The sequence below is a fragment of the Rutidosis leptorrhynchoides genome, chromosome 5, assembly GCF_046630445.1.
Source record: "Rutidosis leptorrhynchoides isolate AG116_Rl617_1_P2 chromosome 5, CSIRO_AGI_Rlap_v1, whole genome shotgun sequence".
In the NCBI taxonomy this organism is placed as follows: Eukaryota; Viridiplantae; Streptophyta; class Magnoliopsida; order Asterales; family Asteraceae; genus Rutidosis; species Rutidosis leptorrhynchoides.
Window position 1 is genome coordinate 332991598 of NC_092337.1, and position 72089 is coordinate 333063686.

Here is a 72089-nt window from a genome sequence, read left to right on the forward strand (position 1 = left end):
ATCGTCACCGCCACTACCATCACCGTCGTCGGATCTATCACTACCACTACAACTACTCTGATTAGAAGATGAATCTCAAAATGATGATGAAGATGATGCTGCTTCTGATGAAGATGGTCTGTTTTAATTGGGCTTTAATGAGAAATTTGAAGAAAGACCTAAATTCGTTTCAATGATACCACAACTGCTCCGATTCGGTAAACATCCGGATCAGGTAACAATTTCTGGGCCCAGATCCGGTATTCAATTAATTGAAATGGGTGTCGGTTATAATTTATTATATATATATATATATATATATATATATATATATATATATATATATATATATATATATATATATATATATAATGTGGATATTGATTGAAATGGGTTTTGGGTATTTGCTTGACTATTACTCTGCTATGCCCACCGTGACCGGATTTTTCATCGCCGGAGACTTGTCGGCGCCGGTGATCCCACCATTGAATCTTATTTAGCTATTACAACTGATCACGAAGGTTCTAAGTTATGTTGTAAATCATTGTGCTAACTTCAATTTGTTGAATGAAACATCAAATAAGAATTTGTGATTTTGAGCTAAATAAAGATGGAGATGAATATATATACTGTAGCACGAAATTGGATCTGAATAAATGTAGTTTTGAGATTCTGAGATGTATTGACAAATCAGTATATGAAACGTGAAAGAATTGTTGTGATGATGATTTTATAATCTGAAAATATTATAATCGAGAAAGGATTTGTGGTTTATAATTTTACAACAATGATTTGGAATATAAATCTGAGGATGAAACAAGGGTTTGAATTTGTGTTTCTGCAGAGTGGGTTTGACTTTTGAGGTAAAGGTGTAAATAGATTTGAGGAAAAGTCAAAAGAAATATGTAAAATGACGAAACTACCCTCACATGCTTAGCACATGACTACATTTAACGGAAAAATTGACAGAAAGTAGACGGGGGGACGAGGGATGTACTCTTTTGATAGTTTAGGGACGAGGAATGCACAAAAAAAAGAAAAAGGACAGGGAGTCAAAATCGATATAAAGTTCAGGGACGAGGAATGAAATTTTGTCTATAATTAATAAAAATACGAACAAATATTAAATTTAAAAATACATTAAAGATCGTAAAATACACTTTTATTAAAAAAAAAAAAAAATCCTAAAACGATTACAATTAAAAACCTAAAATTAAAAGTTATTAAAAAAGTCCTAAAATTACTTATTAATCCTAAACTTACTTATTAAATCCTAAAAATTACTTATTAAAAATAACAACAATTTAACGTCCATAGCGAGTGTGAGATCCGGATTCATGCGAAGACGTATCATCGTCTCGACCGTTCGAAGCCGGAAGGCTCCACACGTTCCTACAGTACAACGTGATACGTTTGTTCTTCAGTTTGACCTTTCCGACCATTCGTTCCCACACGGCTTCGGATTGAAATACCTTGAACAAATCCGTGACCTCGTCACAGTACCAAACGTCAGCGGCTTCGCAATCTACCATTTCGCGTATAAAGCTCACAACGCGTTCAACATCGAAGCCGGTAACATCTAGAGCTTCGAACGATTGTGTGTACCCGTCGAGCCAATATTGGCGGTTATCGGATAGGTCGCCGTGGTAGTGCACGTCGAGGTTGATCAAGCAACGATTGGCCATATTTTTTTTTGTCAAGGAGAAAGGAATTTTTTTTTTTTTTTTTTTTGTTAAATGATGCAGATTGTATGTAAATAATGAAAATGATGGGTTATATATAGGGATGAAAAAGAAAATGCAACGGATAGAATTTTGAATATGGGGCCCACTAAACAGCACACGCCGAAGTCTTGCCAGCGACGCCGGCTCTAACGACGCACCCCCGACGCCGGCGCGGTGTGGGGCGACGGTCGGTGGGGCAACCGACGCCGGGGTGACCTCCTCCACACCGTATGCTCTTACAGCCATATGGAAGAAACGCAAGACATATTCCAATATTGCATAAATTCTCATCCAAGTGACACTTGAAGATATTTCTTCATTTGCACATGTATGTTTTTTGATGCAACTCATCTTGTTTGAAAATTCCTTCCACGAAGTAAATCAAACTTACACCCATGACCCATCTATTCCTCTTTTCTCGTAACAATTGCAATACGGTTCACGCCTTTGACTCCGATTAAATCCCAATTTTTCACATAGAATAAATTCCATGCATTATAGTCACCGAAGTTACCTATGTCCATCAAGGTTCATCCAACGAAAATACTTTATTAGTTTGTGGGAAATAAGGTATAGAGAATGTCCGGATAAACTTTTGAATCATGTGAACACTTTTCTAATAATGTCTTTCGACCTTATATAAATATATTGTCTTACGAAATTTTTATTAAGATAAGATAAATGCATAACCACAATATTAACAATTAAAATTTAGAGTCAATAACATAGTTAATTTGTATATTGTAAGTGTTCATGTTTTCATCATCTTTAAATTTAAATATGAGACAAATTCTCTCTATGTATAGAGTATGAAAGGTTACACTTTTTGACTAAAAAGTGCCATGAATGGTTACAACTTCTGAGTAAAAGGTGTCCATGAATCAGGGCGAAAGTGTGTGGTGGCAGAGGGGGCGGCTGCCCCCAGTGATTTTTTTTTTAGTGTAAAAATTTTGGGTTTTTCGACTTTGCCCCCGGTGAATTTTTTTTTTCCCCCAAACCTACATATTTTGCCCTAAAACCTTCAAATTTTGCCCCAAATTCTCCAACTTTCGTCCCAAAATCTTCAAATTTTGCCAAAAATCTTCAACTATTGCCCCAAAATCTTCAAATTTTGTCCAAAAAAATTGCTATGGTTTAATTTTTTTTTTTTTTTTGCCCCCGGTGAGAAAAATCCTAACTTCGCATCTGCCATGAATACTTATAACTTTTAATCAAAATGTACCATGAATGTTTACACTATTTCATTAAGGTTTACACCATTTCATGATTAATTGTCTTTTGGCCAAAAACACGTCAACCAACAAACACAACCTTTCAAGTAGATGACTCTACTTAGCTGAAATGAGCGTTTATTCCACATTCTCCTAAAAAGTTAACTCGAAATCCATATGTCTCAAGTAAATCACTTTATCACACGAATGACCGATGACACTAAAATCACCAATATAAAAAAAAAAAGATGAGATTCATAAAACAAAATAAAAAAATCGTTTACAATATAATAGAAATAGAAATAGAAATAGAATTCATATCAAAGTATTAATTATTCTTCAATATAGCTGGGGGGGCGTGCATATTCACGGCTAAACACACACGAGAACAAATACGGATACTCCGTCGATCCCCATAAACCACTTGTTCAGTATGTGACGCCACTGGAATAACATACATTATTTCTAGTGGATACCTAGAATCAAAATTATATAATCCTTCATACTTCGAATTCAATTCAATACACACGCATTACTACTTAAATATGGCGAGTGATAAAGAAGATTACACGACGTTCGGTACAGCAATTGAACGAGAAGAAGATGATACAAGTCGCAGCACAAAATCGATTGCAGAAGCTTCTGGTCAGTTGCGAACCTTAGGTCCTTGGAAACAAAAGGTCCGATTCGAATTTGTTATTATTTCAGTACATTCACGTTTGTATGGATTCTGTTAAATGAATAGGAATGTTTTATTCGCATTAATTTATGTAGACTCAGCTAGGGTTTAAGAAGTATATTTTGCCGAGTTATTTGCAAACTAGACTGGCCTATATTCATATGTAAAATTCATATGCTTACTTATGAAACTAAATACTGAAATAAATACTAATTGAAAATTTGAATCTATAGTGCTTCTTATCATCATAACTGCATGATCGTGCACTAAATTTTTGATAGATATCATTCAATATTGGTAGCTTAAAGTAATATTACACATGTTAGGCTTCTGGAATTGAGGTAGTCAATTATGATTATGATAGAAGTACATTTAAGAAGTAGAAAACGGAGTAAACTTAGCTGTAAGTTTACTCATTTGTTGAATGTTGTTGATGCATATATGGATTTTTTCTTAAATGGCGTAGGAATTGGAAGACGATTCTTTGGGGACTTCTATGAAGTTTGACAAATTTGGAAATGTTGCAGCAGATTTAGCTAGACAGCAGTCTGATAAGGAGCAAAATGAAAGGTACAATGAGGCATCCATCACTAACATATGCTTGGTTTTTATTAGTAGGTCATTAAATGATTGTTGAGTTTGACTATTTGTCAACATCAACTAGTCAGAAGTTCTAATATGAATTAATGATCAACTTCTTGCTGAACAAATATTGTCGATATGTTTGATACTTAATTTGAAATAAAATTAGCTTACATTATTTCTCATTGTGTGTTCAACACGTGTCTTTAAGTTTTGATCAAAATGAAAATTAGTAAGTAAAAAAGCATTAAAAATTTTGGTTGTTTGTATGTGTTTGTGTAATATGAGCAATGAAATAACAATTTCCTTTTGTTGGTGTGCTTGTAAATATGCTTGTATTGAATGGATGTAAAGATGTAGATATGATACACACATACCTTTAGTTAGAGACGTATGTTGTGTCTGCTTTGGGGATATGGGAATTGGTTGGGAAAAAAAAATTAATGAACTATGTTTGCTTGGTGGGAATGGGCTTCAAATTTCAGTATCAAACCCAAAAAGGTGGGGATTTCTAGACCCATTAATAGTGGTGAGCTTTCCATTCCCATTCGTGTTCCCAGTCATTCATTCACTCTATCATACCCATACCATAGTAAACACGTATGCATATATAACGTCTCTAATTATATACGTGTATCCTTCCTTTTTGATATTCAATATCTTAATATATTGCAGACTGTCAGCTATACCTGGACCTGCTCCTGAGGAACAAGATGTTCCAGACACTGATCCTATTGGTTTACCTCGGAATAAGGAGTCGGGTATGTAATTAATCAGAAGTTAGCTAACTAAAGTACACTCTTTCATTATATATATGCATGGAATGCTGTAAATTTGTCTCTTTAATTTTATTACTTGTTGGCTTAATTTCATCAGCAAGAAACGTTGCACCTGGTTTTGGAATTGGTGCCCTTGAAGAACTTGATGCAGAAGATGAGGATGAATATGCGTCAGGTAGGTTCGTTTTTTGAGTTACTTTTTTTATTTCAAGTGTGATAAATGTATGCTGTTTTGGTTGGTGAATGCAAATGTATTTTTTTGCATGTGTTTCGTTGTCAAATACAAAATACAATAATCAATATTTCTTTGGTTCATAATAGGGGAGAACATGATTAAACTTCAAAAGTGTTTAACTTTTGGTCTTATTTTTAAGTCTTCTTTTTTCCAGTTTTGATGTTGTGATAACTTAAAAATAATTAATTAGATCATTGTATGACACAGGTTCCAAGTACAAATATAGCTCTAGACTAAGTGCTCATTTCTTGTGTATCACTTGTTTTTTTTCTAGGAGATGTTCCAAGTACAAAAGTGTGTTTATTTTGGTCTTATTTACGTCTTCTTTATTTTTTATTTTTTTGCTTCTTCTTCAATCTTCTTTTCTTTTTGGTAATAGGATATGATCATGAACCTTTGGTTGAAGAAATTGAGGAACTGGACAAAAAGAAGTCCAGTGTAAAGCAAAATGATAATCTGCCTGGTTTTAAAGCTGCAACCAATTCCGACAACCAGCTAGAAAGGTGACATTTGTTTGTCATCTTAGCAACCTAAAATGTTGTATTGATTGGCCTTTTAAATTTCCAAAAACTATTTTTCTTACCTAGTTATTGTCCAATAGCCAATACATTGTAACATTTAATGATAAATTAGAGCAATAGGAAATCATAAAGAACAAGTGTGGATTTGTTCATTGTTACCAAGGTTGCAAAAATTGCTACTAGGGGAGTACTCGGTCGGGACTTTTCAGGGAGTACTTTACTTGGCAGCTTGGGGATAAATCCTGAGTTTTGGCTAAGCTTGACTTTGATTTTGACTGATTTTCCTAGTACTCCCCGAGCTGCAATAACCGAGTACTCGTCGAGTAATTACGAGTTTTGCAACACTGGTTATTACTTTATTAGGATCAATTACATTCTTATATCTGTTAACTAACTGCTATATTTACGTGATACATACTGCTCTCAGATTAAATCCTCCGGCTGCTACCCTTGAAGTCAACCAAAAAATAACTGAAAATCCAACAGATGTTCCCCCAGATGAAAATGGAAGGCGTCTTGATGAAGATAATGAAGTGACTGATTTCTATCATGAGGATGTTGCTGGAAATTGTGCTGAACCTGAACGTTATGATTTTCATCATGGAGATTGCGTTGCTGCTGCTTGTAATGCGAAAGGGCAAGTTGGTATGGTTGTGGATGTTAATATATCCGTGGGTTTATTACCTCAAGATGGATGTTTAATAGAAAACGTATCGTCAAAAGATTTGAAGCGTGTGAGGGATTTCAATGTGGGTGATTATGTAATACTGGGCTCATGGGTTGGTATAGTAGGCCATGTACTTCAGACTTTGACAGTCTTGTTTGATGATGGTCATGTTTCTGATATTGACACATATGGGCTTAAACCAATTGGAATGATTGATCCGACAGATACATCTTATCCTTATTATCCCGGCCAAAGGGTCATCGAAACCTCAACCTCTTTTAAAGGAACCATAAGAAAAGTTTCAGTGACATTAACGCAGGTTCGGTGGCTAGGAACTAGAGGTCAGGATCTGGTAAAGCCATCTGACCTTCAGGAACCTAAAAACTTGAAGCTTTTACCATGTTTCCCGCATACCAACTGGGTTGTTGGCGATTGGTGTCTCTATCCATTTGATAAAACATCATCTACTAAGAGTTCGTTGGAGAATGATTCAGACGTGTTGCCTGAGGATTTGACAAAGAACTGCGACCCTTCAACTACTAGCTCATTGCCTGGTTCAAAAGGTCCACAACATTTTGATAAAGCCCTCTTAATTGTTAATAAGGAAACAAGAGTTGATGTAGTCTGGCAGGATGGACAAACAGAACGTGGATGACATTCAACATCTTTGATACACCGTAAAATCCTTGGTGATCACGAGTTTTTGCCCGGCCAATACGTGGAATTCAAACCAACCGATGATGATGATGATGATAACACTAAAATCTATCGTGCGGGAGTTGTGAAAAGTGTTAATGCGAAAGAACAAATTGCTTGCGTGAGGTTATTAAAAGACCCTCAATGGTTAAAGAAGTCTGATAAAGATGAAGACGAAGAGGAATATGTGAGTGTCTATGAGCTTCAACTGCATAAATCTTTGGATTATGATTACGGGGATCCTGTTTTTAGGTTGTATAATGCTACTCTTGGTGAGAATGACCTCTCTTTTGTTGGTATTATTACGGGGCTTGGAATTTGTGATGTGGAAGTTACGTGGGCTAATGGCGTGGTATCAACGGTATGTTATCTCATATGTCTTTCACTTTAGTCCTTCTGAATTTATTTATTCTGACACCACAATGGGCGGGTTCGGGCAAGTTTAATATTGGGATTTGGTGAGTGTTAAGAGTACTTTATGGAAGACATGCATATTACAGCAAGACAATAAGATAGATGTCATATTGCAATTTAGAGTATATGATTAAGGGTAAAACATGACATTATGAGTCTATTTGTTACAGTATGTTAAGTGAATTAGGATGTGATAACTGATAGCAAAGATATGATGATCGAGTAAATTATAGATAACAAAGTTCATTTGCTCTTTTGTGCCGGATCAGGTTGATCCGCTACAAATATATGTTGTTGGTTTTGACGAAGATGAAGATGACGATGACGACGAAGATGAAGATGACGATGACGATGACGACGATGATTCAGCTAGTTGGGAAACTGATGAGGTTAATCAAATGACGACATCAGAGGTCTGTTTCCATTCAAATGTCCTAAATAACTGATTTTTTACATCTTATTTACCAAGTTATTGAACACCCCCAATTGCAATACATTCTCTTTCTCTTCAGGATATTGGGACTGTACCCCCAACAAGATTGGCCGGTGGAATTTTATCTAGGTGTCAAAGAAATCCGACTCTTGCTAAAGAAGATGAAAATTTCATCATTGATTCTGATCAAGTAGGTGCCTTGCCAAGATCTGAAGTTGACAATTTCAGATTTAAAAGATTTGATTTTGTTGAAGCTCCTCTTGATCATCATTATCTTGGTGCTAATCCCCAGGTACGTTGCAATATTTTAACACACTTATTTTGCTTGGAAATTGGGTTCAATGTTTTCTAATCCGTCTTTCAGTGGAGGTAGAATAATGGGCGGGTTGATACATTAGTAACATCCACAATCCAAATTTTTTTTATTTTTATTTTTTCCATTGCTAAACAAAGTTAATGACATCCACCATCAGGTTTAATAAATATTTCGTTGATTTATAATTTTGTTTTTACTTAATGGAACAAACAATTGTCTCAACATATTCTTTTTGCTCATTTGCTCGATGCCCCCAGCTTTATGTTCATATCGAAATTTCATGAAATCTACTAAATTGTTCCTATTTGGTTATCCATTGTAGTACTTCTACTACTACTACTACAACAACAACAATCATTCCCATGAGTAGAATGAATGAATTTACTTAATGTTTATCATTATCCTCTTGAAACATTCGTAGACAAAAATTTTAAAACTTTAGGTCATTAAAATCACATTCAGTTTTGGTCTAAATCCAAACAGAATTTAACGAAAAAAGATAGACAAGAAATAGCCTACGGCTTCTTTTCTTTTATTCCACCAAAGTATAATAATATCAATCAAAAAACTGAGTTACAATAAGGTCTAAGGTCCTTTATACAGGACTAGGAAACAACTAGATAACGAAACAAAATAACTAATTATATTTGTAGTCAAAATCAAGGAGACTAATTTACCTAATTATAATTTTGTAGTCAAAGTCAATGAGACTAATTTGCTAATTATAATTAAAATCAAAGTCTTTTGACTTTCTCTCCAAGTCACGACCCAAAACATTTATACATACAACTGCAGAACACACACTAACACAGTTCTACGGTTGAAAATAATTTACAATATCCTCCACGGTTGAGTCTTCATCCCTACAAACCCTATCTAGTTTTATCAAAGTTGATCCGACGGAGAGCTTCGTGTGCCCGTCACAGGAAGGGCCTATTTCTTTCATCATCCTCTCGGCAACATTCCCAGACGGCATGTGACGGTGCACACGTTTCAACACCTCAAAAGTGGTCAATTTTTTTTACGGCTTCAACAAATGCCTCAAACGGTTGATGTACGACGGGAGACTTTAACAACCGTGCAAAAAGAACGGGTATACCAAACTAGAGACGAGTGAGATTGCCCAAAGTAGTCGAAACCAACTCCGACAACTTTTTGTTGTCGGAAGCAAGATGGTTGACGACCTCTCGCTCCCGGACCAAAGCTTCCTTGGAGGTTTCCAATGCCCCCTTTGCCAGAGCCAGCTCCCTCTCCAGCCGAGCATTTTCAGATGACAACTCGGCGATACGCCGGTTGTCATTGCCAAGCAATACACAATGCTCATGAATACGCCGAGCGTTAGCCTCCTTACGGTCTAGTTCGTCCACTGCCAAATGCTGAGCAAACACAGCAAATTGGGCACGCACACGACGAGCTTGTACCGGCGAAAGAGCAGCAATGCCGCCTTCAGAGAAGGAAAAGACATCACATCCAGGTACTCTTTGAATACCGGATAGTCAGAAACGGCGCAATGGAGAAGTTCATGCAATGGTTTCACGTTCAATTGTGGAAACAAATATATATCCTCTCCTGTTGTTGGTGCTGCGAATTGAGGGCGAGGACCCCCCGACCGCTCTACAGCAGGTTTTTTACCGGGACGATGCTCCCTAACCGACTCACTATCAATAACCGGGACCGCCTCATCTTCTCGGATAATCGCTTCTGCCGGCAACTGTGTCGCAGGAGTAATCGCACGGGCCTCATCGGCAGCAACACTTGCACGTCCTACAAGAAAACCAATAATCAATACGCAAAATAAAAACGTACATGAATCAAAGCAAATATATCAAATGGTATACCTTCGTCAGCGGCTGAAGACTCAATTCCGCGCCTCATCCGACGAACTAAACCATCATTTGATGACTCCGAATCCTCGGGAGAAGGAAGCAACCGACGGCTAAGAGATGTCGGAACTACTCACTCTACAACTTTATTCGTGAACACCATCCCGTCCAAACTCGCTGACGAGAGGACCTGCGACACAGACAATTCTGTAAAACAAAAAGTGTCATTTTCAAATCGTAATAAGTACAACAAAGCCACGCAAAAAATATATACACATTATCTCTCACGCCTCGACGAGCAACGGGTATCTGGTCAGCTCGATTCCAATTATTACTAACATTTGCCATCACAAGCACGTGTTCATTGTATGTCCTCTGAGGAATCTTCAACCCCCTCCCCTCAGCTGATCAACAATCTCACTGGCCAACGACAGTTCTGAAAATATATGCTTGATCGTCCTTCATTGGAAAATCGGAACGGTTGGCAAAAATAAACGTTTGCACCCAATCATCTGCAATCACAGATGGCTGGCCAAGGAACTCGACTTCATCTGTCAACGTATACTACCCAGTGCGATACGACATTAATTGAACGATACTTCTAAATATCTTCAGATATAAACTGTTTAAATACATCTAAAATAGAACGATGGATCGAATCGCGTTTGGATGCAAACGACCAACGCTGAGACCGTAGAAGTTAAGAACCTTCAAAAAGAACTTAGTAAAAGGATACCGAAGATTCGAAACCTCAAAAGGTCTCAAATAAATCGCGCATTGATTATTAGAAGGACCACAAGCGCGTTGGTGAGGCCTAGGTATAACAAGATGCAGCTCCCGTAGCTGAGGACAAAGGTAATAAACCAATCAAGATACACACCATCTACAGTACTAGAAGCATATAACACACCATCAAACTCGGAGAACGATTGAACAAACCAGTTCCTCCCGATACAGTCAGGTTTGCCCTCGGCTAAACCTTTGACTAAACCTACAAAGGTCGCCCGGTACCATAAAAACCACGAGCGTATCATAACGGATTTTTTGTTTATTTCACGCAAACAAGCAAAAACAAAAAGTTAAAGGGAATTCACATATAACTCCCCAGTTATAGTTGCAAGAGATTCCTTCAAGACAGAATACGCAAGTATGAAGACGGAAAAATAAAAACGCATATGTCAACAATATACTGTATAAACATTTATATCAAGACGGAAGACAAATACAGTTTATTTCATTGCTAAGCATGAAAGTTACACGTACAAAAGTTGAAATCCTAACAACCTATGGCTTTCAGTACAAAGATATCAAGTCCTATACAAATAAAAGGAAGCTCTCGCATATGGTCTGTCCAAGATCTCCCTGAAAAAGAAGAAACGTGGGCACAGATGTTGAAAGAAATCAAAAGCTCCCTAACGAGCAATCACCAACATGGCCCGGCTGGTATAGGGAAGATCACAGGACAGGCGAATGTCCGACGGTCCCATAAGTCGACATTCTAGTCTTGAAATCGACCGGAAGCACAAGAAACAACTTTCGTTCGCAAGGGATGCGCATAGCACATCGTTACCCAAGCGCGAACGAATCGTATTCCTCGAGCCCGGAAGATTGAACAACCCATAGACCAGTCGGATGACGTAAGACGCATCGAACGACCATCGGCGTCCGGTTGCTGCCAATCTATCCGCAGTTAAAAGCGGAATACGTTCGGAAAAATCCAAGGATTCGAAACAAATCTCTAGACCCAAATCGAAGCCTGAAACAAAACAAAACAACAATAAGAAGATAGAACAAGAAGAGAAAACAGAAGAAGAGAAGCACAAATGCTCACCAATGTCGTGCGTAAAATGGCTCAATAAGTAACGGCAACGCCGTCCTTCGGGCATCAACAACAACAACAACAACATCAAAGATTAACCAAGCAAATAGGTTATTCATAACATTGAAAGGTAACTTTCGAAGACAGAGGATTTATAAAAGTAGTATTGAAGAACAAAAGTGTATAGTAGTTGGAAGCAAAAGTGAAAAACTGAGGAGGAAAGCAAGGCTATTTATAGCCAACAATAAATAAGGAGTAATGACGAAAAAGGGAAAAATCGCTCCTGGGAAAATGTTCCAAGACATCGATAAAAGGAAAAAAAAAGCATAAAAAGGAAGCGCGTTTGCAGAAACTGTCTTTTCACGCTGATGAGCATTAAATGCACATCCAATCAGGAAGCATGGCCTTGTCTCGGAAGTTTGTCAACGGTAACCGTTTCGGCTACCCTCATCAAACTGGGGGGACTTAATGATACGCATAATGATCCGTCTCAAAATAGGCAGGCATCTCGGCGAAAACCATACCGGGCACTACGCGTCCCGGGTTGCCAACTTCTCTTCTCGTCATCCGTCTGGCATCTTCTCGGATATCCTACCATCTTGGACAGATGGCAAGACCAAGAACCTGGATGACATATACGTAACCGGCACCATGCAACCGGTCAAGATAATCATAACTAGGCACCATAAAGCCAATCATCATAACCATGACCGTCATTAAACACTTAGAACAAATGCTTGGCAAGACCTACTCGGCTAGACTGAGAGCACCGTGATGCCTTAACCGGAATCAACCCGCCGACACTACCGTATCGGCTTTCTAAACCAACATGAAGACACTCTCGGGACAAGCACGATGCCCCGGGAAAGAATGCATTACCCCGGAGCAGGTACCTTGTCCCGAAATGACCACTTGATCACGGAACAAGCACGCGAGCAAGTCGCGTGCCACGTCAGCCCCCAAATCTAGGGAAGTTCGTTTGGATCTGTTATTCCTCATGAAAGGGACATGTGCCACGTCACCCCTCGGGATTGACAAAGTTCGTTACAACCATGAAAGGGACATATGCCACGTCACCATTCCCCCCATAACATCTATAAATACACAAGTGAAATCATTCATTTAGACAACACTGGATGCATGAACGTTACTCTGCCAAAATCAATTGCGACAACATCACTCCAGTCGTTAACCTAATTCCGATCGGTGCTCCGATCACCATCCGAGTTAATCCACACTAAGATATTAACTTATTCGATTCCGATCGAATAAGGTTAATCCACTTGATTGTTTTACGCCCTTGGAATCCAGATTCCAAATCGGGGTTTGCACAATTATTGGAGTTAAAACAATCAACCTACTCTTTTTCCCAAATTAAGCACTCAAACCCGAAATCTAATCACACTTAACGATTTTGGTTTGATCAATATGCGAATGATCGAAGATGATATCGAAAGAATGGAAAAACCTTGTCTTTTTCTTTTTATCAGAAAGATGAAGTTATGAAAGCAGCAAATTCATAACAATCTCAAAGATTGTTTATAAAGGAAGATATTTCAAATGGACCCCACCAACAAAACTCAAAAAGTGCCTCGAAGTACGAAAAAGATTTTACTTTGATTAAGACAGAATCCAAGACGCATTTAGTGCACGTCAAATCAGCTGTTGGTGGTATATTCTCTTAAATTTTGGCAACACAGCTGTCCCAACTGGCCTCACCAAAATGGGGGGACTTGATGATACACATATTGATCCGTATAAAAAATGTCATATTTCCATAACTTGACAAAGTTCCGTTTGATAATTAACCGACATAGCGGTCCAAGAAGAAATACCTAAACAAACCGGCCAGAAGATCATTCGAGTACATATGCGGGAAGAAATGTCCCGGATAAGAGACATCTGTGACTTCACATAAGCCCATCCTACCCGGAGAAGTGAGTCGGACACCTGCACCACTCACCCGGGTACAAAGTACCAAGAGTTTACGAACCATATTTTCACATCAAGGTTTACTTGGCCAAACACACTGGTCACCCGACAATCTCTACAAGAATATTAAGAATGAAAATATGAACCGACTGCAATCTTACCCGGTCAGGAGAATACTGTGAAGAAGCACTTGCAATAGACATCAGATAAAATCCTTTACCTAAAGTGAGACATTCATCCGTCACATTGTAGACGAATCCAACACACCATTTCGGAATAACCAAACCATTCCGGAATATCCATACCATTCCAGGGTAATCACATGGTGCAGAACAGGGCACTTGGTCCCGGAACAAACACTTGGTCTCGGAAAAAGCACACGGTATCGAAACAGACATACAAATGGGTCATGTGCTACATCAACCCACAAATCTAAGAAAGTTTGTTAGGATCTGTTTGTTATGCTAATAAAAAGGACAGGTGCCACGTGAGCCCACATATCTTGTAAAGTTTGTTATGATATGAAAGTGACATATGCCACATCATCATTCCCTCAAAACACCTATAAATTCACTCAATGAGTCATTCATTACACGATTCACCCTTATCGGAGTAAACCACCTCTTCAACTTCATCAGCGGGCTGCTCATGCTCATCATCGGTATCATATATTGGTGTTTCAAACTCGTCACAGTAGTTAACAGCTTTGCTCTTTTGACAGTTTAAGCATTATTTGACTTGAACTCGCGACCTTTTCCCTTTTCAAGTGCACTTGGTCTTGTTTTAGCAACAGGTTGTGTGAAACTTCGATTAAATGGAACCTTCACCTTGTTTTTCCCTAGTTGTTTCTCCACTTTGAGAGCTAGGCGACAAACATCCGCATAACTCAAATAAGACTGCAAGGATACTACATTCGAAATCTCAGAATTCAAACCTCCCAAGAACCTTGCTATGGTCTGTTCTTCCTCTTCTTGAACATCACAACGCATACGAGAGCGATCAAACTCTTGTATGAATTCTTCCACACTCTTGGTTCTCTGCCGCAAGTTATGATATTCGAGAAACGCCTCTTGCTATAATTTTCAGGAAAGAATTTAGCGCGCAAGAGTTTCTTCATCTTATCCCATGTTTCTACCTTTGATTTTCGGGCATACGCCCTATTTTTTCGAACATTATCCCACCACAAGGAAGCATGTTTGCGTAATTTGATCGCCGCAAGCTTTACCTTAAGGTGTTCGGGGATATCCTTAATATCAAACGCCCGTTCAACGGTGCTTAACCAATCCAGAAAATCGTCGGTGTGCATCGTTCCCGTGAATTCTGGGATATCCACCTTCATTCCAAGATTGCGCAAAGGATCATCATGTCCTCTACGATAACCCCTCGGGTTAGCGAACGAGTTTCTGTCATCCCAACGACCATGGGAAGAGTCGGAACCCATGGTCGATTGATTCATCTCCAATTCAGCGATTCGTCTTTGCAGTCGTTCAATTTCAACATAAGGATCAGGGTCATTGATTCTTACAGATCTGTAAGGACCACGACGAGGTTGTTGTTCAGCCATCTTGGACTCCTGATACCACTTAATGAAGTGGATCGTGCTCAAACCAGACTATGAACGCAATAGGAGCTGCTAACACAAGGCTTAAAGCCGTTTTATTAATTCACGTAAAATATCAAAAAAACAATTATGTTGGAAAAAGAAAACACGCCTATCTATTTATACTAAGCTATTGGACTTAGAGTCCTTATTGGATTAAAATAGCTAAACAAATAAGGATAAAGATAAAACTAATTAAATAAAGAGAATTAGGATCTTGGAGGAATTCTAATTCGCTGCTGCAGCTGATTATGTCATGTGCTTCACGTCCAAGTTTCCACCAGCCCAAAGTAATCTTTAAGTCCAATATTCTTCCTGGATCTCCTTTGATACACGTGGCCCAATTTCTACCTCCTGAAGGCCCAATAACAACCTTACCTGCATCAGTCTTCTTCTAGAGTAATTGTTGTTTTTTTTCCCCTTCATTTCAGACGATACATATACATATATTTTTTAAACCAAGCAAATTTAAACATAATGGAAACCCTCCATTCCACTCCTTTGTTTTGCCAATACTCTTTCCTTTGCCAGTACCTAAAATGACCAAACATCCCTAAATTGAACAAAAGCTGTATGCATGAAAATGTAATTTAGGTGACATCCTACCCATTTGACTTTGAACTGATCCTCTTTACTAGTTTTGACTTTTAGAGATAAGATATAAACCAGATAGAGTCATTCAGTAGTATGATTACTCCTTGTTTTCTGTCATAACTCATCGGGTGTATTTTCAGAAGGCCACTAACAAGATATGGCTTAAGAAAGTCTTAGAAGATTGGAAATCGCTCGAATGTAATTTGCCAGGTATGCAATGAGTTTAATTTTTAATTTACATTTTCAGCTAGTAAACGTTTTGTGGTTGTACGCAGATGGAATTTACGTTAGAGCTTATGAAGATAGGATGGATTTGTTAAGGGCGGCAATTGTTGGGGCGTGTGGGACGCCATACCAAGATGGCCTTTTCATCTTTGACTGTCATCTTCCGCCTGCATACCCTGATGTTCCACCAGTAAGTAACGTGACCACTCCCTCTCCTTCTTTTAGTTTTATCTTCTAGTTTGCAAACTAACCAATTTTTATTTGAAAATGCGAAAAGTATTTGTAGCTATACCTAGCAAACGGGTCTGGTTGGGCCGGTTTGGGTAACGGGTCAAAACGGGTTTTGGTTGAAATGGGTCAAAACAAGTAAAAATTTTAAACGGGTCCAAACGGGGTCAGGTTTGGGTAACAGGTCGAAACGGGTAATGGGTCAAATGGATCAAATAGGTCCAAACAGTTTACATACTTTTACATTTGATTTTTTAACAATTATTATATTGTTTTAGTTATTATTATTTATTTATTATATTATTACTATTTTATTAGATATATAAGAAAATATAAATATACATAAATCCAAACAGCTTGTAATTATATTTGTGAAACGGATGCAGTCAGTGCATTATCGTTCTGGAGGGTTGCAATTAAATCCAAATTTATACGCGGAAGGAAATGTTTGCCTCAGCCTCTTGAATACTTGGACAGGAAGTGGTAGTGAAGTCTGGGTTCCTACCTCATCAACTGTGCTTCAAGTGTTGGTTTCATTGCAGGGTCTCGTACTCAATTCAAAACCGTATTTTAATGAAGCTGGGTATGACACACTCATTGGTACAGCTGAAGGAGAGAAGAATTCACTCTCATACAATGAGAACGCGTTCTTGGTTAGTTGCAGAACAATGGTTTATTCCATGAGAAACCCCCCTAAGGTAACAACGCATCTATTACCTCATATATTTTATCAATCATATTTAATATTTTTTGTTCTAGTATCAATGTTAAGTGATATCTTCAATAATGTGATTTCTTTATATTAAAGTTGAATTTACTCATCCAACAAAAATGTACCCCTATATATGCCTAACATAACAAACAATATATACCTAACATAACAAACAATACAAGAGCCTTAAAAATTTTAATTAAATAACATATTTAAGTATAAATGCTTACTTTCATCTTTAAGCTGATTAGTTGCAATTTGCACATGTTGGGTGATCATGTCTACCAATGCCTCTGCAAACACGTGTAGTTAACTAGAATATCCTCCAGTGCCCTCGCAACCCCTAGAAGTAATTATATGACGATAGCCACAAAAAGTTTTACCTTTTCGTCTGGACTTGATGTAGGATATAACATTTGGCCATACGGTAGGAGCTTTTTACATAAGGAAAAGAGATGGCTGGCTCTCTTTTTAAGTATTTCAAGAAAAAAACTTTATCTTTTGTTTTTAAGCTTTTTGATAGATAGCTAGAATATGAAAGAGTGTCTTCGAAACGGATAAGCCACAAAAGGTGTGTCTAATCAAACGAATCTTTGGGCTTGACCTGTGGTTTCACTGGAATTTGAGGAGTCCTTGTTTGCAATAACGTGATCTTGTTTTCTACGAACACACAACAGGTGGAGTAACATCCTCAACAATTAAGTTATAACTGACAAGAACTATTATAGTTCTGATTTAAGCTGATGCTCACTAACAATCTTAGATCTGTATGCATATGTAATTACTTTATCTAGGCAGCAAACACTAGACCGCCAGTTCAACGAAACTTTAAAGTTGCATAAACTTGAGAATCTCTATCTAGCGGAAACCTCGACTTGATCTTGGCATTTGTTATTATCAAACACTATATGATTTTCGCTGCTTGAACATATATTTAAGCTGATTTTCGTTGCTTGAACATATCTTGCTTCTTATATTAAACATTCATATGTATGTATATAAACTTTTAATATTACAAACTTAATTTTGTAGGACTTCGAACATCTTGTGAAAGAACATTTCACAGAACATGGTTATCACATAATCAAAAGTTGTCATGCATACGGCGAGGGATACCAGATTGGATCACTTTCACAAGACGGCTCCGTATGTGAAACAAGCGTTAAAGATGCAAATTCTGCAGGGTTTAAAGTTACTTTAGCCAAGACTATCCAAATACTTTTAGCAGCCCTCAAAGACCAAGTTGGAGCTGATACTTATGAAAGCTGGAATCTCGACTCTATTCTCTCCAAGTAAGGAGTTTACCATGTTGACCTTTTCATTCTTCCCCATGTTGATCTTTGAAATTCAGTTTTTTAACATTAAGCTCTTTCCTTTGTGTTACTACAGTTAATTGAGGTTATTTTGGGTCATCTTTGGACATCTGAGTAAGTTGCTAACTAATCCTACATTTCTTCATTTCGTTGCTTAATGTTTCTTTTGCTAAACCTATGTCATCAGTCATTTTAAACCACAGTATTTTTGCAGTCATTCTCGGATAAGAGCACGGATTGAGTTATTACTTAAAGCCAGCAAAAACTGACTTAAATAGAAAGCAAAAGCTGTCATTTTTCTGTAATGATTTTCCTTTACATGAATTACAATTTTGTATGGCCTTTAAACCTTTGGTAAGCGAGAATATGTACAAAGTTTATTTGATTAGATTTCTGTTATGGCGGAGTCAAGATTTCGTTATTGTCTGTGACATCGATGTCACCTTTTGGTTTATTGATGACGCTGATTTCTGTACCTTTAAAAATCCAATAGTTTAATATGTCAAGATGAAAAAAAAGAAAAAAGCTCAGTTGATCGATATAATGAAAGAAACGCTTACTCCCAAACGTGTATAACACGAAATTGATATTCCGATTTTTATATTATTTTATTTATCAACACCATAATAGGTTTATATATATATGCGTAAGGTTCAAATAATCGGAACTCGGGGAGTTCTCGGCGGTTGACTTTCGGGATAATTTTTATGATACCCGAGATTTGACCGAGAAACTCCATTTATCGGTCGTTGACCGATTTTTTTTGGCCGATTCCAAAACGAGAACTCGGCATCAACTCCAAAACGATTTCTCGGCGAGAACTCCAAAACAATTTTTCTGAGTTTTGGTTTGTTGAATTTAGGTTATTTCATCTTTTAGTCAACTGAAACCACAACCAGAAAATGCTTCACCCAGTTCAACTTCAATTTTCTGACTCAAATTATTCAGAGGGGACATCAAAATTCGTTAAATACATTGCCGATTTTCTTCACACGTAGCTTTCCTGAGGGGTTCAATATCCAGTTATCGTCTGTTACTATGTTAGGAGTAGTTTACATAATTGAACACATATAATTCATCTGATTGATATGATGAATACTACGTCTGAAATATCAACTTAAAATGTTTATGATTTGATTGTGTTGCTCATGAAATATAATAATCTAACAATAAACGGCTCTTCGATGAATTGGATTAATAAACGGCCTACCGAATCCAATAAGAGAAATACAAGTATGACCCTGTTTAGCTACCTAATCAAGTCTCGGGGTTTGGTTTTACTCATGAATAGAGGTGCCTCAAAAAATTCGATCCGAATCCGATCGAAAATCTGGAACCCGATATTTTGAAAACCGGATTTTAAAAAATTTGGATCCGTATCTGATCCGGATACAACCGGATCCAATGTAGCCGTTGCAACCAAATAAAAACCGGATTTTATCCGGATAAGAAAACTCAGACATAACTGGAACTTTCGCGACCGCGAGATTTGCATCAGTTCAAATTTTTCAAAAAAATAGCCGTTTTCAGCCGTCTTTTATGGAATTTTTCGGGTGTTTTTAGACCATATTACCCCCACCAGTAGTGTAGTATAAATAAATGGTATTGGTTTGGATGAAAACACACCAAATACTCTCTATTACACTATAATTACTTTCTAAACTCTACTTAATAATCTTATAATATATGGATAATTCACAAGTTTCGGCTTCCGGTTCCGCTTCGGTTGGAACATCTTTTCAACATTACACCATGAACGATATTGAGTGCATTAAAAATACAAGTAGAAAAGGTGACGTTTGGTCTAAATTCGAATTGTGCGTAATTAAAGAGCTCATTGTACATAATGTAGTAAGTTCCTAGGTGTTTCAGGTAATACTACTTTAAGAAAATATCTTGAACAAAGTTGTAAAGGAAACGAACAAGACCCGACACAAGCTAAATTTGTCGGGATGCTTCCCTTTTTGCATAAGATTTCGAAGTTCTTCGGGAAGATATGGTAAAGTTTGTCATTCAACAAGGGCTTCCTTTCAACCACTTCGACAATCCAAAACTTACAACGCTAATTCGAAAACGACTACTACCGCGATATAACAATGTAAGTCATACTACTCTTAGACGTGACACTTTTAAATTATGGAAAAAGCTAAAAATGATATAATTGAAGGTTTTCGGAAATATATACATAGTGTTTTTATAACTTGTGATGTTTGGATCGCACCACACAGAACAAAAACTTCTTATTTAGCCGTTATCGCTCATTGGTTTATGATATTGTGCCAGTTAGTCATATATTTTATACGCAATATTGGGTCCCAACACCTTGCTTCCGAGTTTAATTGAAGACATTTTGTCCGTGTTGTGCTAAAATGATAATATGGGTTCTAAGATATGATTCTAGAGCATGACTTTTTACGGTTTTCCAGCTCAAAAAGTGAGGTTATAAGTGAAAATCCAACCGTGCAACGAGGAAAACATGAAGTGTTGCTGTTTCAGGATAAATTGCAATCTCAATGATCTAGTCGCGATCGTAACGTTTGGTTTATAAAGGAATGATGACCATGATGTGTGGATCATGCTCGCAATATTTGGACAGATCAAGAAATATTTGGGAGAAGCAGAGTTGCGAGCGCAACTTTCAAATCATGTTCGCGACATTATGGTAGCATGGCGAGCGCGACATCATGATCGCGCTCGCGATTTTAAGGCGGTCAACAGATTTTTGTTTAACTATAAATAGATGGGTTTTATCCTAAAATTAGGTTGCGCTTTATTATTTACAAATTTTTACAGGCTTTGGTTATGAATTTTCTGGGTTTCCATCATTATTTTCTTGCTTTCAACACTTTGGATTCAATTGTGGCTAAGTAATTGTGGCTAAGTGTGATTACTCGGTAACTTATACTTCCATTATTTAAATTATTATTATGGTTATGATTGTTCTCTCTTTGTGTTTCATTGTTAATTGCATGATGACAAATAGCTATTTTATTAGTATTCACTTAGATGATGATTGAACTTAGGTGATCGATTGCTATTTTTGGTTTAATACAAATATACAATTAGTAAAATTGCTCAGGATTATGTCTAGCTAAGAACCATTGTTATTAAAGCTTATTAATTGTTTTATCATGGATGTTTTTAATTAAAATTAACGACGGTTAACTTCATTGTTAATTTTTACTAGATTATTGAACTTGAATAATTTAGGAATATATGAGATTGTACGAGGGACAACGATAATATAATTAAACGTATAGTGATTTAACATGATATTTGCTGAGATAATTGTGAGGTTGCAAGGGACACCAAAGTAACCTCAGTTAAATTATTTGCTTGATTGATTGTAATTGTGAATCGATTAGTAATTCTAGGTTGACGACAATTATTCTTAGGTTGTTAGTTCTTAAACTGTATGAATCAACATACAAATACAGTGTCACGGTCATTATAATTGTCAATAACAGATTTAACTGAGCAATCCTAACTTAGGGAATTGATTCTGAGTGGATACCTTTTTCTTTACTGGTTTAAGTTCTATTTTATATTACACATTTATTTATTTAGTTAACTAGATTTCAATCTAAAACCCCCGTTTTACATAGTATAATTATTAGTTTATTTTTTATTACAACTGCTTCATATGGAACGAACTAGTCATTTTACTTATTTATTAATATACGATCGGGTTTAGTGGCATGTACTGTGTGTTGGTTTTTGATTCGAATTACCTAGTATTTTTAGGTTACGTTTTAACTCATCAAATTTTTTTGCGTTGCTGCTGGGGAGCAGTAGTTATTAAGAATTTAGTTATTTTTAGGTTAGGTGAAAGTTTATGAACACACGGTCCGACGACTCAGACTTGATGAATCCATTTTCCGATCCTAAAAAGCGTTATCGCCAATGAACTTCAAATAAAAACTTGGCGTATCATGGTTTCATTAAATAATCATGAACTTGAAATAAAAACTATTTATTTTTATGGAGGTTGTTACATAGGAGAAGGGTTAATTAGTTGGTCCGTATCTCACAAGTTACCAAAGGTGTTTACAAAACCTATTTAATCCATAAATTCATTTAAGCAATTTTGCATTTGACTTAATTGTCCTTTAAGCTACAATTGTTCTCCTAATTTTAAGTGGATATGTATCAATAAATGAGTGGCTTCCTACCTAATGTATTTTTAGGTTCAATGTTGATAAACTAATGCCTATTATGTATTATATATATATATATATATATATATATATATATATATATATATAAATAAATCTATTTTGATATTGCCACATGGCATTCAACCCATGAAATAAGGTCCACTTAGGAGAGAAGCCACACTCACATAAAACCTATACATACAATCCATTTGTTGCTATTCCAATTTACCTCACAAAAAACCTATACTTACATATACATACACATCCACCTCATCTCATCCCATGTGCCACAAACATAATATGTGTGACGCCCCGTACAAAATCATCGTGTACGATTCGTCAACAACAGGATCTTTACATGGTCAAACACTATATGCTGTTTGAAAAACGATTTGCATTCATTGAAAAGATAACGTTTTACAAAAGATAACATGACATAAGACTTATTACAAAACATTGTTCGAGAATAACGTAAGTCTACGAATGCAAAACATAAGTTCCATAAATTGAGACATCTCTAGTAATGCAGCGGATAACTAAACAGCAAGTCCATAACAGCAATTCAATAACAGCATGACAGCAATCTAACAGCGGAAGAATCAAACCTCTAAGCACCTAAGAAATACATGCTTAAAAACGTCAACACAAAGGTTGGTGAGCTATAGTTTAAGTGTAACAGTAATGTAAGTAGGCCACGAGATTTCAGTGCTACAACGAGCGTTTCAAAAGTATGTAAAAGTATATGCTTAACCGTGGGCACCCGGTAACTAACTTAACGATTAAATAATATACCCCCTGAAAGTACACTTGGCAAGTGCGCATGTCCTCGAAGTATCAAACACTCGTTAAATGCTAGCGCGACTAGCCCGAGTGGGGATGTCAAACCCTATGGATCCATATCTAAGATTCGCGTTCACGGTTCAAAAACCAATGATTAAACGTTACCGAGCTAAAGGGAATGTTTCTGCCGTTATATAACCCACACATATATAAAGTTTAAGTACTCGTGCCTAGTATGTAAAACGTAAAAAGCGCATGTATTCTCAGTCTCAAAAATAGTACAAGTAGTAAAAAGGGATGCTATAACTCACAGTGAATAAGCAAGACAAGTTGTAACGAAAGTAGACAAGTAGCAAGGCGGTCCGAATGGTCGTCAACCTAAGTAAAAGGTCACTAAGTCAGTAGGTTGTCTATACAAGTTCAAATAGTTCAAGATTAAGTCTACGTGTCATCATCATCATCAATCATCATAGCAAAATCTAGGTAAACTAGTCAAGTGTAGAGGTCGAAATAATAGCCTGAAATGGATCAGCTGCTACGGCCTCTACGTAAATCGAAAACACGCAAAATCAGTGGCCATAGTTCCGTATGGGAGTCCTATAGTTGCTGACCAATTTCTAGACTCAAACTCGACTTAGTTTGACCGTGGTGACGGTCGGAGTGCGAGTAGGTCCGAATTTTCAGCACGACGTTACAAAGGTGTTACCACACGGAAAAGGCCATAACTTTCAAACGGTGACTCGGTTTGAGACGAGTCTTAAACGAAAATTCATCTACTCAAACTAGGCTATCTGAAAATCAAGTTTTACAGTAGCCTAGAAGTCTGATCAGTCACGAAAAACAGAGGTTAAGGTGCTCCGGTGGGATTCTTAGTGCTTGATGCTCATCACGGTTCTCATCCTTGATGCTTATAGCTTCAAGTGTACAACTCGTTGATGACTTAGCATCACTTTGACTAAGGATTCACCATCAATACACAATGTGTTAAGACCAAGTAGGAATACAACTCATTCATGAGTCTTAGATGAATGATGAACCAAGGTTACATCATATCCTTAGTCTTAACACCAAAACAAATCACAAAACAACTAAAGCTACAAACTTTATAACAAATAAGCAAGTATAACCACAATCTAAGTCAAAAGAAGTGATGGAACCCTAAGCTAGAGAGCTTGGATCCATTTCACACAAGTAACAAGGTCACAAAGCTAGAAAGCTTGAACCTTTAAGTGTTCTTGAAGATCTTGAAGCATAAAGCTTGGATCTTGAAGATACATGAAGATTACAAACATAAGTTTGAATCCTTTCAACAAAACAACATGATCAAAGTAAGAAAAGAACTTAAATACAACAAAAGATATGAAGATTCAAGCTAGAAAGCCTGCATCTTAAGTGTTCTTGAAGATCTTGAAGCATAAAGCTTAGATCTTGAAGATGCATGAAGATTACAAACAAAAGTTTGAATCTTTTTAACAAAATAACATGAACAAAGTATAAAATAACTAGATCTACAAAAGATATGAAGATTCAAGCTAGAAAGCTTGAATCTTTTGTTGTTCTTGAAAGATTCATGCTTGAATCAACAAGATATAAGTAAGATCAAGCTAAAAGGAAACTTGATCTTCTTAAGAATGATGATGATGATCACGAAATGGATGAAGAAAGGAGGAAAGAAAAGTAAACTTACAAGCTATGAAAGAAAGAAAGAAAGTGTGTGAAAAACCAAAATGATCAAGTGTTGCAATGAAGGAAAATGGCTAGTATTTATAGACTTTCAAGGATCACATGGATTGATGACATGGCAATGGTGGTGGGAGAGTGATGGTGGACGGTTTTAAGGGAGGGGAGGGGAGACAACCTTTTCACTTTTTGGCTAATGGTGTCTAAAGTGTGTCCTTATGCTAGAATCTTATGGAACATGTGGATAAAACTTATCCATAATGCTTACATGACTCATTAATTAATTAATTAATTATTTATTTATTATTATGGGCCACTAGTAATTATAGTTGGGCTAGTTAATTGGGTCACTAGCTAGAGTAGGGTGGGCTTGAGCCCAACAAGGCAAAAAGTCCAAAAAGGCTAACTATTGGGCTTAAGCAATTAAATAAATAAAATTAAGCAACCAAAGGCCCAAGTAATTATTATTATAAGATAATAATTAATATTTCGCTGTCCAAAAGTTCCAGTTCCGACAAAAGTCAAACGTGCGCGCAGTCCGGGGTTTAATCGTAGCGGCAAGTAACGCTAACGGTTATAAAGCATCCAAAGGACAAGTTAAGCATTCTAATCATACCAGGGCACGTTTTAAAGTATATATGAATATAAAACACGTGTGCCAAGGTTCCAGAGCAATAAAGTAACGCAGTACGCACAAAAACGCAGTTTCGCAAAAATACAAGGCACAAAGGCAAGTCGAAAAAGCCGGGTCGTTACATTACCCACCTGTTAATGGAAATTTCCCGAAATTTGAGGTGTGACTAAAAATGGTACCGTGTTTGAATAAGAAGGAGCGTATCGAAGTTTTGAGAGGCTCGTGGTCTCAGAAGTGAGTTATTTACCTTGAAAGGTAGTTGGGTGTATGAGAGTAAGAATATGTATATGCCATTAATTAAGTCTCTTGTCCTAAGAGATCAACAAACTGATTTTGTCTCTGGTTAACATGAGTATGTCGTCTGAATATATCCACAAAAGAAAAGATGATGTTTTTAGCCCTACAGGCATCTTCAGTAGGCTGGATGCATGAAATACATCATGAATGTTACTAAACTCATCTAAAACATTAAGCGCTTATGTCGCAATACAAATCCGACAGGTAGAATGGAAAACGTGGTGATCTCAACCATGCGATTTGATGTCTGGATAATGTTAGTCACGGATTTTACTAACCCCTTGATTTCGGAAGGAGGCCATAGGCATAAAGAACCCGATATTCAAGAACGTTTCATTTGACTAAATGAATTGAAATTTTAGCTGAAAGTGTCTAATCGAAGTTACATGCAATGCAATCCATAATTATTTATAGTGTCTTTGGAACGGTCTGAACGAACAATGAAGGATATTGCCTGGTTTACCATACTGCAGGTGATCTTGATCTTATCCTTAGATGGAATGAAAGCACAGTTCCGTAATGTAACTTTATCCTTTCAGTTACATGTTGAAGTTAGGGTTAACATTAATCTAGAACAACATATAGTTGTAACCAACGAAGGAAGGAATGTGTAGAGTAATCATATCCGTGTTACAGATGTTTTAAGCAGTCCCTTCCAAGAGGATAACAAGATTCCTAGATTCTTAAAGTATCTTATATCACAATTCCGAAAGAAAATCGCTCGATAGGTGTAATCTTTGAACGAGAGTGAACTCTGCGAGCGGGTTGTTCTGAATTTATCCTTATACTTAAGGGGATGCGCAGATGAAAAGATACGTTAACCCTTGGTCATAAAGAATGGTTTACTCTAAGTGAAAAGGATCTCAAAAACGATTCCTTGTACCTCAACCTACTGATTCATAGAGATGATGTTTACGAGGGTGTTGCGATTAATCGTGAAACATTGAGAGTAGAAACCCGCTTAGTGCCCTTCCTACGATAGGGTGACCACTAAGTGTACCTCAGAAAATGGATTTATCGGCCCACGTTTTTGCCATGTTTAACCTTAAAGGAACATTTTATGAGCTCAAAGACTTTCTAACAAATTTTATAAAACTGCCATCCAGAGTGGCTCAAGAGGTTGTAGCAAAAATCTTAATCGGATGGCGAGAAGAAGTGTGACCCATACATGGTGTAGGCTAATATGAAAACCTTTAATATAATCAACGAGGAAGTTTTGAAAAATATTTAAACGTTTGATGTGACAACATAAACGGAACGAAGTTCTTAGTAAATTTAGAAATATGTACAACGTGTATCATTTTGCATAAAACTATTTGACTTCAACTAAATAAAGGAACGATTTTTATTTTTATTTTAAATAATTTGAAGGTATAACTTGGTATGTACTAACCAAAATAAGTAAGGGTAAATTTATACATATATGTTTTTATAAATCGCATAAGTGACAGAAAAGCTTTTAGTACTTTCATTTGTCCATAAATCTCGTGAGGACCGCACAAATAAACAACGTGTGAAAATTTTGATAAACATGGTTTTTCGTATTTCAAAGGTTACGAGTTGAAAAAGAGATTCTGAGTGAAGAATCTTTGAATCATCGGGCGACACGTTACTAGGTAATGAAAACTATTAAATTAAATGTAGTTTTGATAACACAAGTCTTTGGGCCAAAAATGTTCACGTGCGAAGCCGTTGCTAAGAAGTGAGGTATGAAGAATGGAGCATGAGGATGAGAAGTTAATTGCTTCTTGATTTTGCAAAAATGCCAAACAGGTTATGACTAATACTAAAGTCGGAATACTGATGGCGTTGATATCGCTAGATGAGAATCCCTTGGAATGAGTCAGGACTTAGAATTATGTAAGAAAGATCATTGCTCTGACAGGTGTGGCAAATAAGATCCCTGGGGTACCGCAAAAATTTTGAATGGTTTAAGTGTTGGTGGATGCCCGAAAGCTCTGCATGACGTGGTAGTAAGTGCCTTCATCACATACACACACATGAATCTCTCGGTTTCGAAGGTTGTAAAGTCTTTATGAAGATTTGGATACGAATAAGCAACGAAGAATTTTACATGGTAAGCAACAAAAGTTTTATGGAAATTGTTTAAGGTGACAATGTAATAAAAGAAACGAAGTTCTTAGTAAATTAGGGTTATGTAAAACATGTACCATTCAAGGTAAAATATCTTTTGAACAAAAGATTCGATTTGTAAAAGTGGAAGTAAAATTTCATATGTATTTGTCAAAAATAAGTAATCATTTACTTTATGTTATATAACATATACGATTTCAAAATTCTGCACGAATGGCAAATAAAATAAATTTACTTTTATAAAACTTTGAGAGGATCGTACTGTAAAATAGTGTGTGAAAAGTTTTTGGCAAACAAAATTTTTATATTTCGGAGATTACAAGTTGGAAAAAGATTGAGTAAAAGATTTTTGAAAATTTCGGGTGACATTTGGGCAAAAATGTTACGAGGTAATGAAAACTGTTGAATTTAAATGTGGTTGATGACTATTGGTAGGGCATAAGTCTTTCGACCAAAAATGCTTAAGTGTAAAGATGTTGCTTATAAGTGAGTTACGAATGGGAGAGTATGAGGATGGGAATTAACCACCCATTAATTTTGGAAAGTTTCGAACTGGTATGACTAATATCGAAGTAAGAAGGATGATGGTATGATTAAGGAATCTCTCGGAATAAGTTAGGATTCAGAATCGCGTAAGAATGAGTATCAAGTAAGATTTGGGTAGTCCTTAATATAGAATTCGAACCGCTGAAGTGACGGGATACAATTTCCTTTATGTATCGTTGGGCAGGTTTATCCATTGTACTGGTTCCTTTCATGGTTAGAAAGTGAGCAAATTTGGTGAGACGATCACCAATAACCCAGGTAGTGTCATAACTGCCTATTGTTTTTGGTAGCTTCGGGATGAAATCCATTGTCATCCCTTCCCATTTTCCATTGTAGGATCTCGGGTTGTTTAAGTAACCCAGATGGCTTTTGGCTCACCCTTTCTTGCGGGGTATACGGGTAATTTTCTTACTATAAGTAACTTTCGCTTTCATCCTTGGGAGCCAGTCCGTTTCAACTATTTCATCAAAGCTTCCTAACTTAATGAGTATTAGGTTAATCCTAAAGTCCATTCCGATCTTTACATCAAGCTTCCTAACTTGATAAGTATTAGGTTAATCTTAAAGTTCATTCCAACTAAATCTTATTATACTATCGCGAAAAACTCTATCAACCTTCTCAAATAACATCTACTTGTGCGCAGGTAACTAATCCTTTCCAATTACTACTATAAAACTTCCAAGTTTTGTTGACACGAGGTCATTTAAATTATTCCTCTATCTCTGTCAGATTACCATTATCTTGTCCTAGAGAATACTTAACCCTCATGGTTGTTAACGGCTTATTTGTCATAACACTAAGATCCTTTGATATAAGGTTTCTATCGCCCTAACATTAAACAACTTCGAGACAATAAACGTTGTGAAGAAATGTACCCTAACTAAAATCAGGATCCATGCGAGTCTCTATAACTGAGATAACGATTGCTCTACCGCAAGTGAGTCCAAAGTTCTTCCTATTTCTGAACTTTTCCTTAAGTATCCAGGGTGTCTATATCTATAACAAATTTTCGGGTTAGCAATTCTGCAATCCAGACCCTTCTCTTACAGTATCTTGGCTAAGTGGTTATTCCTACTTTTATCAGACCATAATGCGTATACTCAAGTGGTTCCTATCGAAATTTTCCTTGAATCGCTTCATATTCCTTATATAGTAACATTGGAACTTCTGCATAATTCACTTCAATATAATCACGCTGGCCTGGCGTCATTATATTGTACTAAATTGTACGTTCATTCCAATAGCACTCCATATGGTCAATGTAACGTGTTCACTTCAAGTTCTACTCAATTTCTCCTAACGGTGCTTTATCTATGCTATCTCAATACAAAATCTTCATAAGTAATCTCACGGTTTCTTGGTGTGGGTGTGTGGGTTCCGTAGGTCATGCATCAATGCCTAAATGTCCCGAAATTTCTTCAAAATGTTCGGGTTCAGGTAATGTCGTTAGGTTCTTTTCTAGAAATTTAATCTGGGTTTCGGGTAGAGTTGCACGTGTCGCAAGTAGTAATGCGATATGTTTTGAGGCGACTCCCAAGTCTTTGGGTATGGCTGAGTATTAGTGAAAGATACTATGACCTTGTGAAAGGAGATGTCCTTCCTGACTTCTCCAATTCCTAAGAGTGTTAGGGACCTAAGTCCAGAAGTGTCGTTGGATCGTCGAGTAGTGGTGAAGAATGGAAGAGATAAGTGACGGTCATGAAAGCGTACGGGATACGAGTCGACTTGCGGAAACTGAACAACCTCCTGTTGTTCATACGTTGTACGTGGCTAGTCAGGGTGAGCTCAGGATGCGGTTACTCCGTCGAGTCCTCACATATCTCCTCCTCCGAGGATCAACTTTAGTGAGCGTGTAACCGAGGGTTACTCCTTCTAGATTTCGTGAAGTAATGTTTCGATCTCTGGAACGGTAGTAACTGATGGATGGCAACACAAATCCTTAGGATTAGACGAGTGGGAAAGGGTTCAGAAAAACATCTGAACTAGGAAAGATAAGTTCTCCAAGTCGGTACAGCAAAAAGCAAACGGATAGCAAGCACGTAATCAGACACTACAACAACCTAGATCGTCTACCGCAGTATAGCATGGCAATGGAAACAGTTCTAAACAAAAGTAACATGCGAAAGCAGATAGTAGCATGCAGTAGCATAAAAATAAGCAATAACATACAGTAAGTTCGCATGGCAGTAAAGGTAAGTAGTAGCATGCAGTAAGATCATACAGCAGTAAAAGTAAACAGTGGCATGCAGTAGAAGTAAGCAGTAACAGGGAGTGATATAACACAGTAGCATGCAGCAGGTTCCGCAGAAACAAGTAAACTAGCAAGTTGTAGATTAGTCCTATTAGTGAATCCTACTTAGGTCCAGTCTAGACTCACTAATGCAACCTAATTCCCTACAACCAATGCTCTGATACCAAATGTGACGCCCCGTACAAAATCATCGTGTACGATTCGTCAACAACAGGATCTTTACATGGTCAAACACTATATGCTGTTTGAAAAACGATTTGCATTCATTGAAAAGATAACGTTTTACAAAAGATAACATGACATAAGACTTATTACAAAACATTGTTCGAGAATGACGTAAGTCTACGAATGCAAAACATAAGTTCCATAAATTGAGACATCTCTAGTAATGCAGCGGATAACTAAACAGCAAGTCCATAACAGCAATTCAATAACAGCATGACAGCAATCTAACAGCGGAAGCATCAAACCTCTAAGCACCTGAGAAATACATGTTTAAAAACGTCAACACAAAGGTTGGTGAGCTATAGTTTAAGTGTAACAGTAATGTAAGTAGGCCACGAGATTTCAGTGCTACAACAAGCGTTTCAAAAGTATGTAAAAGTATATGCTTAACCGTGGGCACCCGGTAACTAACTTAACGTTTAAATAATATACCCCCTGAAAGTACACTTGGCAAGTGCGTATGTCCTCGAAGTATTAAACACTCGTTAAATGCTAGCGCGACTAGCCCGAGTGGGGATGTCAAACCCTATGGATCCATATCTAAGATTCGCGTTCACGGTTCAAAAACCAATGATTAAACGTTACCGAGCTAAAGGGAATGTTTCTGCCGTTATATAACCCACACATATATAAAGTTTAAGTACTCGTGCCTAGTATGTAAAACGTAAAAAGCGCATGTATTCTCAGTCCCAAAAATAGTACAAGTAGTAAAAAGGGATGCTATAACTCACAGTGAATAATCAAGACAAGTTGTAACGAAAGTAGACAAGTAGCAAGGCGGTCCGAATGGTCGTCAACCTAAGTAAAAGGTCACTAAGTCAGTAGGTTGTGTATACAAGTTCAAATAGTTCAAGATTAAGTCTACGTGTCATCATCATCATCAATCATCATAGCAAAATCTAGGTAAACTAGTCAAGTGTAGAGGTCGAAATAATAGCCTGAAATGGATCAGCTGCTACGGCCTCTACGTAAATCAAAAACACGCAAAATCAGTGGCCATAGTTCCGTATGGGATTCCTATAGTTGCTGACCAATTTCTAGACTCAAACTCGACTTAGTTTGACCGTGGTGACGGTCGGAGTGCGAGTAGGTCCGAATTTTCAGCACGACGTTACAAAGGTGTTACCACACGGAAAAGGCCATAACTTTCAAACGGTGACTCGGTTTGAGACGAGTCTTAAACGAAAATTCATCTAATCAAACTAGGCTATCTGAAAATCAAGTTTTACAGTAGCCTAGAAGTCTGATCAGTCACGAAAAACAGAGGTTAAGGTGCTCCGGTGGGATTCTTAGTGCTTGATGCTCATCACGGTTCTCATCCTTGATGCTTATAGCTTCAAGTGTACAACTCGTTGATGACTTAGCATCACTTTGACTAAGGATTCACCATCAATACACAATGTGTTAAGACCAAGTAGGAATACAACTCATTCATGAGTCTTAGATGAATGATGAACCAAGGTTACATCATATCCTTAGTCTTAACACCAAAACAAATCACAAAACAACTAAAGCTACAAACTTTATAACAAATAAGCAAGTATAACCACAATCTAAGTCAAGAGAGGTGATGGAACCCTAAGCTAGAGAGCTTGGATCCATTTCACACAAGTAACAAGGTCACAAAGCTAGAAAGCTTGAACCTTTAAGTGTTCTTGAAGATCTTGAAGCATAAAGCTTGGATCTTGAAGATACATGAAGATTACAAACATAAGTTTGAATCCTTTCAACAAAACAACATGATCAAAGTAAGAAAAGAACTTAAATACAACAAAAGATATGAAGATTCAAGCTAGAAAGCTTGCATCTTAAGTGTTCTTGAAGATCTTGAAGCATAAAGCTTAGATCTTGAAGATGCATGAAGATTACAAACAAAAGTTTGAATCTTTTTAACAAAATAACATGAACAAAGTATAAAATAACTAGATCTACAAAAGATATGAACATTCAAGCTAGAAAGCTTGAATCTTTTGTTGTTCTTGAAAGATTCATGCTTGAATCAACAAGATATAAGTAAGATCAAGCTAAAAGGAAACTTGATCTTCTTAAGAATGATGATGATGATCACGAAATGGATGAAGAAAGGAGGAAAGAAAAGTAAACTTACAAGCTATGAAAGAAAGAAAGAAAGTGTGTGAAAAACCAAAATGATCAAGTGTTGAAATGAAGGAAAATGGCTAGTATTTATAGACTTTCAAGGATCACATGGATTGATGACATGGCAATGGTGGTGGGAGAGTGATGGTGGACGGTTTTAAGGGAGGGGAGGGGAGACAACCTTTTCACTTTTTAGCTAATGGTGTCTAAAGTGTGTCCTTATGCTAGAATCTTATGGAACATGTGGATAAACCTTATCCATAATGCTTACATGACTCATTAATTAATTAATTATTTATTTATTTATTATTATGGGCCACTAGTAATTATAGTTGGGCTAGTTAATTGGGTCACTAGCTAGAGTAGGTGGGCTTGAGCCCAACAAGGCAAAAAGTCCAAAAAGGCTAACTATTGGGCTTAAGCAATTAAATAAATAAAATTAAGCAACCAAAGGCCCAAGTAATTATTATTATAAGATAATAATTAATATTTCGCTGTCCAAAAGTTCCAGTTCCGACAAAAGTCAAACGTGCGCGCAGTAAGCGGTTTAATCGTAGCGGCAAGTAACGCTAACGGTTATAAAGCATCCAAAGGACAAGTTAAGCATTCTAATCATACCAGGGCACGTTTTAAAGTATATATGAATATAAAACACGTGTGCCAAGGTTCCAGAGCAATAAAGTAACGCAGTACGCACAAAAACGCAGTTTCGCAAAAATACAAGGCACAAAGGCAAGTCGAAAAAGCCGGGTCGTTACAATATGAGTTTCAAATTTGAATTTGAACCATTTTCCAACACTTACTTTTTGCAGACTTATTTTTAAAAGTTAAAACTCGTAGATCAGATCTACTACTAAAGGGTTTTCCCTTGATAATTTGGTCATTCGAATCGAATAAAATATCGATTTAGGGTTACATATATATATGTATATATATATATATATATATATATATATATATATATATATATATATATATATATATATATATATATATATATATATATATATGTACTTGAAATTGAACATGTAAGTTGCATTGATTAGATGAAACTAACATAAAATTGAACTTAAGATGTTTATGTATATGTATGTTAATTTGAACATGTAACTTGCATTGATGACATGAAACAAAGTGTAAGATTTTGATATAAAGTTTATAGCTTGCTTGGACCGTAGATATACAATGATGGATAGGACTGATCATGTTAATAATTAGTAGAATAATATGAACATGGTAAACATTGAGATGAGTCGAAGAAATAGGCTTCACATATAGAAGAGGGCGTGCAACGGTGCAAGGATATTTGTCATGTTTTAGAGTCTTTATTGTTTTGCTGCCCAATCAATCTGTATATGGATTTATTAATAGCCTTAACTAAAGGTTACCGGACTAACAATTTGAAGTTTCTTATTCAGTTTTACAGGAACGTCTCTCGACTTTGCCACTAAAATGCACCAACCTTTTATTTCGACTTCTGTTGTTTCAGGTGAATTTTTTTGGTTAAATCCCATGTATAATGTTATTTATATTCTTCCTATTATATGTCTTAGATATGCAGTGTGTTTTTTTCTGTTACTCCAATCGATATCACTAAATGCACCATCCATGTATGTTATATATAATATAATATAACATAACAAACAGATATGAATAATATATGCATTTAAGTTATAAGTTTTAGTGCTTACTGATGATAATTTTTCTATTATTGCTTTACAGGATGTTTACCGTACTGCACGCATACGTTGGCTGTTCACAACATTTTGTGTAAAATTCAGTTGTCATGGGATATCCTGTTGAATAACAAGTTAGCAGACGAATTACTACGATTTAGGGTTTGGGGTTTATGCTTTAGTAACGTTGAGGATTCAGAACTAACAACCGTATTTCATGTAACAACGGTTATCATACGGTACTATCCGGACAATAAGAAACCGTTTCAGCTTGATCTTGATAGAATTAGCCATGGTCAAGGTACTCAAACAACTTCTATTTAAAAAAAAAAACATTGCAAATAAGTAAAGCCTGTCTCCTTTATTTTCATTGTCAATCAAATCAGTAATTAAAGTGTTACTAACTTATATTTTTTTATAATTTGAATCAGGTATACTTCTAACTAAGAAGTTGCTAGACGCCATTGATGAAAATCATAGTGGTGTAATGGCCCTTACGAACTAATTGCGGAAGATAATTATCTGACTCTTTCCGATGCTATATTTGAATCAGTGATGTTTAGTGTCTACATCTAATATTTTTGATTGGAAATGTTAAGAACATGTGGGTTTAACCCGTGATACACAATTGCTAATGGAACTGCCCATAGAGTGCACATTTGAGAGCGCACTGCCTGATTTGATTGTGATTGACGACTATTAAACGCGCGTCATTACTCACAATCAAATCAACCAATGCAGTCTCAAATGTCCATTCTTCATGCAGTTCCATTAGTAGCTGTGTATCAAGGGTTAAATCCCACATGTTCTTAATATTATCAATCAAAAAAATTAGATGTAATCAGTACACATCACTGATTGAAATATAGCATCTGCAAGATTTCGATAATTATTTTCCGCATTTAGTTCGATAACCGTTAATCGTTCCTCTAGACAAGAGATTCCCTTTCAAAATCAAAAGTTATATAGTTTACCATTGTCGGGTTGCTTTACAATGACCATACAATCAACGTCAAGGACAATCACGGCTTCATGTCGGTTTATTTGTACCAAAAAATGACTTTAGTCATGTGCACCTATATGTTGCACTTTCACGGGTGACAAACCGTTAAGGTATAAAGATACTCACTATAGAAGTTTTTAATTTTTGCTTAATTTTATACAAAGTTGGTTAATACAAATGTTTGGCATTCATGTAATTATTGAAGTCATTTGGATTATATGTGATATAATAGTTCTATTATAAACGATTTATGCCTTTTTAAGTTTTATAAATCGTTTGCAAAAGTTGATGCTTATTTGATGTTATTTTTATTTTTTAAACTTGGGAAGCAAAAGTTGATGCTTATTACATGATGCTTATTAGAGTATCAAAAGGCTTCAAATGCAGGTATATAGGTGCCTTCCTGATCATTTAATACTTGGCTCTTTCGGTCAATTTGTTTTGTTATCATACGAAGTATTTTAATGTTGTTGTATTCTTCATTTATTGATAATCTGTGTCTTGTGTATGTGTTGCAGAATGTTTATCCTACTGTGGATCAATCGGGTTGAAAATAATTATGTTAGACCAACCCGGTTCAAATGTCAATGTTTGTTTCCAGCAGTTGCGATCCACATTTAATCCAAAATATGACGAAACGGTATGGGAATTTCTATACATGTGATTATAATTTGCATCTTGATTTCTAATAATATATCCGTAGGGAATGAAAACTATAGGATAAGTAATTGTATATATTTCTTCATTTATAAGTTGTTATACATAATTTACAAGTATAATAATAACTGTTTTGTTTTTATTCATATTAGGTGGGAAATGTATATGTGCAACGCACGGGCTCAATGTTCTTTAAATGCATGTTGTTCTTCAAATGCCGGTTGTCATCATCTTTTTTCCAAATACATTGAAAAGAACATTCCACGCGGAGTACTAGATGCTTTTTTCGTGAACAAACCAGTAAATGAAAATGACTAAAACTCGACAAATACAGGTCTTCTTTGCTTTTCTCAGATAACTATTATTCAGATTGAATTGATTGGTAATTTGAGGTAGTTAAATGGGTGGGTCTGGTCAACCAAGAATCACGTTTTCTCACTTCAAGGATTTTATACATAAGTAATACATCTTGAATCCACATTTGGGTTACTTTAGGCTGTTTAACCGGTAATAATTTAAGCTAACCTTTTGACTCACTAAAGGCATAGTATTTATCATGCTATTTAACAGTCGTTCGGGTGAATGCTAAGTCGTTCGACATTATGTTTAAACTGTTCCAGATACAGTCTAATGTGTACATAATTTACTTCTTTTGACTAATACTTGTGCTTGAAAATGTTTTCAGGTGTGTTGGAAGCATGATTACGTAGCATTGTTGAATTAAAGAACTCTCTGTAATAGGATGTTGTATTTAAAGGCGCGTGCAGTAAAGTAGACGACTACTCTTTTATTTGCCAAAAGAAAAGGAAGTGACGGGTATTAGTCAAATATCAGCTAAATTTTACCGAGTTTGCAAATACGCACTCAGTCGTCACAGCTCCTATTAATAAAACATCATCCAACTACATTGCAACAATTATTTATTTTTGTATTTAGTATGTAGCTTATGACTGTGTATATTTATCTTTATAGCAACCTATGTTTCTTTTCTATTCTGTTATTTGCATTCTTTTATTGTTTACTTTCCTGTATTGTGCTACTATTATGTTATGCTATTTACCAGTTATGAACGTGTTTGTATCATCTACTTTAACCCAATGTTGACGCAAAATAATCACTTACAAAATTTTATCTTAATATAATTATGCTAAAATAGAATACAATTGCAGTTTAAACATAATATGGCAACTTTAATGGGGCAAATCTTATAACATAGCAGATTACCAGCCCACAAAAAAGCCCAACAAAAATTGCAGTTTAATAGGTCACGTAATTCATATCTTAGTGGAGGGGTATTTTCGGAAATTACTCAATCTTCTTATATAAGACCCACAGATTTTATATTACCCAAAATTCATTGTTTGAGAAACCCGATCACTTTCTTTGGCTCTTTGTCTTCAACAGACACCAGGTAAATTTTGGTGTTTTTTTCTTTTTAACTTGCATTTTACTATATAACCGTAGATCATTACTCACTTAAGGTATCTTTAATCCTGTATTTTACATACATCTTCTAAAATGTTAACAGCAGATCTGTATTTGCAACTTTAGGTGAGTATACAAATATTAGTAGTTGGCAAAATTACATGCAATGAACTTCGTTGATGTGTACTGATATCCCTAATTTGTTGTTCTGATTTTTTGAAAAAAACTTGTGTTACTCAATTTTGACCAGTGCGAGATAATTAGGGTTTTTTTTAAACTTCGTGATTCTTGTGTTTTATCTGTAATGTTAGTTGTAAGCTTCACTTTAAATCATTACCTGTTTACATTTAAAGTATTTATATAAGAGTATGCAACTTGCATTCTTTAGTGTTAGAAATTAGTGGTAAGCAAATAACTCTTCTATATTGCTACTCATGCAGAAACTTCTATGTATTACATGATGCCAACTTTTTTATTTTGCCTCATTTAAAGAACTAACAATATTACATGCAGATCATGTTAGATACTATGGATTTAGATATGTAATCTGTTTCAGCAAATTTTTACAGTAGCAAAACATTAGGGCTTTTTAAAATAAATTGTTATTGCTATATCTGCTTTAGCATTTTATTGCTCCTATAGGTAAAAAAATACTTTCTTTTAATGTATAAGTAGTTATTCTGCAAAATCAAGACTGCAGTTAGTAGTGCTGTATGCTGATACTGGACAAAGAGATCTTAAATGTGCAACTAATACGTTATTCAACTTTTCTCATACATACTCACTGCCAATTTTGTTCACAAATGGAAAGTGAACAAATAACCTACTTCAAAAATATGGAAATCTATTTTATACAGTGTTGTTAAAGATTTGGAGATTATAGTAACTAACTCTATGTAGAACAAAAAACTAAACAAGTTAAATGCAGTTACGAAAACAAAAATTATTATACTCATCAACAATTGTGTTAAAATAATGAATAGCAAGGTCACTAACACTATGTAAAACAAATAGACAAACAAGTGTTGCACAATTGCAGTATGCTATACATTTAAATATATGCCAATGACTATAGCTTTGAAATTTGTTTCATATTCGCCCACTCTTATGCATACAACAAAATTGATCTATTAACAATCAATAGTAACTTATCTTTATTCTTCTGCAGTTTATAAAAATTTGCACTGCACTTTGTCAATATTATAAAAGTTTAAGATTAATGTTATCTTATAATTCTATTTATACTATGTAATTAAAAGGGATTTGACAATGCATACTTTAGTGACAGGAAAATCAAAAAAAAGGATGTCGAAATACTACTACTATGAACAAAACTCTGCTGGTACAAAACAAGAGCCAATTGATCTGGATCCACCTGTGGAGCCAAACAATACATATAATAACAGCAAGCCCAAGTACTGTAATGTAATCAGGGACGGCAACTATATTTACATCGACTTTTCAATTCCAAGAGCAAACATCTGGGTAAATTTACAGCCTATTATTACTTATTACATTACTCATTGTTCATTACTTATTTAATGCACAATATAAACCAATGTATACAATTAAGTTACTTCCTAAACATTAGTCATTTAATGTAAAATATACATTGATTTATATAATTAAATCGATCTTAATTTCTTTCATATATACTAATTCTTTTAATATTTAGCGTCTTCCGGAGGAGTTCAACGATCTGCCAAATCTGAAAGGTGGAATGAGGTTAAAATGCTACGACCAAGAAATAGATATTTGGGTCTGGAAGCTGATTAATGAAGGAACAAAAAGAAAGAAGAAACTTGCTGTGTCGGGTCGATGGTATCAGTTTCTTAAAGCTCACAACCTCAAAAAAGGTGATGATTGTTCTATGGTTTATGAAGTGAATGAACAGTCCTTCGAGCTTCAGTGATGTGTAAAACAATGCTTTCCTATACTACCTTTTTGTGATTAACAAAACAATGTTTTATGTTATTAACTACTATGTAAGTATGTGAACATAATTTTTTGGATGTTTAACATGTGAAGCTTCAATTTTGTTCATATATAAACCTACCTGTATTTTGCAGTACACAGGTAGTGTTTAGCGAAGCTTCACATAATCAATGGACATGTTGTAATTAACATACGCTAGTAATCAAGTATGTTTGACAAAAACGGTTTTTCTCTTCTTAGCTTCTACTATTATCATTAAACATTCATTTTTCACATGGGTTTCTCTTCAGCCACGAAAACAAAATGCATAATGGTAGCAGAATCTTAATGTTTTGGACTGAAATGAAGTGGTTCTCAACGAACGCAGACTCAGATGGTGATTTTATGGTGTTAACGACCGCATTGATTGATTGTGTAATTTTATTGCAGTTTCAGAAGTTATTCAGAGCAAGTCCAAAGCAGTTTCAAATCTTTTGCAATCCCAGTCCTTCGTTTGTTATCTTTATTTGGCAATTTTACTTTGATAGTCCTTCAGATATAAGATAGAAACTATAGGCTAGGTTTCTTTTTGTCATCTTTTTGGCATTTGAGTAACTTATTTGGGGATCACTAAAATCTCCACTCATTTATTTTATATATATAATTCGTTTACATGAAAGTATTAAATTTAGCCAAAATAATTAGAGTAAGATTTTAATTTAATTAGTTCATTGAAATATAATGTATGTTTAATGTTTCTTTTGTTAGAAATTAGTACTATATTTCATTTTTATGAGATCATTTAACTCTTAATTACATATCATTACTTCTAAATGTTTGTATTCAAATTTTTAGAAACAACGAACAATTGTGACTCGAATAAATGAACTATATAAAATCATGTATCATATAATAATCAAACAACGCACAAATAAGAATTGTTCGACAAATTAAAATTATTTTATTTTAGATTCAAAAAATATATTTTTTTATATGTTGTTAGTGGATGCTAATTTAATAAAAAATCATTTATTGTATAGTATATTATATCCCCCGTGCATCGCACGGGCTCAAAAATCTAGTATATATATATATATATATATATATATATATATATATATATATATATATATATATATATATATATATATATATATATATATATATATATATATGTAGGATCAAGAGGGAAGTAATCAATCGGGGGGAAGCGGGGGGAAGCAATATTTTTTTTTCGTTTTCTGAAAAAACTTTGTTTACGAATATTATAGATTGGATGAAAATATGAACATTTAATAAAGACACTTTGTGATAAATGTTTTTATTTTGGCGGAAAAACGCTCGAAGAAGTAATATATAACAATTATCGTGTTTTTCGAGCGTATGTTGAGGTTTTAGATATTAGCGTTTAGATATTAGGGTTTAGATATTAGGGTTTATAGGGTTTAGATATTAAGGTTTAGAAAATTTAGGGTTTAGGGTTTAGATTTAGGATTTAGATTGAGTTTTTAACACGAACGGTTTAGAGTTTAGGGTTTGGGGTTTAAGGTTTGGTGTTTTGGGTTTGGTGTTTTGGGTTTATTATTTTGGGTTTATTCCATAAACCCAAAACACCAAACCCTAAACCCTAAACTCTAAATGGGGCTAAATTTTACTTCACGAAACATGAAAAAAGAACGTTAACATTCTTCACGAACAATATTATCTTGAATGTTATTTTTGTCGATCGTTTTCCCGCCAAAATAATAACATTCATCACGAAGTGTCTTTTTAAATGTTCATATTTTCATTCAATCTATAATGTTCGTGAACAATGTTTTTTCAAAAAACGAAAAAAAAAAAAAAAAATTTTGCTTCCCCCCGCTTCCCCCCGATTGGTTACTTCCCCATTGATCCTGCACACATATATATATATATATATATATATATATATATATATATATATATATATATATATATATATATATATATATATATATATATATATATAAAATAGGGTTTTAGTGCGTGCAATGCACAACTGTTGAAAATTAGTTAAGATATTTGTTATTGTACATTTAATTTCTAATGTTGTGTTGTTCAAACAAATTGATATGAGCAATTGTATACGACAATAGTATAGTAGTCAACAAAACGAATTACGTTTTCATCGAATTTACTTTCAAATTCATAACTTCGATGCTAAGGTGTTGTTTGACAGTGTAAAGCAGAAAAAATGAAAAATTTAAAAATAACTATAATTATACTTTAATTATGATATAGGTCAATTATTGACTTGTATAATATATATGAAGTAATATTTTTTAAGCCTAGTTGCACATAGTTAGTGTTAGTACGATTTTCCGTATAGCGGCTGTAAGGTACTAGTACAGAGAATAGCTGCCTAGCGTGTGGCGTATAATGTTGATTGTTGTTTGCTCTCGAGAAATTATCTCTGCGGACCCGGAACACGGATTACTAGTCCATGGGGTGGCATCAATCAATCTGAGGATCAATCTGAAATTGGTCCGTGTAGCGCGTTACTGCTAAGCGGCTAGTATATGTTTAGAGTGAGAAAGAACTGTGTGAGAGAGAAAGTGTACTTCTCTCTGACTGAAGTTCAGAATTATGATCTGATAGGTGGTGACCCAGGGGGTCTATTTATAGGCATGGAATGTCCGAAATTCACGGGATACACGTGTCAATCACTGAATGGCTCTGTTACGTGAAGTATCTGAAATGTCGGTGGTGTGCGCTGACTTGGCTGCGTGCCGTTCACGCGCAGAGTTAAAGGGCTTATGCACAGAAGCTGCCTGCAGGGCTTACGCTTAGCGCTGGGCGGCCTGCTAAACGCTGAGCGGCAATTACTGATTGTCGCTATATTTTGTGCTCTTTAATCAATTTTTCCGTAACAAATGATATTTTTATGCGTGTATCTCCTAGGATACACCATTAAGTCCCCCCAGTTTAATGTCTTTATTTTTGTAAAAAATAAAGTCATTAAACTAAAAAAATAAAAGATGTCTTTTTTCTTGAAAACACAAAACTGCTGTAGCCGCCTGATTTCCTGCTTTGACGTCACACATCTAATTATGAATTTGCCCCCAAAATCTTTTTGATTTATTTAAAAAACTTAATTTCTTTTGTTCACTTTATCTAAGCCATACACGTGTCTCAATCTCATCTTTCCATTACCAAATTGCCCAACTATAAATAGCTTCCTTCCGTTTCCATTTTTCCTTTTCTGAAAATCAAATATTTGCTTGTGAAGATATCGACAATTTCTCTATTGTAATAGTCTGTTAATCTCGAGTTCAGTAATTACTCCTCTTTCTTCTTCTGCTTGTTTTAATTTTACGCACTACCATGGCCGAATCCAGCAGCACGTCTTCCCAAAGAGATAATCGCGACGTTAGTACTATTCCTTCTAGTATCTCAGAAGCCGATGTTGAACAGTTATGTAAAAAACACAGATATCTTAGATTATTAAACCCTGTTATTCCTTCTCCTATCGATAGGGCAAATAAACCCCCAAAAAAGATGATAACTCTGTACAAATTGCAACTAACTGTAGGAAACTAACGCATTCCCTTTTCTTCCTTTCTGCAACAACTTCTTGCCCATTATGGAATAGGTGTTAGCCAAATTCATCCATTAGGTTTACAGAAAATTATTCTGTTTGAAATGTATTGTAATTCTGTAGGAGAAACGCCCAATGTTAATATCTTCCATGAGTTATTTAGAACTAGATTAGTTAGTAAATGTTGGTACACATTTGATTGTAAGGCCAACAAGTCTTTTACTGGGGTGAAAGAAAGTTCTCTAAAGAACTGGAAAGAACCCTACTTCTATGTTAATGAAAGAGTTGTCCAAGATGCCTGGGCCTGTGTTCGTGGATGGAGAAAAACTAATATTGGAGTTAGCAAGTCCACCACATTATCTGATGATGAAAGCTTTATCCTTGATGCTGTGAAGAATTTTAAATTTCCCCAGAGATCATATGATGATTATGAAGCTATACTGGTTCTTTGTAAAATGAGTGTTAATTGGCGTTCAGGATATACACCGGTGCTGCGCTGGGAAGGCCGTGGTAGGCACTTTTATATGTTGTTACTTGTTATGCTATTCTGAGTTGTGTATGTTCTTATATTTGTTTTCGTTTGTTTGTACACTATCTGACTGCAGAAGGAGAAATGCAGGTCTTCAGAACGTTCAAGAAAACCAACCTTGATCCTTTGATTGTGGCTGAACGACCAAAGACTCCAGCTGAAGTTGAGGCGGAAAAAGCCCAAGATGCTACGTTTGAACAACAATTGAAGAGCCTAGAGCGTTCTACCGAGGGCGGAGATGGTGGTGGTATTCAACCATCATCTGATGTTGAGATCATTGAGTTTACCCCTGAACCGTCTGGCGCCAAGAAGGCTAGTAAAGGTTCAAAGCGTGAGGGGAAATGCCCAATAAGTGAAGCTACTGATCAACCAAGGAAAAGAAGTATGCATTGTTCCTACGTGTAAAATAGGTTGATTTTGAAATTCTATTGTATATATTTAGCTGTTTTTTTTTTATTTAGGATTGGTTCTTCAAGATGATGTTGCTGATATTGCTGCTTTAAAGAATCCTGTTGATGTTGAAGATGAGACAGATGAGGAAACTGATGATGTTGATTCTTTTGATACTCCTCCGTTTAGAACTTGTCCCACACCCAAAGGAACTGATACAACAATCTTCTGCTTCCACCCAACCACCATCCATACCATTAAGTGGACTACAAGCTTTTCTTGAGGATCCCAACAATAAATCTGATGATTTTGCTGAATTTTTGAAGGTAAATTGTTTTGAAAATTTATGGTTTATTAACTGTAATTTATTTGTTAATTAAATTCTAAACTTGGTGTTATTGTCTTTAATGTAGGCAAACGCTGTCTCTGATTTATCTTCTTCCTTATCCACCATGACCTTCAAGCAAAGTTATCAGTCCACTGTTGCAGCTTTAGTGCTTCTGAATCAGCACATGATTCATGATTTGAAGATGCAGAAGGCCCATGAGACGATCATTGCAAATGCTGTGCATAATGCTACCAAATTGAATAGGTTGGAGCTTGATTTTAAAGATATTAATTTGAAATTAAAAACTGCAACCGAGACTGTGGAGAAAAAGGAAAAGCTTTTGGAGACAGTTGAAGCTAAATGTGTGGTAGAGCGAGTGGAGAAAGAGAAGTGCATGGAAGAGAAGGATAAGGTGGTGAAAGAAAATGAAGAACTGAAGAAGATGTTGGAAGAGAAAAATCGACTGTTGGAGGAGAAGGTTGCTGTTATTGCTGATGTTAAGAAAGATTTTGCTGATTTGAAAGCTGGTATTCCTGGCCTTGTGCAGAGGGTGTTAAGTTCTAAACTTGTGGGTGAAACCTTCAACAGATATTTAGTGGCATCCACAGAATTTGATCTTGCAGATGCAATGGAGGAAATTGTGAATGCTCTGCCCATGAAGCCTGACCCTTTACCGGATGCCATTTCAAAACACATGAAGCCAAACACTGATGCCAAGCTACAGGAGGCGATTGCTGAAGTAACCTCCTTGAAAATTGATTCTGTGAGTGAGGTTTGTGCCAGGGAAGAAGTGCCAGTGAAGGACATCTTAGATGTACCTATTTGAGAATACACTTGTCTGTAATGATAACAAGTTTATGTGGATGACTTGCTTATATGTACTGTGATGATGCTTTAATGTTATCATATTTTGTCATTCTGATCGTATTATTGTTATATTTGCTTGATGATTGTCAGCCTTCAAAAAGCTTAAGTTTCATATTACATCAAATGGAATGAGTTATTGCTGTAACGTGATTTATGATTATATATTGAACTGTTATTTGTTATCCGTTCTCCGTGATGCATAATTACAACATTATCTATTGATGAATTTAAAATATACTGATATTTAAACAATTCCTTCATTTGCCATTCTGTACTTAACTTTCATTTTGTGAAGACAAATTAAGTAACTTGTTGATAACATCTGAGATATGATATGAATAAATCACAATGTTAGTATGCTATCTATAAAAATGTGTTAGAGAAAATTCTGTTTGTGGAACTTAACAATGTTCCGTCTAGCGTGTTGCGCTTAGGTTTTGTGCGGCTTTATAATATATACTTGTATTTAATATTCTTGTTTACAAGTTTCAAGTTATAAATGGATTTATGCCGTTGTGATAAACCATTCTGTATGTCATGACATTATGAGATCTTTAGTTTTGCCTCGGTGCCCTTTAGCGAAGTAACCACTTTACGCTAGCCGATCCCTTGTGTCTATAATGTTGACACAAGAGCCTCTACCATCGGGGGCATGAAAATGCCTTACCTTATGTGGGTAGGAATGAATGTCATGTTTTACATTCGTAACGCGTAATGCTGTGCGTATGAAAAAGTAAAAATTTATTGATAAAAACTGTCACAAATACATCATTCTTGTGTAATATTTTCACATTGGGTGATCAAGTCCCAATTAGAAAACTACAAAAAGTGTACTGTGTTATTGTCTGAACTGCTGAAAATTAAAAGTGTGATAAAAACTGTTCTGCAAGAATCATGCTCTTATACTGCCTTCCGTGTTGCGTCCTGCTTTCAACGTTGACACATGTTGGGTGGTTTGAAGTACCCGTTTATGTCATTGTTACTGAACAACCGTATTGATGATTCCCCCCTGACGAAATTCTCTGGTGCTTCTCGAACAACTGATCTTTCTCTTGCCTGCCTAACGTGTTCAGAGTGTATTACTGCTACACCATTTGGCGTTGGGAACCGCAATTCTGCATGCGGTGTAGAAGTAATTGCCCCAAATTTGCGAAGGGTCCGCCTACCGAACAACGCGTTAAACCGTGATCTGCCCTCAATAACCGTAAAGTCCACAATTTCTGTAAGGACCAAAGGGTGTGTTCCTAGTGTAACATCCAACTTCACTCTACCAACTGCTCTTATTGACTCACCCGAGATACCAGCTATCTTCACATTCGTATAACGTAACCTATCCCTCACGCTGAACGGATACTCCTTAAAACAATGTAGATACAAAAGGTCTGCCTCACTTTCCGTATCAGTATAAATTCGGGTGATATTTCTGTTTGCAATTACAGCTGAAATAACAACGGGTTCCTCTGACAAATGCCAATTTGGAATTGTATGAAAGATGATCGGAGCATACATCCAGCTCTCCGCTCTTCGTTCTCCATCTGAATCATTTTCCTGTTCATCATTCCATATGAACTTAATATGCATTTCTGGAGTTGGATCCCTTTCGTCATTCTGCTCTTCCCTTCTGTTCCAGTCACGTCGTCCACCGTGACGCACTTTTCTCTGCCAAGCGAAACGTTTGTTTGGATCATTTCGTCGATACTTTTTTCCTGGTAAAAGATGGTTTAGTTCGCCAGCCTTGATCTTTGCGATGATCTCTCTCATTAATGATTTGCAATTATCTGTTTCATGCACATATGCCTCATGGAAGTCGCACCACTTGTCACTTTGTGGCCCTTGACGTTCTTCCATTGGTGGCGGATGATGAAATGATTCCTTAATTGGTTCTGTGAACAGGATTTTTTTTGGTGTTTTGGTTAATGCCATGATGAGCGGATGTCTGTCTAATGGCTTTCGGTGATGATAATTGCCATTTGGATGATTATTTCCTCTCCTACCGCTCTGCTGCTGTTGGTAACTGTTATCATAACCTCGTTGCCTTTGATAATTGTCATTTCTGTTCCGCTCTCCGCCTTGCTGCCTGAAGTTTCTCTGATAATCATCGACTCTTGGATATCCCATTTCGCCTGCTCGCAAATGTTTCTGAGCAATCCCCAACGCTTAATGTAATGTCTTTGGAATATCATAACGTAAAGCATGAATTAATCGTCCAAAACGTCGATGATCGAGACAAAATATAAATCCTGAAACTAGCTGGGATTCTGGTATGTCTGGTATCTTCTGACATTCAATGGTATAACGCTTCATGAAATCACTCAATGATTCATTTGAACGCATTGTTATCTCATGTGCATCGAGATGTGACAATGTACAGCTTCTCAAACTCTGATACTGCATCACAAACTTTGCTCTCAAATCAAGAAAACTGGTGATACTCCTTGGTGGCAAACTAGCAAACCACTCACGTGCTACCTTCTGCAGTACCATGGGAAACATATGACACGCAGTTTCATCTTCCCAATGTTGTAACCGCATAACACCTTCAAACATAGCCAAAAAATCCTCTGGATCTGTTGTACCATCATAAACACCAATTGATGGGATTCCCAAATTTCTTGGTAATGGGTAATCGGCAATTCTAGGAATAAAACACTGTGTTGATTCTGCCATTGCTGGTGGTTTAATGGCTTCATCACCAGTAATCAAAGCAAATAAGTTATCCACAGCTGTTGCCCGAATAGTTGGTTGTGCTAATTTCTGCCTAAATCGTGATGGCGCTGTTTTAGTCAGAATACCGTCTAGCAACTTGCCTGCCATTTCTTCAGTCATGAAGAACTGTTCATTTTCTTCTCCAAAATTCCAATCATCATCCACAAAACCTTCATCATCATGCTGATTTTCTGCATCATCAACTAAGGCGTTCAACTGAGTAAATAACTTGGACAATTGTGATTTGGAAATTGCCTTTCCTTTACTGTTATGCCTAGCATTCACATCAGCAGTCTTCTTGAAAGAAACATTATGTGTTCCTCGTCTAGCTTTCCACATTCCTGTACTGGAACCTCCCATCAATGGTTTTGTCAATCGTGGTATGGTTTCATGAACTTGATCATCTACTGCATTGGTATGCAAATGATCTTCTTCTTCAATCGAAGTCTCTTCAAGAGTTAGCTGATCAACTGGTATGTTTTCAATAAGGTTTTCATCGATTGTTTCGAGTGTTGGTTTTGATGAAGTTGTTTCGGTTGCCTTCGTGCTCTTGGTGGTTTTGGTGGTCTTTGAGACGGGTGGCGCCATCTGTTAGTACGATTTTCCGTATAGCGGCTGTAAGGTACTAGTACAGAGAATAGCTGCCTAGCGTGTGGCGTATAATGTTGATTGTTGTTTGCTCTCGAGAAATTATCTCTGCGGACCCGGAACACGGATTACTATTCCATGGGGTGGCATCAATCAATCTGAGGATCAATCTTAAATTGGTCCGTGTAGCGCGTTACTGCTAAGCGGCTAGTATATGTTTAGAGTGAGAAAGAACTGTGTGAGAGAGAAAGTGTACTTCTCTCTGACTGAAGTTCAGAATTATGATCTGATAGGTGGTGACCCAGGGGGTCTATTTATAGGCATGGAATGTCCGAAATTCACGGGATACACGTGTCAATCACTGAATGGCTCTGTTACGTGAAGTATCTGGAATGTCGGTGGTGTGCGCTGTAGCGACCCCGACAAATCGTCAAGTGACGGCGTCGGCTACGTGGGTCCCATTACCTGATTATAAGTCTTTAAGATAACGTTTGACCAAAATATGTCGCCTTCATTTCAAAAATAAAGATTGTTTCAAAGTTTACAAGAATTGTTCAACCAAAAGTTAAGTTACAACGTTATAAGTACGATTGAAATCCAAGCGACACAGTTTAAAGTAAAGTCAAAAGACGTTCCACGAAAAGCATGTATACTCGACATCCAATGCAAGTATCAAATAATGAGCGGAAGCATGTATCACATATCGTGCAAGACCTGAGAAAAACATAGAAATCTGTCAACGAAAACGTTGGTGAGATCATAAATGTATTTGTAAAAGTATATTTTGAATCACAAGGTTTAGTATCAAGGCGTATACATCTCTAAAGATGTGTTTGTAAACCATAAGATTTAGTATAAAGTGAATATCAAGCGTATACATCCTGAAAGATGTTGTCTGTATCACGAGCACCCAATTACCAAAACTTAACTGAATCTTCCCTCTGAATTTTGAATATAGTGTTAGAACATACACTATGCACGTTGAAATTATATTTCATCCACTAACGGTAGCGAACCGTCTGAATGAGGGTTCGTTAAACCCGTATGGCCACACAACATAATCACTCGCTTACACTTACACCCTGCAAGTGGAACTAATGATAATTGGATTGAGGACTTTTGTTCTAACTCGTCTGTATCTTTGTATTCGTATTTGTGTTCCAAGTATAAAAGTATGAAAAGTATATATACATGTGAAATGTATATAATTATGTAATGTATATGTTTCTCAGCCCACGATTTAAAAGAATAAAAGTTGTTGAAAAGGTGGGACTATGATCTCACCTCGAGTGCACGAGTATAAATGTACTTCACAAAGTAAACGTGTGCAAAGAACAATGCTAGTCTTGACCTAAACAATAGGTTGTATCAATAACGGTAAACACGATAGGTCAAAGATGTTCAATTAGTCCTATGGCTCGTTACGACTCAATCATAATAGCATGTGAATCAAATTGTCATGTTTCATGCAAGGTACAAGTATAAAAACATGTTAGAACGATTGCACAAATATTTGGTTAAGTTTGATTAAAAGTCAACTTGGTCGGGTCAAAGTCAACAGAAAAGTCAACGGGGTCGGGTTGGATATCCGACAATTTTTCTAAGTTACATAATCATATATGAGCATGTTGGCCAAGTTTCATGTTAATCGGAAGTCCGTAGCATAGCAAACATTTTCATGTCAAATGACCAAGCGAACAGCCAGTTTTAGCTAAATGGGACGGCGTCCTGGTAAGCTAGACGGCGTCCCGGTTTGAAGTCTGGGACGGCGTCCCGAGAAGCTAGACGGCGTCCCGGCTTGAAGACTGGGACGGCGTCCCGAGAAGCTAGACGGCGTCCCGGATGGTTTCCAGGCCCTGTTGTTTCTAAGTGCACGAACCAACCATCAAACCAACCCAAATTACAAACCGCAAACAATTAGAACATGTATTTTATATCACCGGAAAGGTAATTTGACGAGGAAAACACCTAGACACATTTCATCAAGCAATTCAACACTTACACACCCCAAAACCGCATTTAAACGTCCATAATCAAGGTTCAAGTTCCAAATATGCATTTCATGATTCGGGCAACCAATTTACATGTATGATATGCCGTTTCGAAGGTAATCATACACACATTGCAACAAAATTATCATCTACAATATTTCATAGCATTTGGTGCATCAAAAGTTCATCTAAAGCTTATCAAACCCTAATCCAAGTTCACAAAATCACTAATCATGTTCTTGGAGTTTCCTTAATCAACCTATACATCAAAACGAAGCTAATGATACTAGGAACACAATTAGAACATGAACTTTTAACATCTAACAACATATGATCATTCAAAATTCAAGTACAACACACCAAAATTCAAGCTCATGCTAGTTACACTAAAACAACGAGATCGAGCATACAAATTACATACACGACATCACAATGAGCCATAGACACTAATTAACAAACTTTTAAGTCAAGAACACGAATTTAAAGAAATCTAGAGTTTTAGAAATGTTACCCAAAATCAATGAAGTTAGTATCAAATCGTAGAGGATGATGAGAGGATCAAGAATATGTAGTCGGATTTGTTGTGAGCTTCCAAGATTGAATTTAGATGATGAATGAATGGAATGGGTGTTTGTGTGTGTGTTCTTGGTAGAGAGAAAGAGAGAGATGGAGTTGAAAGTGAATGGATGAAAGGGGTTTGACCCTTTGACCTAGTCAAGGGTTTGATCCCTTGTCAAGTTTAGTCCCTCAACTTTCGTTCGGGTACGGGAATTACCTAAACGAGATAATTTAAAACGCGTATCAACGGGAGATATTAAAATCCGATAACGAGAAATTTAGAATGTTAGCTAACGGAGGTTACGAATCTAGATACGAGGAATATTATCTAAAAAGAAAAAGACGGCGTCAAAAATAATTTAACGGAAAAATGCGGGATGTTACATTATCCACACCTCAAAAGAAATTTCGTCCCGAAATTTAGTTGGAAGTAATAGTCGATGTCTCTTGCTCGAGACCTTTCGTTGTCAATGCTATAAGTAAGTGAGGATACGTCCTTGTACCTTTTCACGATTTCGGATAGTCGGGATTTTACGCTGTATTAAGGTTTGGTTTCACGATCCATGATTTCAACTAGTTTTCCCATGAAGAGGAGTTTGTCATCAATAGTTGGTGCATCTAGAAGGATTGCACATTCCTGTTCCGCATGACACGTTTCTAAGTTTGTTACACGAAATGTAGGATAAATGGAAACTTAATTGAGTCGGAAGTTCTAAACGGTAGGAAGCGGTTCCAATACGCCCCAAGGTTTCAAAAGGTTCAATATTGCGGTTATAACCTTCCTCGATTTTCCAAAATGGATTACACCTTTCCAAGGTGCGGGTTCTCAATATTACGCGGTTACACGCTGGGATTTTGTGAGGTTTTCATATAAGTTTGGTATAACTCTTTTGGCGACTATGGATCGTCTCGAGCCCTCCTCGGATTTGAATGATTTCAATTGGTGTTTCTTGATGGAGTTCAGATTTTGGTGGTTGATGCTTTGGTTAAATGAACAGGGGTATGACATTAGCGGTCATATAGGGTTTCGGAAAGTGCGGGTGAACACACGAGTGGTAACTACTGTTGTAAGAGGGATCTACTAAAAGCGACCATGCAAGTTTGAAACATGTCTTTTGAAGACGTGAATCGTTCGTTTGTTCGGTTCGTCTGTTTGTGGGTGGTACGCGGTACTCATGTCTAAGCAGGTTCCCAAGGTTTCTTGTAAAACTAGAAGTGAAACGAGTATTTCGATACAGGATAAATGACGAAGATACACCGTGTTGGAATAGAATCTCTTAAGATATGTTTGAACAAGTCAGTTAGGGGTCGAAAATGTTCGTTAGGACTATTCACCCTCGTGGCGAATACTAATGTAATATGAGGAGTTTATCTATCCATGGAGAAATGTTACCAGGAGTTTCCTTAAACGGAAATGCGAGCGATGAGGATGGGAGTGAAATGAGGACTTTGAATAGGATGAGCTTACATCTCGAGGTTGCCATAACGTGCCTCTAGTTGTCAAAAGTTGAAGTCTGAAAGAGAAACGAGATAGTACACGTAGTTGTATAGTTCGGGGTTGCATAATAATTGACCGATTATCAGAAACACAAGGGCGTTAAGTCAAAGAAGAGTGAAGTATCGTTGGATTGTGTGCTATCTTAAATTCCAGTAATATCAGACGGTAACGGTGAAATATCAGAGGTGTGTAGTGTGGTACGTGATGACGAGAAAATTGATCGGATCCACAATTTAGTATTCGACTTCTCCGTGCAAGATAACGAATTTAACTAGAAATGTTGGTGTGAAGAATCACGCTCAAGGTTCGATCGCGGAGAGATTAAAGTCGTGTAACACGAGAAAAGTCAGAAATGAATTTTCGGTAATAACAGACGAGGTCTAAGATTTTACGAATACAAGTCTGAGTGGGGAGAGTTTCCTGATTACATGTGGCTTGATTTTGAGATTGATTGAAATGCCTTGATCATTAACATTATGGTCTAGAAAATTGGACTTCGTTCAACAGAAATTCTCACTTGGAGAATTTGGTATAGAGTTGCTCTTTTCTCAAAAGTTCGAGCGTAAGATGGTGATGTTGTTCGTTTTCCTTCTTTACTCGAATAAGTTAAGATGTCATCTATAAATACGATAACAGATTTGTCTAGATAAGTTTGCATACGTGGTTTAGGAGGTTTATGGATACGGACGAGCTTTGGATAAATCGAATGGTACTAAGAGAGATTTACAACTAACGTTGCGAGTTCGGAAAAGACTCAGGAGACATTGTCTCCCTTAACCCCCAATTGATGATAACCGGAACGGAGGTCGTTTTGGAATACACACGGGATTCATGCAAGAAATCATGAGGTCATGGATGCGAGGGAGAGGGTATCGGTTTCCAACCGAAAATTACTCAGTTCACAAAAATCTATACAAGACGATGGGGAAACATTTTTTTTTTTTTTTTTTTTTTTTTTTTTTTTTTTTAACGAATATGTTCCGAGCTCCCTAGTTCTATAGGTGTCAAGTCAAAAGTCTTAATGTATATCCTCCAATAAAATTTATAGGCACACAATATTTTCCCGTTGGTCACTTAAATCGTCTAAGTAGTATCTAGGGGAAAAAAAAGTGGAATGTAAAGAGCACGAGTCAAAGACTTGTTCATAAAACGTCTAACGGTAACCGAATCGAATAAACATGAAACGTGAGAATTTCGAGAAGAAACATACCCGTGACTAGTCCATCGTCGTCTCGGGCATCCTAGGCGTTGATGGTGAAAGTTTAACGGCGTGCGTTGGGGTTGATTTTCTTATTTGGGCAGGCACTCCTAAAATGACCCGGTTGGCCACACTCAAAACAAACACCCGTCTTGGGTGCATTGGGCTCCTTTTGAGCGACGGGAGCGGTATTCCTACAATCGTGGGCTACATGGCCACTTCTTTGACACTTCAAGCAAAATGGTTTGCCACATTCACCTAAATGATGTTTGTAGCACTCGTTACAATACGGTAGGTGTCCGGTATAACCTTTCTTGTCGTTGGGGATGAAGGGCTTCTTGGCAAAGTTGTTGTTGCTTGATTGGGAGGGTTCCCACTTTCTTTTGTTGCCGCCCGATTTATCCTCGGCCTTAGGTGCCGGAACTACGATTTCGTCAACCGTTTCAATTAGTTGGCGAGCCATGTTCATAGCGGCTTGATGAGTAGTGGGTTTGGATGACATCACCCCTTGTTTGATGCTTTTTGGAAGACCGAGCATGTAGAGCTCAATCCTTTGAGATTCGGGGTTAACAAGATTAGGACACATCAAGGATAGTTCGGCGAAGCGTTGATTATAAGCTTTAAGATCGTTTCCGACCGCTTTCAAAGCTCTTAGTTCTTCCTCAAGCTTTCGGGTTTCTTCGCGCGGAAAATATTCAACAATCATCTTTTCCTTTAGATCTGCCCAAGAGAGGGCATGAGCTTCATCGGTACCCACCGATTGAACATAGGTGTTCCACCATGTTAGAGCAATTCTGGAGAAAGTGTGAGTGGAGTATTTGACCTTGTCTTGGTCCCGACAACCGCTTATGCTAAAGACGGCTTCCGTTTGCTCAAACCATCGGGTGAGCACGACCGGTCCCCCGGTTCCATCAAAAGTGTGAGGTTTGCACCCCATGAAAGCTTTATAGGAGCATCCCTCGTTTGAGTTTCCGGCTCCATTGTTGTTGTTGTTGTTGTTGTTGTGGTTGTTATTATTATTGTTGTTGGATGAGTGACCGGCCATGGCCGCATCTACGGCAGTAGCTATCATCCGTTCGAGAGCTTGTTCGGGAGTTTCATTGCGGCGTACACGACGAGGAGCCATTGTTCCTTAAAGACACAAGAATATCGTTGGTTAGTATTTTCAACAATACTAACCGGAGTATGGAATAAGGATAGGGAGAAAATTTTCCTTGACTCGCCCTAAATTCTTTATGTCATAATGTCGGAACGTCCATGTGAATCACCGTAATATAATCCCGGAAATTATATTACCCTGATTCTCATGTGCATTTAACATTACTTCATAAAGTCAAGGTGGCGCGTCAACAAAATTTATCAACATAAGATCAAGATCGAATACGAGTTAGATATCATAGAAGAGTTCGAGTATAAATGCACAAATAGTCAAGTAATTCCTACTGCAGTCTATATGCCGGTTGTAGTCTAGATTCACCTATGTACCCTATGACTCGGGGTGGACACAAATGAACTCTAAATCCCTACAACCAAGGCTCTGATACCAACTGTAGCGACCCCGACAAATCGTCAAGTGACGGCGTCGGCTACGTGGGTCCCATTACCTGATTATAAGTCTTTAAGATAACGTTTGACCAAAATATGTCGCCTTCATTTCAAAAATAAAGATTGTTTCAAAGTTTACAAGAATTGTTCAACCAAAAGTTAAGTTACAACGTTATAAGTACGATTGAAATCCAAGCGACACAGTTTAAAGTAAAGTCAAAAGACGTTCCACGAAAAGCATGTATACTCGACATCCAATGCAAGTATCAAATAATGAGCGGAAGCATGTATCACATATCGTGCAAGACCTGAGAAAAACATGGAAATCTGTCAACGAAAACGTTGGTGAGATCATAAATGTATTTGTAAAAGTATATTTTGAATCACAAGGTTTAGTATCAAGGCGTATACATCTCTAAAGATGTGTTTGTAAACCATAAGATTTAGTATAAAGTGAATATCAAGCGTATACATCCTGAAAGATGTTGTCTGTATCACGAGCACCCAATTACCAAAACTTAACTGAATCTTCCCTCTGAATTTTGAATATAGTGTTAGAACATACACTATGCACGTTGAAATTATATTTCATCCACTAACGGTAGCGAACCGTCTGAATGAGGGTTCGTTAAACCCGTATGGCCACACAACATAATCACTCGCTTACACTTACACCCTGCAAGTGGAACTAATGATAATTGGATTGAGGACTTTTGTTCTAACTCGTCTGTATCTTTGTATTCGTATTTGTGTTCCAAGTATAAAAGTATGAAAAGTATATATACATGTGAAATGTATATAATTATGTAATGTATATGTTTCTCAGCCCACGATTTAAAAGAATAAAAGTTGTTGAAAAGGTGGGACTATGATCTCACCTCGAGTGCACGAGTATAAATGTACTTCACAAAGTAAACGTGTGCAAAGAACAATGCTAGTCTTGACCTAAACAATAGGTTGTATCAATAACGGTAAACACGATAGGTCAAAGATGTTCAATTAGTCCTATGGCTCGTTACGACTCAATCATAATAGCATGTGAATCAAATTGTCATGTTTCATGCAAGGTACAAGTATAAAAACATGTTAGAACGATTGCACAAATATTTGGTTAAGTTTGATTAAAAGTCAACTTGGTCGGGTCAAAGTCAACAGAAAAGTCAACGGGGTCGGGTTGGATATCCGACAATTTTTCTAAGTTACATAATCATATATGAGCATGTTGGCCAAGTTTCATGTTAATCGGAAGTCCGTAGCATAGCAAACATTTTCATGTCAAATGACCAAGCGAACAGCCAGTTTTAGCTAAATGGGACGGCGTCCTGGTAAGCTAGACGGCGTCCCGGTTTGAAGTCTGGGACGGCGTCCCGAGAAGCTAGACGGCGTCCCGGCTTGAAGACTGGGACGGCGTCCCGAGAAGCTAGACGGCGTCCCGGATGGTTTCCAGGCCCTGTTGTTTCTAAGTGCACGAACCAACCATCAAACCAACCCAAATTACAAACCGCAAACAATTAGAACATGTATTTTATATCACCGGAAAGGTAATTTGACGAGGAAAACACCTAGACACATTTCATCAAGCAATTCAACACTTACACACCCCAAAACCGCATTTAAACGTCCATAATCAAGGTTCAAGTTCCAAATATGCATTTCATGATTCGGGCAACCAATTTACATGTATGATATGCCGTTTCGAAGGTAATCATACACACATTGCAACAAAATTATCATCTACAATATTTCATAGCATTTGGTGCATCAAAAGTTCATCTAAAGCTTATCAAACCCTAATCCAAGTTCACAAAATCACTAATCATGTTCTTGGAGTTTCCTTAATCAACCTATACATCAAAACGAAGCTAATGATACTAGGAACACAATTAGAACATGAACTTTTAACATCTAACAACATATGATCATTCAAAATTCAAGTACAACACACCAAAATTCAAGCTCATGCTAGTTACACTAAAACAACGAGATCGAGCATACAAATTACATACACGACATCACAATGAGCCATAGACACTAATTAACAAACTTTTAAGTCAAGAACACGAATTTAAAGAAATCTAGAGTTTTAGAAATGTTACCCAAAATCAATGAAGTTAGTATCAAATCGTAGAGGATGATGAGAGGATCAAGAATATGTAGTCGGATTTGTTGTGAGCTTCCAAGATTGAATTTAGATGATGAATGAATGGAATGGGTGTTTGTGTGTGTGTTCTTGGTAGAGAGAAAGAGAGAGATGGAGTTGAAAGTGAATGGATGAAAGGGGTTTGACCCTTTGACCTAGTCAAGGGTTTGATCCCTTGTCAAGTTTAGTCCCTCAACTTTCGTTCGGGTACGGGAATTACCTAAACGAGATAATTTAAAACGCGTATCAACGGGAGATATTAAAATCCGATAACGAGAAATTTAGAATGTTAGCTAACGGAGGTTACGAATCTAGATACGAGGAATATTATCTAAAAAGAAAAAGACGGCGTCAAAAATAATTTAACGGAAAAATGCGGGATGTTACATTATCCACACCTCAAAAGAAATTTCGTCCCGAAATTTAGTTGGAAGTAATAGTCGATGTCTCTTGCTCGAGACCTTTCGTTGTCAATGCTATAAGTAAGTGAGGATACGTCCTTGTACCTTTTCACGATTTCGGATAGTCGGGATTTTACGCTGTATTAAGGTTTGGTTTCACGATCCATGATTTCAACTAGTTTTCCCATGAAGAGGAGTTTGTCATCAATAGTTGGTGCATCTATAAGGATTGCACATTCCTGTTCCGCATGACACGTTTCTAAGTTTGTTACACGAAATGTAGGATAAATGGAAACTTAATTGAGTCGGAAGTTCTAAACGGTAGGAAGCGGTTCCAATACGCCCCAAGGTTTCAAAAGGTTCAATATTGCGGTTATAACCTTCCTCGATTTTCCAAAATGGATTACACCTTTCCAAGGTGCGGGTTCTCAATATTACGCGGTTACACGCTGGGATTTTGTGAGGTTTTCATATAAGTTTGGTATAACTCTTTTGGCGACTATGGATCGTCTCGAGCCCTCCTCGGATTTGAATGATTTCAATTGGTGTTTCTTGATGGAGTTCAGATTTTGGTGGTTGATGCTTTGGTTAAATGAACAGGGGTATGACATTAGCGGTCATATAGGGTTTCGGAAAGTGCGGGTGAACACACGAGTGGTAACTACTGTTGTAAGAGGGATCTACTAAAAGCGACCATGCAAGTTTGAAACATGTCTTTTGAAGACGTGAATCGTTCGTTTGTTCGGTTCGTCTGTTTGTGGGTGGTACGCGGTACTCATGTCTAAGCAGGTTCCCAAGGTTTCTTGTAAAACTAGAAGTGAAACGAGTATTTCGATACAGGATAAATGACGAAGATACACCGTGTTGGAATAGAATCTCTTAAGATATGTTTGAACAAGTCAGTTAGGGGTCGAAAATGTTCGTTAGGACTATTCACCCTCGTGGCGAATACTAATGTAATATGAGGAGTTTATCTATCCATGGAGAAATGTTACCAGGAGTTTCCTTAAACGGAAATGCGAGCGATGAGGATGGGAGTGAAATGAGGACTTTGAATAGGATGAGCTTACATCTCGAGGTTGCCATAACGTGCCTCTAGTTGTCAAAAGTTGAAGTCTGAAAGAGAAACGAGATAGTACACGTAGTTGTATAGTTCGGGGTTGCATAATAATTGACCGATTATCAGAAACACAAGGGCGTTAAGTCAAAGAAGAGTGAAGTATCGTTGGATTGTGTGCTATCTTAAATTCCAGTAATATCAGACGGTAACGGTGAAATATCAGAGGTGTGTAGTGTGGTACGTGATGACGAGAAAATTGATCGGATCCACAATTTAGTATTCGACTTCTCCGTGCAAGATAACGAATTTAACTAGAAATGTTGGTGTGAAGAATCACGCTCAAGGTTCGATCGCGGAGAGATTAAAGTCGTGTAACACGAGAAAAGTCAGAAATGAATTTTCGGTAATAACAGACGAGGTCTAAGATTTTACGAATACAAGTCTGAGTGGGGAGAGTTTCCTGATTACATGTGGCTTGATTTTGAGATTGATTGAAATGCCTTGATCATTAACATTATGGTCTAGAAAATTGGACTTCGTTCAACAGAAATTCTCACTTGGAGAATTTGGTATAGAGTTGCTCTTTTCTCAAAAGTTCGAGCGTAAGATGGTGATGTTGTTCGTTTTCCTTCTTTACTCGAATAAGTTAAGATGTCATCTATAAATACGATAACAGATTTGTCTAGATAAGTTTGCATACGTGGTTTAGGAGGTTTATGGATACGGACGAGCTTTGGATAAATCGAATGGTACTAAGAGAGATTTACAACTAACGTTGCGAGTTCGGAAAAGACTCAGGAGACATTGTCTCCCTTAACCCCCAATTGATGATAACCGGAACGGAGGTCGTTTTGGAATACACACGGGATTCATGCAAGAAATCATGAGGTCATGGATGCGAGGGAGAGGGTATCGGTTTCCAACCGAAAATTACTCAGTTCACAAAAATCTATACAAGACGATGGGGAAACATTTTTTTTTTTTTTTTTTTTTTTTTTTTTTTTTTTTTTAACGAATATGTTCCGAGCTCCCTAGTTCTATAGGTGTCAAGTCAAAAGTCTTAATGTATATCCTCCAATAAAATTTATAGGCACACAATATTTTCCCGTTGGTCACTTAAATCGTCTAAGTAGTATCTAGGGGAAAAAAAAGTGGAATGTAAAGAGCACGAGTCAAAGACTTGTTCATAAAACGTCTAACGGTAACCGAATCGAATAAACATGAAACGTGAGAATTTCGAGAAGAAACATACCCGTGACTAGTCCATCGTCGTCTCGGGCATCCTAGGCGTTGATGGTGAAAGTTTAACGGCGTGCGTTGGGGTTGATTTTCTTATTTGGGCAGGCACTCCTAAAATGACCCGGTTGGCCACACTCAAAACAAACACCCGTCTTGGGTGCATTGGGCTCCTTTTGAGCGACGGGAGCGGTATTCCTACAATCGTGGGCTACATGGCCACTTCTTTGACACTTCAAGCAAAATGGTTTGCCACATTCACCTAAATGATGTTTGTAGCACTCGTTACAATACGGTAGGTGTCCGGTATAACCTTTCTTGTCGTTGGGGATGAAGGGCTTCTTGGCAAAGTTGTTGTTGCTTGATTGGGAGGGTTCCCACTTTCTTTTGTTGCCGCCCGATTTATCCTCGGCCTTAGGTGCCGGAACTACGATTTCGTCAACCGTTTCAATTAGTTGGCGAGCCATGTTCATAGCGGCTTGATGAGTAGTGGGTTTGGATGACATCACCCCTTGTTTGATGCTTTTTGGAAGACCGAGCATGTAGAGCTCAATCCTTTGAGATTCGGGGTTAACAAGATTAGGACACATCAAGGATAGTTCGGCGAAGCGTTGATTATAAGCTTTAAGATCGTTTCCGACCGCTTTCAAAGCTCTTAGTTCTTCCTCAAGCTTTCGGGTTTCTTCGCGCGGAAAATATTCAACAATCATCTTTTCCTTTAGATCTGCCCAAGAGAGGGCATGAGCTTCATCGGTACCCACCGATTGAACATAGGTGTTCCACCATGTTAGAGCAATTCCGGAGAAAGTGTGAGTGGAGTATTTGACCTTGTCTTGGTCCCGACAACCGCTTATGCTAAAGACGGCTTCCGTTTGCTCAAACCATCGGGTGAGCACGACCGGTCCCCCGGTTCCATCAAAAGTGTGAGGTTTGCACCCCATGAAAGCTTTATAGGAGCATCCCTCGTTTGAGTTTCCGGCTCCATTGTTGTTGTTGTTGTTGTTGTTGTGGTTGTTATTATTATTGTTGTTGGATGAGTGACCGGCCATGGCCGCATCTACGGCAGTAGCTATCATCCGTTCGAGAGCTTGTTCGGGAGTTTCATTGCGGCGTACACGACGAGGAGCCATTGTTCCTTAAAGACACAAGAATATCGTTGGTTAGTATTTTCAACAATACTAACCGGAGTATGGAATAAGGATAGGGAGAAAATTTTCCTTGACTCGCCCTAAATTCTTTATGTCATAATGTCGGAACGTCCATGTGAATCACCGTAATATAATCCCGGAAATTATATTACCCTGATTCTCATGTGCATTTAACATTACTTCATAAAGTCAAGGTGGCGCGTCAACAAAATTTATCAACATAAGATCAAGATCGAATACGAGTTAGATATCATAGAAGAGTTCGAGTATAAATGCACAAATAGTCAAGTAATTCCTACTGCAGTCTATATGCCGGTTGTAGTCTAGATTCACCTATGTACCCTATGACTCGGGGTGGACACAAATGAACTCTAAATCCCTACAACCAAGGCTCTGATACCAACTGTAGCGACCCCGACAAATCGTCAAGTGACGGCGTCGGCTACGTGGGTCCCATTACCTGATTATAAGTCTTTAAGATAACGTTTGACCAAAATATGTCGCCTTCATTTCAAAAATAAAGATTGTTTCAAAGTTTACAAGAATTGTTCAACCAAAAGTTAAGTTACAACGTTATAAGTACGATTGAAATCCAAGCGACACAGTTTAAAGTAAAGTCAAAAGACGTTCCACGAAAAGCATGTATACTCGACATCCAATGCAAGTATCAAATAATGAGCGGAAGCATGTATCACATATCGTGCAAGACCTGAGAAAAACATAGAAATCTGTCAACGAAAACGTTGGTGAGATCATAAATGTATTTGTAAAAGTATATTTTGAATCACAAGGTTTAGTATCAAGGCGTATACATCTCTAAAGATGTGTTTGTAAACCATAAGATTTAGTATAAAGTGAATATCAAGCGTATACATCCTGAAAGATGTTGTCTGTATCACGAGCACCCAATTACCAAAACTTAACTGAATCTTCCCTCTGAATTTTGAATATAGTGTTAGAACATACACTATGCACGTTGAAATTATATTTCATCCACTAACGGTAGCGAACCGTCTGAATGAGGGTTCGTTAAACCCGTATGGCCACACAACATAATCACTCGCTTACACTTACACCCTGCAAGTGGAACTAATGATAATTGGATTGAGGACTTTTGTTCTAACTCGTCTGTATCTTTGTATTCGTATTTGTGTTCCAAGTATAAAAGTATGAAAAGTATATATACATGTGAAATGTATATAATTATGTAATGTATATGTTTCTCAGCCCACGATTTAAAAGAATAAAAGTTGTTGAAAAGGTGGGACTATGATCTCACCTCGAGTGCACGAGTATAAATGTACTTCACAAAGTAAACGTGTGCAAAGAACAATGCTAGTCTTGACCTAAACAATAGGTTGTATCAATAACGGTAAACACGATAGGTCAAAGATGTTCAATTAGTCCTATGGCTCGTTACGACTCAATCATAATAGCATGTGAATCAAATTGTCATGTTTCATGCAAGGTACAAGTATAAAAACATGTTAGAACGATTGCACAAATATTTGGTTAAGTTTGATTAAAAGTCAACTTGGTCGGGTCAAAGTCAACAGAAAAGTCAACGGGGTCGGGTTGGATATCCGACAATTTTTCTAAGTTACATAATCATATATGAGCATGTTGGCCAAGTTTCATGTTAATCGGAAGTCCGTAGCATAGCAAACATTTTCATGTCAAATGACCAAGCGAACAGCCAGTTTTAGCTAAATGGGACGGCGTCCTGGTAAGCTAGACGGCGTCCCGGTTTGAAGTCTGGGACGGCGTCCCGAGAAGCTAGACGGCGTCCTGGCTTGAAGACTGGGACGGCGTCCCGAGAAGCTAGACGGCGTCCCGGATGGTTTCCAGGCCCTGTTGTTTCTAAGTGCACGAACCAACCATCAAACCAACCCAAATTACAAACCGCAAACAATTAGAACATGTATTTTATATCACCGGAAAGGTAATTTGACGAGGAAAACACCTAGACACATTTCATCAAGCAATTCAACACTTACACACCCCAAAACCGCATTTAAACGTCCATAATCAAGGTTCAAGTTCCAAATATGCATTTCATGATTCGGGCAACCAATTTACATGTATGATATGCCGTTTCGAAGGTAATCATACACACATTGCAACAAAATTATCATCTACAATATTTCATAGCATTTGGTGCATCAAAAGTTCATCCAAAGCTTATCAAACCCTAATCCAAGTTCACAAAATCACTAATCATGTTCTTGGAGTTTCCTTAATCAACCTATACATCAAAACGAAGCTAATGATACTAGGAACACAATTAGAACATGAACTTTTAACATCTAACAACATATGATCATTCAAAATTCAAGTACAACACACCAAAATTCAAGCTCATGCTAGTTACACTAAAACAACGAGATCGAGCATACAAATTACATACACGACATCACAATGAGCCATAGACACTAATTAACAAACTTTTAAGTCAAGAACACGAATTTAAAGAAATCTAGAGTTTTAGAAATGTTACCCAAAATCAATGAAGTTAGTATCAAATCGTAGAGGATGATGAGAGGATCAAGAATATGTAGTCGGATTTGTTGTGAGCTTCCAAGATTGAATTTAGATGATGAATGAATGGAATGGGTGTTTGTGTGTGTGTTCTTGGTAGAGAGAAAGAGAGAGATGGAGTTGAAAGTGAATGGATGAAAGGGGTTTGACCCTTTGACCTAGTCAAGGGTTTGATCCCTTGTCAAGTTTAGTCCCTCAACTTTCGTTCGGGTACGGGAATTACCTAAACGAGATAATTTAAAACGCGTATCAACGGGAGATATTAAAATCCGATAACGAGAAATTTAGAATGTTAGCTAACGGAGGTTACGAATCTAGATACGAGGAATATTATCTAAAAAGAAAAAGACGGCGTCAAAAATAATTTAACGGAAAAATGCGGGATGTTACATGCGCTGACGTGGCTGCGTGCCGTTCACGCGCTGAGTTAAAGGGCTTATGCACAGAAGCTGCCTGCAGGGCTTACGCTTAGCGCTGGGCAGCCTGCTAAACGCTGAGCGGCAATTACTGATTGTCGCTATATTTTGTGCTCTTTAATCAATTTTTCTGTAACAAATGATATTTTTATGCGTGTATCTCCTAGGATACACCATTAGTTAGCAACAACTTAACTATTACTCTATATAATTTGTAGTTTATACCTCAACAAATAAATTATTATCACGATTAATATAAAAATCATAACTAGTAATTAAGATATGAGACTCGGAGTTTACACTAATAGACATTATTTTCTTAGAAATTTTATTGCATTTAGATCAATGTATGTTATTATTTCTATAAATAAACGATTCATGATATAATAATCGTAAAACTTATATAACAATTTCATAAAGAAAATACATACTCCATCCTAATATAATTTTTGATATTTTAATCTATTTTAATACAATGAATATTCGGTATATATTTACAAATATACAATAAAATCCGTAATTACATCCTAGCATCAAGGTCTTTGCTCTTTGGTATAGTTTTTATTAATAATACTCCATATATAGACATATAGTCATCTTCTTTGATATAGTTGGATTAATAGATCTATTCATATGTTATCGGTGAGATGCAAATAATATAAAAATTTATATTAGTTTTAATTAGTTTTTTTAATAGATAAAAAAAAAAAAATCATGCTACGTGATGTACAAAATGTTTATATGTGGCTACGTGCACATTTAAGTTTAAGATTAGTTATATATACAACAATTTTAAATATGTTATCAATTGTAGAAGATTGCTCCAGTATTAGATCTCAAAAGAATATTCACATGTGGACACGAAGCGTGTTCATATATGGTATCAAATCTGAACGTGTTTATCGATCACATTATACAAATTATATCAATGCTAAGTTTTTTCATCTTTATATACTAGCTAGTAGGACTCTCCCCGTGCATATGCACGGCCCATGAAACGAAACCACAATTGTAAGTTCTATAGTTACTATCTCCTGCTTATTTTCTTACATGTCTAATGGGTAAATATAATGAGTGATTTTATTATGTAGTTAAACACAAATATTTGGCCGTAAGAAAAACAAAGGTGTTGCATTGTGATTGCTCTATATGTACACATGGCATTACAGCACAATAGCACATCCATAATAAATAGATAAACTAAAAAGACTCCGTAAATATTACGACTAGTAAAGAACAGCTGCAGCATCTGAAATGTCCCGTTCTTATTGATTAAAAACGTTCCATATTAATTGATTTCGTTGCGAGGTTTTGACCTCTATATGAGACGTTTTTCAAAGACTGCATTCATTTTTAAACAAACCATAACCTTTATTTCATCAATAAAGGTTTAAAAAGCCTTACGTAGATTATCAAATAATGATAATCTAAAATATCCTGTTTACACACGACCATTACATAATGGTTTACAATACAAATATGTTACAACAAAATAAGTTTCTTGAATGCAGTTTTTACACAATATCATACAAGCATGGACTCCAAATCTTGTCCTTATTTAAGTATGCGACAGCGGAAGCTCTTAATAATCACCTGAGAATAAACATGCTTAAAACGTCAACAAAAAATGTTGGTGAGTTATAGGTTTAACCTATATATATCAAATCGTAACAATAGACCACAAGATTTCATATTTCAATACACATCCCATACATAGAGATAAAAATCATTCATATGGTGAACACCTGGTAACCGACAATAACAAGATGCATATATAAGAATATCCCCATCATTCCGGGACACCCTTCGGATATGATATAAATTTCGAAGTACTAAAGCATCCGGTACTTTGGATGGGGTTTGTTAGGCCCAATAGATCTATCTTTAGGATTCGCGTCAATTAGGGTGTCTGTTCCCTAATTCTTAGATTACCAGACTTAATAAAAAGGGGCATATTCGATTTCGATAATTCAACCATAGAATGTAGTTTCACGTACTTGTGTCTATTTTGTAAATCATTTATAAAACCTGCATGTATTCTCATCCCAAAAATATTAGATTTTAAAAGTGGGACTATAACTCACTTTCACAGATTTTTACTTCGTCGGGAAGTAAGACTTGGCCACTGTTGATTCACGAACCTATAACAATATATACATATATATTAAAGTATGTTCAAAATATATTTACAACACTTTTAATATATTTTGATGTTTTAAGTTTATTAAGTCAGCTGTCCTCGTTAGTAACCTATAACTAGTTGTCCACAGTTAGATGTACAGAAATAAATCGATAAATATTATCTTGAATCAATCCACGACCCAGTGTATACGTATCTCAGTATTGATCACAACTCAAACTATATATATTTTGGAATCAACCTCAACCCTGTATAGCTAACTCCAACATTCACATATAGAGTGTCTATGGTTGTTCCGAAATATATATAGATGTGTCGACATGATAGGTCGAAACATTGTATACGTGTCTATGGTATCTCAAGATTACATAATATATAATACAAGTTGATTAAGTTATGGTTGGAATAGATTTGTTACCAATTTTCACGTAGCTAAAATGAGAAAAATTATCCAATCTTGTTTTACCCATAATTTCTTCATTTTAAATCCGTTTTGAGTGAATCAAATTGCTATGGTCTCATATTGAACTCTATTTTATGAATCTAAACAAAAAAGTATAGGTTTCTAGTCGGAAAAATAAGTTACAAGTCGTTTTTGTAAAGGTAGTCATTTCAGTCGAAAGAACGACGTCTAGATGACCATTTTAGAAAACATACTTCCACTTTGAGTTTAACCATAATTTTTGGATATAGTTTCATGTTCATAATAAAAATCATTTTCTCAGAATAACAACTTTTAAATCAAAGTTTATCATAGTTTTTAATTAACTAACCCAAAACAGCCCGCGGTGTTACTACGACGGCGTAAATCCGGTTTTACGGTGTTTTTCGTGTTTCCAGGTTTTAGATCATTAAGTTAGCATATCATATAGATATAGAACATGTGTTTAGTTGATTTTAAAAGTCAAGTTAGAAGGATTAACTTTTGTTTGCGAACAAGTTTAGAATTAACTAAACTATGTTCTAGTGATTACAAGTTTAAACCTTCGAATAAGATAGCTTTATATGTATGAATCGAATGATGTTATGAACATCATTACTACCTTAAGTTCCTTGGATGAACCTACTGGAAAAGAGAAAAATGGATCTAGCTTCAATGGATCCTTGGATGGCTCAAAGTTCTTGAAGCAAAATCATGACACAAAAACAAGTTCAAGTAAGATCATCACTTGAAATAAGATTGTTATAGTTATAGAAATTGAACCAAAGTTTGAATATGATTATTACCTTGTATTAGAATGATAACCTACTGTAAGAAACAAAGATTTCTTAAGGTTGGATGATCACCTTACAAGATTGGAAGTGAGCTAGCAAACTTGAAAGTATTCTTGATTTTATGAAACTAGAACTTTTGGAATTTATGAAGAACACTTAGAACTTGAAGATAGAACTTGAGAGAGTTCAATTAGATGAAGAAAATTGAAGAATGAAAGTGTTTGTAGGTGTTTTTGGTCGTTGGTGTATGGATTAGATATAAAGGATATGTAATTTTGTTTTCATGTAAATAAGTCATGAATGATTACTCATATTTTTGTAATCTTATGAGATATTTCATGCTAGTTGCCAAATGATGGTTCCCACATGTGTTAGGTGACTCACATGGGCTGCTAAGAGCTGATCATTGGAGTGTATATACCAATAGTACATACATCTAAAAGCTGTGTATTGTACGAGTACGAATACGCGCGCATACGAGTAGAATTGTTGATGAAACTGAACGAGAATGTAATTGTAAGCATTTTTGTTAAGTAGAAGTATTTTGATAAGTGTATTGAAGTCTTTCAAAAGTGTATAAATACATATTAAAACACTACATGTATATACATTTTAACTGAGTCGTTAAGTCATCGTTAGTCGTTACATGTAAGTGTTGTTTTGAAACCTTTAGGTTAACGATCTTGTTAAATGTTGTTAACCCAATGTTTATAATATCAAAAGAGATTTTAAATTATTATATTATCATGATATTATGATGTACGAATATCTCTTAATATGATATATATACATTAAATGTCGTTACAACGATAAACGTTACATATATGTCTCGTTTCAAAATCATTAAGTTAGTAGTCTTGTTTTTACATATGTAGTTCATTGTTAATATAATTAATGATATGTTTACTTATCATAATATCATGTTAACTATATATATAACCATATATATGTCATCATATAGTTTTTTACAAGTTTTAACGTTCGTGAATCACCGGTCAACTTGGGTGGTCAATTGTCTATATGAAACCTATTTCAATTAATCAAGTCTTAACAAGTTTGATTGCTTAACATGTTGGAAACATTTAATCATGTAAATATCAATCTCAATTAATATATATAAACATGGAAAAGTTCGGGTCACTACAGTACCTACCCGTTAAATAAATTTCGTCCCGAAATTTTAAGCTGTTGAAGGTGTTGACGAATCTTCTGGAAATAGATGCGGGTATTTCTTCTTCATCTGATCTTCACGCTCCCAGGTGAACTCGGGTCCTCTACGAGCATTCCATCGAACCTTAACAATTGGTATCTTGTTTTGCTTAAGTCTTTTAACCTCACGATCCATTATTTCGACGGGTTCTTCGATGAATTGGAGTTTTTCGTTGATTTGGATTTCATCTAACGGAATAGTGAGATCTTCTTTAGCAAAACATTTCTTCAAATTCGAGACGTGGAAAGTGTTATGTACAGCCGCGAGTTGTTGAGGTAACTCAAGTCGGTAAGCTACTGGTCCGACACGATCAATAATCTTGAATGGTCCAATATACCTTGGATTTAATTTCCCTCGTTTACCAAATCGAACAACGCCTTTCCAAGGTGCAACTTTAAGCATGACCATCTCTCCAATTTCAAATTCTATATCTTTTCTTTTAATGTCAGCGTAGCTCTTTTGTCGACTTTGGGCGGTTTTCAACCGTTGTTGAATTTGGATGATCTTCTCGGTAGTTTCTTGTATAATCTCCGGACCTGTAATCTGTCTATCCCCCACTTCATTCCAACAAATCGGAGACCTGCACTTTCTACCATAAAGTGCTTCAAATGGCGCCATCTCAATGCTTGAATGGTAGCTGTTGTTGTAGGAAAATTCTGCTAACGGTAGATGTCGATCCCAACTGTTTCCGAAATCAATAACACATGCTCGTAGCATGTCTTCAAGCGTTTGTATCGTCCTTTCACTCTGCCCATCAGTTTGTGGATGATAGGCAGTACTCATGTCTAGACGTGTTCCTAATGCTTGCTGTAATGTCTGCCAGAATCTTGAAATAAATCTGCCATCCCTATCAGAGATAATAGAGATTGGTATTCCATGTCTGGAGACGACTTCCTTCAAATACAGTCGTGCTAACTTCTCCATCTTGTCATCTTCTCTTATTGGTAGGAAGTGTGCCGATTTGGTGAGACGATCAACTATTACCCAAATAGTATCAAAACCACTTGCAGTCCTTGGCAATTTAGTGATGAAATCCATGGTAATGTTTTCCCATTTCCATTCCGGGATTTCGGGTTGTTGAAGTAGACCTGATGGTTTCTGATGCTCAGCTTTGACCTTAGAACACGTCAAACATTCTCCTACGTATTTAGCAACATCGGCTTTCATACCCGGCCACCAAAAATGTTTCTTGAGATCCTTGTACATCTTCCCCGTTCCAGGATGTATTGAGTATCTGGTTTTATGAGCTTCTCTAAGTACCATTTCTCTCATATCTCCAAATTTTGGTACCCAAATCCTTTCAGCCCTATACCGGGTTCCGTCTTCCCGAATATTAAGATGCTTCTCCGATCCTTTGGGTATTTCATCCTTTAAATTTCCCTCTTTTAAAACTCCTTGTTGCGCCTCCTTTATTTGAGTAGTAATGTTATTATGAATCATTATATTCATAGATTTTACTCGAATGGGTTCTCTATCCTTCCTGCTCAAGGCATCGGCTACCACATTTGCCTTCCCCGGGTGGTAACGAATCTCAAAATCGTAATCATTCAATAATTCAATCCACCTACGCTGCCTCATATTCAGTTGTTTCTGATTAAATATGTGTTGAAGACTTTTGTGGTCGGTATATATAATACTTTTGACCCCATATAAGTAGTGCCTCCAAGTCTTTAATGCAAAAACAACCGCGCCTAATTCCAAATCATGCGTCGTATAATTTTGTTCGTGAATCTTCAATTGTCTAGACGCATAAGCAATCACCTTCGTTCGTTGCATTAATACACAACCGAGACCTTGCTTTGATGCGTCACAATAAATCACAAAATCATCATTCCCTTCAGGCAATGACAATATAGGTGCCGTAGTTAGCTTTTTCTTCAATAACTGAAACGCTTTCTCTTGTTCATCATTCCATTCAAATTTCTTCCCTTTATGCGTTAATGCAGTCAAGGGTTTTGCTATTCTGGAAAAGTCTTGGATGAACCTTCTGTAGTAACCAGCTAGTCCTAAAAACTGGCGTATGTGTTTCGGAGTTTTCGGGGTTTCCCACTTTTCAACAGTTTCTATCTTTGCCGGATCCACCTTAATACCTTCTTTGTTCACTATGTGACCGAGGAATTGAACTTCTTCCAACCAAAATGCACACTTTGAAAACTTAGCGTACAATTCTTCCTTCCTCAATACTTCTAACACCTTTCTCAAATGTTCACCGTGTTCTTGGTCATTCTTTGAGTAAATAAGTATGTCATCAATGAAAACAATGACAAACTTGTCAAGGTATGGTCCACACACTCGGTTCATAAGGTCCATGAACACAGCTGGTGCATTAGTTAAACCAAACGGCATGACCATAAACTCGTAATGACCGTAACGTGTTCTGAAAGCAGTCTTTGGAATATCATCTTCTTTCACCCGCATTTGATGATACCCGGAACGTAAGTCAATCTTTGAATAAACAGACGAGCCTTGTAGTTGATCAAATAAGTCGTCGATTCTCGGTAGTGGGTAGCGGTTCTTGATGGTAAGTTTGTTCAACTCTCGGTAGTCGATACACAACCTGAATGTACCATCTTTCTTCTTGACAAACAAAACAGGAGCTCCCCACGGTGATGTGCTTGGTCGAATGAAACCACGCTCTAAAAGTTCTTGTAATTGGCTTTGCAGTTCTTTCATCTCGCTGGGTGCGAGTCTGTAAGGAGCACGAGCTATTGGTGCAGCTCCTGGTACAAGATCTATTTGAAATTCAACGGATCGATGTGGGGGTAATCCCGGTAATTCTTTCGGAAATACATCGGGAAATTCTTTTGCAATGGGAACATCATTGATGCTCTTTTCTTCAGTTTGTACTTTCTCGACGTGTGCTAGAACAGCATAGCAACCTTTTCTTATTAGTTTTTGTGCCTTCAAATT

At 36.6% G+C, this 72089-nt stretch overlaps 1 pseudogene; it reads left to right on the forward strand.

The window, feature by feature from the left end:
* The first annotated feature begins 3459 nt into the window (after positions 1-3459).
* LOC139849559 (probable ubiquitin-conjugating enzyme E2 23) lies at positions 3460-35424 on the forward strand (annotated as a pseudogene).
* The last annotated feature ends 36665 nt before the right edge of the window (positions 35425-72089 follow it).